This window comes from Populus alba, chromosome 12 (genome assembly GCF_005239225.2).
Source record: "Populus alba chromosome 12, ASM523922v2, whole genome shotgun sequence".
Lineage (NCBI taxonomy): Eukaryota > Viridiplantae > Streptophyta > Magnoliopsida > Malpighiales > Salicaceae > Populus > Populus alba.
In genome coordinates, this window is record NC_133295.1 from 14989458 (window position 1) to 15057151 (window position 67694).

A 67694-nucleotide genomic window follows, 5' to 3' on the forward strand; every position below is an offset into this window, starting at 1 on the left:
GGTTACTGCTGGTGGTAAAAAAAATAGTAGCAGTAATTGATTACCAATCGTATAGGAGGACGCAGAAAACTTGATAACCTCATCTAATTATTAAGCGGGCCATCTACAATGCTTTTTAATTAAAAATAATAAAAAAATATAATTTTATATTTTTTTAATTTTTACCATCGCATCAAAATTATAAAATATATTTTTAAAAATATATATCAATTTAATATATTTTTTTAAATAAAAATTAATTTAAATAATAGATTGTAATATAAAAAAAACATTCACGCAAGTATCCAAGAAATATTTAAATCATAATTTCTTAAAATTATTTAATTAAAAAGTGAATTACACAACCTACTATTAATTTTTATTTTCTTGATAAAAATTTATTTATGGAATTAATTTTATGAATTGAGATTAAATTTATTTTTTCTGATTCGGTATCTATAATAAAGTTAGAGAATTCAAGAGAATAATACTTCCTACATCCTTGTATGAAATTTTCATTTAAATAACAAGGAGATCATCAGGCCAAGATTTTAGATTTCTTTTTTTTTTTTTCACTTTGACATTAAGTATTATTGGCTTAAAATACTCATTTAGCTGTTTGGAATCTGGTATATGGATTTATGGTTGTTTTTTAAAATATTTTTTATGTTAAAATGTATTAAAATAATATTTTTTTTATTTTTAAAAAAATCATTTTTAAGATCAGATCATTAAAACGATCTAAAATATAAAAAAATTAATTTTTCATAATTTTTTTTAATTTTTTAAAAATACTGGTTGGCCACGTTTCCAAACAATGCCTTAATATCTTATATACAACTTCATCTGTTTTTTTTTTTTTTTAGAAATATTTGGCATCTTATTACTTATTCGTACTTGTATATAATATTAGCCAACAAAACAAAAATAAAATATTTTAAGAATTCTAGCTCGTCAGATCATGCTTACAATTTATAATCTACTTTTAATATAGTAAACTGCAACTAATCTTTTTGCTTTATATGCCAAAGGCATTCATTGCATCCATCACAAAGTCCAAAACTCTCTTTCTCTTGTACAAGTCACCAATCCTTCTCATCATCGGTGTTCTTGGCAAAATGGGGTGCAAATCATCAGACAAGCCAAAGCTAAGGCACAGGAAAGGCTTGTGGTCACCTGAAGAAGATCAAAGGCTTAGAAGCTATGTCTTCCAACATGGCCATGGATGTTGGAGCTCTGTCCCCATTAATGCTGGTAATTTTCCTCCCCTCATTATTCACCAGTTTCGTGCATTGCAAACCAACATGCCATGTAGCTAATGTACTTCAATTTGAATGGGAATTAGTAATTAAAAAAAATTAATTTTTTGATGATTTTAAGCACCTAGCTATTCTCATATATAGCAATATATATTAGTTTTCAAGATTTTTTTCATAGAAACAGGTGTGCTATGCTGTATCCTATAGCATTGCTCAAAAAGGTTGCATGTGTTCTTATATTTCCAGAAACATTGCATTTTTCTTGAGCATGAGCGATCCAACTTAGTTGAATGATTACCAAGAACTTTTCAAGGGCTGGACAGAATTTTCATTTTGGTGGGAGTAATTTAATTTATTGTTGAGTCTATGTGATATGGTTTCTGTGATCAATTATTTTAAGATGATTGTTGACAGTTAATTTTTTTTTTAATTTTCTCTGTTAAAACAAATGGCCAAGCTGTAAGTGAAGAGTCATCAGAGTTACTGACAAGTCTTCACGGTGCTTAAGAGTTACCTGCTTCTCATGAACTGGCTGATTAAGTTGGCTCTGGTTAATTATTTAGAAATTTAGATGACTGCCTGCATTATCAAAACATCATTTGTAGCAGAATCTCTAAGTTTCAAGGGAAAAAGAATGATGATGAATTGCCGTTAAAATAACTAAAAAGCCATTTGTCAGTTGACTTTCTTAAGGTCCTGGTCATGAAGCGGCAGTGTTGAGAAATTATTGCACTAATGCAGGCTTGCAGAGGACTGGGAAGAGCTGCAGATTAAGGTGGATTAATTACTTGAGACCAGGACTGAAAAGAGGGACGTTTTCTACAGAGGAAGAAGAGTCAATCCTGACCCTTCATCGCATGTTAGGCAACAAGTAAGTAGGATTCATTAAAAATAATGACTCTTATGGCCTTAAGGACCACTCTTAACACCTTTCTGCTATTAGGTGGGATGCCCCTTCAATGAGAATTAATAAGTAGGAGAGTAGGAATTGGATGATCATGGACATTTTAGGTCAAATAATAAAAATTTACAAGAAATTCTGATAATATAGATTATTGCAAAGATGCTAGCCTAGCATGTATTCTTTGAATTGTCTGGCAAGTGCCTCCACCAAATCAAGCCACGTTTTGTTTTGATGATACTCGACAGGAACTTTTTTACAACCAGATTACATACCATTGTAGGTCAACTTGTAGTTTGAAACCTTTACAATGATGCAAGGAAACTAGAATATGATTCCATTTAAGATCCTTGAATTCATTGCGCGGAAGAACCATAGGATTTGTGTTTCTGAATTTGTCATAACCACTGCATTATTACCTTCCTTTGTATTCATAGAGAGGAACTGATATATGGAGACAATCTGTTTTTGGAATGACTAGGTGGTCTCAAATTGCACAGCATTTGCCTGGAAGAACAGACAACGAGATAAAGAACCATTGGCATTCCTATTTGAAGAAAAAGTTGTTCAAAGCTGAAGGAATGGAATCTCCTAATAAGACTCAATCTGCCACCTCAGACTCAGACAATATGGATCTTTCACGCTCTCCCAAAAGGCTTAAAATGCAAAGTCCTGAATCATCAATGAATATGGAAAATCCATCAACTGATATCGACCGGCCGGTACTTCCACGGATGTTTGACTCTCTTAAAGAACCTAACAGAAGCTCCTTATTACCAAAGGTTATGTTTGCTGAGTGGCTCTCACTTGACAGCTTTGCCACTTCAGGTGAGCCTGTGGTTTCAAAGAGTACATTCGATCATAATCCAAGCTTCCAAGACACTAGTTTCATGCATGATTACTTACTGGAAGAAGGAGCATTTGGTGGCGACTATCAAAATTCTCTAAGCGATGGTTCGAGCGGCGACATTTTTAGTTCAGAATTCAAATTTGAAAGCCAGAGTCCAGGAAATGAGTTTGATTTTAGCTCTGGAGAGGATTTATGTAGTGAATTCAACTTGAGTAATATTGGTGATGTGATGTACATATGAGGGCTTAGTTCCCAAAAGCAACTGCAAGGAAGAATAACTTCTGATTATACAAAAAAAGAAGAAAAAAGAAGAAGATTGATACTCAAAAAAGAAGGCCTGCAGGAAAAGAATTTGTAGCTAGGCAGGCCCCTTCCAGTTCTTTCCTCAAAACCAGGCGTGTGGATAATGTATTAGGGTTTAGCAATTGTTGAGTTTGTGGTTATTCTTCCATGGAGTTGCTTTTGGAGGCACCTTGATTGTTTCAAGAATAAAGAATATGTCAATTTCTTGTCTCTTGACGATGCAAGTTCTGTTTAGTTGGTGTCTCGAGATAGAAGGTACATATACAAGAAGACAAAAGCATGTTTGGTTAGAGGACATAAACTTCTCAAGCTATCCCTCTGGATCTCCCTGTTCCAAGAGGTACATGGATATGTCTCCTCTATCTTTGTTTTTTCTGTCTCAAGACAGTAACAAAACGCTACCTTAAACATTTGATGAACAAACGCGTGCAAGAAGAGAATAATCCATGTTATTGAAAGGGTTTATATCCATTGACTTTTGATAAATTCAGAACTAAAAATTCAATACCGGCACTAATGCCAGCACAGGCGTAGGGCTGTAGATGGAGGAATCAAAGTTTTTCTGCCTAATCCTGGGATTTATTAACGTGCATTGGAGATTAGAACGAATATAATATTCCTAAGTAGGTACTGACTCGCATTGATTAGTGTTCAAGTTCACATAGAAGATGATGATTCATAGTATTACATAATCAAGCACAAGACAATTTTCTGTGCATAAATAAAATATTTACAGACATTGATGGATCATTTTATAAACGGACATTGTCCTCTAAGATTTCTGATGATGATTTTTTTTTTCATGGTATAGCTTGAACTCTTTCATGAGTTCTAGATGATAAAATTATCTGTGAGAACTAGGCTTGCCCATAACAGGATAGCAGCAACTGCAACAATGGTTGTAATTGGTGTCCATTTCAGTGCAATCACCTGATGGGGTGGCATATTATATGTTATGATTCTGATAAAAGAAAATGGTAACCTTATGTTTTGTTGCTGAAAAAATAGGATAAAAAGAAAATATAAGAGAAGAAAATAATCCATTTTTCTTAGTAATTAATTCTACATTGCCTCTTCATTAATTGAACACACCTCTAGCAGGGGAGAACCCCAGATAGGAGAGGCTGTTCTTGGAGTCGTTGCCGGGAGTCCTTCGGACATTTCTGACAATTGAAGAGCAGAGTACATAAGATTTTTTTTTTTTTTTTTTGTAAACATGGTCTATGATCAATGTAAGATAAAATAGGAATAATTACCTGAATTTCTTTTTCTTTGCAGAATTTCTGATATGTGCTCTGTAATGATTTCTAAATCTTTTTTTCTATTCGCATTTAGCTTCGATAGATTCGCCTGAGTTCTCGTGTCTATATACTGCTTCCTAATACTCCCAATAACACCATCTGAAAGCCAATTTGAATAGAAGTTGCTAAGCAAAAATAAAGAAATGCCGGCATAATAGCAAGCAATTTCTGTGCATACCAAGAACACCAATCACCAATTTTCCATGCAAATATAAGAGAGTGGGGTTGCAGAGATTACCGAATTTAACAAAACTATATGGTCTTGTAATTTTCTCAACTAGGCTATTGTCCAATTTCTCAAACTCCTTTTGCAAGTCTTGTAGATAATGGAAAGCTAGCTTTCTTGGATATGAAGAATCGCATAATGTCATGAAGCAGACACCATTCCCAATCAAGTAGCTTAATTTCCAAGCATAAAAAGTTAAAAATCCAAATATAAAAAACCAACCCTGTGTTTTTCACATTGTCCTTTCCGTTTTTCTAAAGAAGCAATTAAATGCAGTCGATGCTTATATATATTAATCTCATATGTGCACAGATCTATAAGAAATCATCAAGCAATTATTATTCATATTGTTTTAACAAATAAAGATAAGGAAAAGGATACTTGAGAGAGTGATGATCGATGCGAATGGTCATCATGGAAGGTACCAAGGCTCCTCTTGAGATTTCTTTGAGTATGAACTCACCTTGTTGCTTGTAACATAATAAATTATCATTCTCTCCATTCACATACCTAGGCCCTTGCGCAAGAGGCAGCCCATCGCTCACCCTTCCAACTATTGTCATCTTAACCATCCCAAGAAATTAAGAACCGAATTAGGTATGTATATATGAACACCAGGTTTTGTGGGTTGAGGCCGAACATAAAGCTGGCCCTTTATAGGGCCAGAAGGAGAGGGAGACTTGGTGTTGAAGCTATTCCCTTTGGACCTGCAAAAGAAAACATGGGGGTGATGGAAAAAGGATGGGAAAGGTTTTTTCAAGAAAATATAGAGAATATTCATTTCCTTTCTTCTACATCTTTCATTTCTTTCTCTGCTTTATTGCTTTTATGTTGGATATGATTAGATTTTCAACTTTTAAGAGTGGAAAATGCCTATCTTCAATAAGATTTTAGATATTGGTTCCTTTACCGTTCTTTTATTGATGCACATGCGGTAAGATCTTCAAAAATTAAGCCTCAAGGAAAAATATTCTCTTTTAAAATATTATTAGTAATAAAAAAACACAATTTTAAAATGAAACTTGGCATCTCCTACCTCCAGATTAATAAATTATTGAGTAGAGCTGTCAGATTGAGCTAAGATTTAATTATAACACTACTTTGAACTATTATTGAGGTAGTGTGTAGAATTGTATTAGTGGTTATTTTTTAAAATATTTTTTATTTGAAAATATATTGAAATAATATTTTATTTATTTAAATTTATTTTTAATATTAACATATTAAAATTATTTTAAAAAAAATTAAAAAATAATTTTTTTTTAAAAAAAAACAAAGCGTTTTCTGCGTAAACTAAACAAACACATCCCAAGTCCGGGGAGGAGACCGGAAATAATTGCGTCTGACTTGTGATGGGACATGGGAGTCTAATTACTGAATGCAGCTACTCTTAGAAGAATTCCAATGAATTATAAATAGTAAATGTACCCTAGCTAGTACAGTAGCATTAAAAGTTGTGAATCGTTCCACAAAGCAGGCTCATTAATGGAGGAGCTGATCTAGAATCCAATGGTCACTTTGATTCTGTGCTTGTATCGTATGTATGAGGACGAAGAAGAAGAAGAAGAAGAAGAAGAAGCCGGATTTCATAATCAAGAAATTAAAGATAGAAGCTGGAGAAGAAGCTTAATTAACTTATGCCCACTACATTATGTTTCTCATTAATAATTAAATACATATTGTTTTAGAGAATTATATATTTTAATGTTATGAGTATATTTAAGAGCTTTTACATATGAAGTGTTTTTTTATTTAGAAATATATTAAAGTAATATTTTTATATTAATATATTAAAAGATTCTAAGAATAAAAAAAATTATTATTTTTTCAAAATTTACTCAACCTTTATTTAAGACGGGATACTAAACCAGGGCAATGACGCATGATTAATCTACAAACCTTGATCTCCAAAGCTAATCACAAGCTTAACAATAGTAAATAATAATAATAATAAAAAAAAGCTTTTGGTTTCACGAGAAATGCACTGTTTTCTAACAATAATTATTTACCTTAATAGTCAGTTAGTCATCTACGAGTCACTTATCTTGTTTGCCAACGCCCCTGATTTTAGTCCTTTCGGCAATGATTATGTGAAGTTGGCCCTATCCATTGGACCATTTTTTTTATTTTTTTCACATAAAAAGATTAAATATTCTATTCTTATGATAAAATACATATGGCTCGCAAATTAAATATATCTACGTGGATCTACCATAAAACTAAAACTCACCGTTTGTAACTAATAATACGGTTAAAAACACTTTTTCAGCATGTATTTTCTCTCACAAATATTTTTACAATGTGTGCAAGTCCATTTACAAACAAAGAGATCCATGTATTTTTATTTTATTTGTGTTTAAAAATGTAAAGTATATTTTTTTTATTTTGAATATTGATATATTCAAATTATTGAAAAAATCTAAAAAAATATTAATTTAATATTTTTTTTATTTTAAAAATAAAATTTACTGCAAAATTACACATACAATTTGCAAGCAAACTTTTCCAAAAAGTGAAAGCAAGCCAATTTAATTTTCACAAGTACATATTTCAACGTTGAAATATTATCAAACAAAACCATTGGAATACTTCATTATTATTTTTTTTGGGAAATTCCATGGTAATTTCTTGTGAATTTTCCTATCTTTGTAGTTAACGATCTTTGAAAGCTTTGATCTTGATGTGTGCAAATTGATTGAGATATGCCACCAGACATATTAACAAAAAAGAAAAAAGAAAAAAGAAAAAATGTGAACATCAGCAGCACTCTTGTTGACCTTCTAATGCAACGTTTCAATTCACAATTTATTTCGTGTAAATGAATGATATTTTGATTAAACGAAACTAATGAGTGCTGCACTTAAAACATAAAACATGTGAAATTTAAATTGTTCAAATATATAATTAAATATGATCATAACATAGATAATATATCATATTAAATATAATTTTACTGAATCTAAATCTTGATAATGTAAAATTAAGCGTATAAATGTCACACATCATAAAATGATTTGATGTATTCACTGTGTGATTATGAAGGTTCGAGTCTCTTTAGTTTTTTAAATTAAAATATTGATATGAAAATATATATATTTAAAAGTAGTTTTAGAAAGCAATTTAATTTCAATTCAAGTATAAACTGACTTTAAAAAAATTACCATTAGATAAGAAAACTTGAGATTTTTTTTTTTGTAAATTAATGGATTAAATTGTTTATCAAGGGTAATTCTATCTCTCTCACTAACGATGAACTCTTGTAAGATAAAAAAAAATCCATTTGATCAAGGATTTGAAACCCTGGGCTCATCAATGCATATAGTGGATAGTGGATTTGGGTCACCATCATCGTAATAATATGTTAATAGTGAATAAACCTAATGAAAATAACTTAGATTTTATGGATTTCAAGCCCTAGGCAAAAAATGTAGATTTGGATCACCATCACCAAATCAATAATGTGTTGATAAATAAATAAATCTAATGAAAAAGAACTACAACTATATAGATTTATATTAACAATAGATATAACAGATTTGGGTCACCACCACCATCATCATCGATAATGTGTTAACAAATAAATAAATCAAATGAGATATAACTTAAATTATATTATAAACTTTATCTATTTTTAATTTAAGTTAACAGAGGAAAGAACAGAATTGTTTTTTTTTCATCAACTTGTAAAATCTTTCCCTCGAAGAAGACTCACAGAAAGAGCATGAGAGATTAACTTGGAGTAAAACACTACTACTTTAAGACTTGTTTTAGCATTTTCAGAAGCTAACATCTCAGTCCAGAATCATAGCAAAGGCGTGTCCTTTCACTTCCTCGCCAATTTCTTCTTGCACTCCTCAATCTTTAACCATTAGTGATCATTTGTTGTCAAAATGTTTTCTTTTTTGAATAAAACACACACAAAGTGAAGTTTTCTTTGGCCCTTTTTGTTGTTAATTACAGCAAAGCTCATTACATGTTAATAAGTTGACCGCCAGCAAAGCTCTGTATTATTCTCTCGAAATTTAGGTTCTGAAGATACTTTAACTCTTTGTTGAAACCTGGCACTTCACAGTCAGCTCTTTTTATTGAGTCTAGTAAAAGTAAATGCTGGCTGACCCTATTGCTTGTTTCAAGCATTAAAAACCCCAGATGACAAATCCCATCAGTTGAATTTTTTTTTTTTTTTCTCATTAAAGGCTCAACCTTTTAGTAGTACTGTCATGGTGTCGTATCATATCTCTTAGAACTAAGAGAGCTTTGTGGGTTTTGTTGCCTGACAGTAGAGAAGATGGGGAGGGTACCTTGTTGTGATAAAGATGGAGTAAAGAAAGGGCCTTGGACTCCTGAAGAAGACCAACTCTTGGTTCAGTACATTCAAAAACATGGTCTTGGTTGCTGGCGTAGCCTCCCTAAGAACGCAGGTTTCTTTTTCTTTTTTGTTTTCCTTTTCTTTTTGGCATGTTCAGCTTTAAAGTTTCAAAATTTATTGAACCCAAGTTAAAATTTGAAGAAAAGAACATGTGTAATGGCTTTGGCTTGGATTTTGGAAGGCAAATGGCTCTTCTTGATGCTTTATTATTCAAAAGGCCATGTTGTTTATGCCTTGCTGTTTATTGGTTGATTGGAATCATGCTTGGGGTGTTTTTTCTATTTCAACTTGTTAAAGAAGATGACTTGTGACCACCCTTGAAATGATTTTGGGTTTGCCTGCCTTCTTTTATGTGGGGTTTTATTCTTTTATTTTTTCATGTCAAACGTGTTGCACTCTAGTTTTCTAATCCTTGCATCTCCTTGGGAACTCTTAAGTATGTTGTGAAAAGACCTGCAACTGTACAAAAGCCACTGGCTAGCCTTCAACACAAAATAATTTTGATGAATCAAAGTTAGATATTTGAGGATAAGCTGCCCCAACTTGGATAAGTTTATAGTTGAACCTTAATTACGTGAAAAACAAATCTAATAATAATCAAATTCCAGGTGGCTTTGCTACTAGGAATTCCTTCTTAAACTCTGATTTTGAGTTCCTCGAAATTTCTGAACATTGATGTCCTGAAGTGTTAAACATGAACAAAATATATTGATCAGGCCTCCTTCGATGTGGGAAGAGCTGTCGGCTTCGGTGGACTAACTATCTTCGCCCTGACATTAAACGTGGTCCCTTCTCTCCTGCAGAAGAGGCTACTATTGTTCATCTTCATGGCATGCTCGGTAACAAGTAATGTGCTGTTTGCTCTCATGTTTCCTGTGCATTATCTTTTGTTTGGACATTGAAGGATATGTATATGAAGATTGTTGGATTCCTGCAGCACCTGCTATATTTCTAATACACTTCTCCCAATCTGTTGAATTCCTGCTATTTTTCTAAACGCTTTCTTTTCATTTGCTGAACTCAATTTGGACTTTGTTTCATGAAGAGGAACTTTTGTATCCCATGTCAATATGTTCATTAGGATGAAGAAATTAATCTTTGCATAGATTTTGCTTTCTGTTTTATAGTCCCTCTAAAACTGTATCAGTTGAAAGGTCTTTATACGGGGATAAGCCAGATTTGGGATACAAAAGATTTCTTCTTATTCTTCCCGATATTCACGAATTGTTTAGAAGATGAGTTACTGATCTATGGATTTTGTATGAATGGTTCAACCTTTTTTCTCTTAGTGATAATAAGTGCTGGATTCTGATGAGCATGTAATAAAAGTAAAGTATTATAAAAGATGATCAAATGTTTAGGATTGCTGTTTTATCCTTTTCTTATCAGTATGCTTTCCGTGTTCTACATAAACCATGCCACATCTTTTGGTCTTTCTAAGTTTCTATTTTGAACTCAATGCACTACTTCTCAGGTGGGCATACATGGCATCTCAATTACCAGGAAGAACAGACAATGAGATAAAAAACTTCTGGAACACCCACCTGAAGAAGCGCCTAACTTCAATTGGTCCAAAGTTGCAGATCAGCCAGTCATCCTCCTCTTCTGAACCTATCAATATCAAGTGTAAATCTCCTTCAGCACGCCACATGGTACAATGGGAGAGTGCTAGAGTTGAGGCTGAGGCCCGTTTGTCAAAGCAGTCATTGCTTATTAAACCAACATCAACAGCTAAGAGCCATCCTGATATCTTTCTCCAATTATGGAAATCTGAAGTTGGGGAAACATTTCGCATTATTGAGGAAAAAGATGGAAAAACATGTGAAAGTCTTGTATCTGACACACCTCCATCGATAAAAAATGAATCTGTTTTCCTCGACGACACGGTTTCACCAAAGCCTTTCAAAACAACTACCTTCATCGACACCACGCAGGAACAAGAAGATACTTGCAAGCCAAATGAAGATATGATGACTGTTTCAGATTCCATTGGTTCCAATGAGTTTGCTGATTCTACAGATACAGAATTGAAACTACTGTTAGATTTCCCAGGAGGCAATGATATGGAATTCATAGGGGAAGAATCAGAGTTTTTTCAACTTCCTTGATTTTAGCTGCGACTGAAACTGCTTCTCGCCTTTTGCATACTATGGTGTCACTCAAAGGAGATGATGGTGATTTTTAGGCACCTCTCTTCTAGCCTCTTGATTTCAGGTATATAGGCTATCTAGTTTACCAAGTTGGTTGACAATTCTCTGCTTGATCTCTGAAAAAGTTGAGGCAATAGAGGTGACCGTGTTTCTAGTTTTCATCTCTGTGCCCTCGTTTCAGAATTTTAGTAGGGTCCAATGCAAAACAATGCTGGATGGAAGAATAGTTTTTGAGGTCCAAAGTTCTTCAAAGGAGTACCGGAGAATGTTTTTCTCTGCTCTGCTACACTACCAAGTGATCCTGATAGTTCTATGGTGAACATGAAGGGTGTTTTTTTGTATATAGAAAAACATATTAGCTTAAATATAAGTTTTATTTCTAGTTTTCATCTATAGATATATTTGATCTTGTGTATAGACTGCCACACGAACCCGTAATTTCTTGCATATGGTAGTAGTTCTGTTTGATTTTCTTGTCATCAACTGATTTGTATCATTATGTGATATTTTCCCTCAGCCTGCTGAGCATACCTGCAACATCTTCTGGATGAGCCATAACTAACACGGTCCACTCCATGTCTTATCTGAAATTATCAAAAAAACAAGACTTTCTATTCATTTGGGTCCCAATCACATAAATCATGATCTTTATTTTTCTGATAAATTGTGGGTTTTCTCCTCCATAAACATAGGCACACAGCAGAACCACACATCTTCTGTCTCTGTGATTTGCTCTTATACTACAGTTTCCATTTACTTCATGATTCACATAAGCTTCTCACAAATTCAGTAAGTTAATTTCCAAACAATATCTTGAAATGTTCTATACACCCAAATACATCAACATGGACACACATAATAAACGAGCACTTGCCAATTCTCCCCCCTATTGAAACAGCAAAGAAACAAACAAACGGTAACCAATGAAGGCTTAACAACTATACAAATAATAAAATTTTCAATCAAAACTGAGAAATCTTAGCCTAAAAACATCTTAAAAAGCTTCTTTGGAGTAGTTCCAGTGGCACGATATTTGGCAGCTATCTCTTCAGCCTTGAGAAGATCTTCCCCACGTTTAGCTTCGACTATCGCTTTCTTTTCTTCTGCTTCCTTGTGAATTACTGCTATTTTGTTCTTCATTTTCTCCACATATTCTGCCTTTTTCTTCTCAAGTTTTTCCTGCTCACGTGCAATTATTATCAATGATGTCAAACCAACATGAAAGTCAAACAAACTTTACCAACTACAACCCTTTAAACAGCCTGAATAATTTGTTTAGCATTTAAAATATGGAGAATTGCTTCACACTACGGTAATTCATCAACTAAACATTCAGGGGACCATATGGGAAATCAAGGCAAAGTTTTGCAATTCTCTCATAAGAGTTGCTGTTACCTCAATCTTCTTCAACTCAGCCTCCACAGATGCTTTCTTGCTGTTCTCCCATGATGCAATGGAAGAGAGTTTTTTGTGAGCTCTGCATAATGGATTCAGCAAATTCAATATAGTAAAATAAGAATATGACTATATCAGAATATGAAATTTGTAGAGCAGACAGGAGACGTCATCGTATTGAAAGAACTCTTGAGATTTAAAAATCATAGCTCAGTAGTGTTTTAAGATCATTGTGAGGTATCAAAGAGAGAAATTAACAAGTTGGGTATCTAGAAATGAACTGAAAATTACTAAAAAATTGCTACTAGAAAGAAAGCTCATACTTGTTTTCTGCTTTGGATTTCTCACTCTCTTCCCATGCTTTGATAAGTGATATCCTCTTCTCTGTAACAACCCTTGCAAGAAGAGCATCTACACAAACAAACAAAAAATTTGATTACTTAAGCTGATATTAATTAATCAATAACAAGAAGAACCCATAATCAAAGAAAAGAACAGTCTTAAGATCTAACAATGGATACCTCGATTGACAGAGCCCTCTGTTTTCTCCTCAGCAGATTCAGATGCTTCTGCCCCAAGAAAACAAAAAATTCAAGATTCAAGGTGACAACACATATCAAACAACAAAACTAAACATGGAATTTATTTATTTTATGCTTTAAGAATCTAAAAAGATTCATCAAGTGATAGTCTGTAAAGAAACAATAAAGACAAACATATTCTTACAGAATTACCAAACTCTATAAAATTAAAAATCTATACAGATAAAAAAAAAATATTGAATCACAACAAAGAATTCAAAGTGGGTTTTTTTCTTATGAAGAAAGTGGATAAAAGCAAGAAGAAAGAAAGAAAGAATATTTACTCTCAACAACAGCAACTGCTTTTGACTCCTCAACCTTCTCTTCAACGAGAGGAGGAGGAGAGATTACAGTTTTCTCCTCAGCTACATCTTTTTGAGCCTTAACTTCAGGTTCAGGTTCGGCTAGTGGTGGAGGAGGAGGAGTTTCTGATGGGGTTTCAGTTTCCACCTTCTTTGGCTGCTCTTCTGCCATATCCTTCAACACAAGGTACAAGGAAAGTTATAGGGTAAAAACAAAACCACAAGAGGATAGCTATGGAGATATATACTAGAGGTGGCTAGCCAGTAACAGTGACAGTGAGAGAGAGATGTGAAGGAGAGAAATAAGAGGGAGGGGGTGGTGTTGGTTGAGAAATTATAGTTGGAAGAGGGTAACTGTATCTAAAATTCCAAATCAGCTTCAGACATGCCAGCCTGGTATGAAACGGTGTCGCTTCGTTGCCTTGAAAAGATTCAATCGCGCGAGGTCCTAAGATTCTTTGTATTTCGTATTAGCCACGGAATCTTGTGGACCAGGCTGTAAACTTCCTAAATAAAAAATTATATTTTTAATCGATCCACTTGAGACCCATTTGCATTTCTTCTCTCCTCTTCTTTCCGTATTATCTGACTTAAGAAATTATCTTAAAAATAAAATTATTTTTATATTTCCATTCCTTTAATTTAATTTAATATATTTTATTTTTTTATTTTAAATTAATTTATTTTTTTATATTTTCAGATCATTTTAGTATATTAATGTCAAAAATAATTTTTTTAAATAAAAAAGTATTTTAATATATTTTTTTATAAAATACTTTTTTATAGAAATAAGTTAAAAAATAATCATTATAACATTGTTAATTACGCTTTAAGAACACTCAAGATAAAATTAGAATAAGAATTAGGTTGAGTTAAATGTTAAACTGGATTCATTTTATTATTCTTTTGAAAAAGCAGGACAAACACATCATGAAATTAACTATTTTCAATAACTATTGTGGTTATGATGATATATTTCCTTAAAAAGAAAAAAAAATATTGAAGTCATCTGTGGCGCTGTCTTTAAGTCGTGGAAGCAAGCACCAAATTAATATGTCTTCATCCTCAATAATTATTCCTTGAAGAGAAAGAAATCCCAACTACATAAAGGGGCCAGCTTGGATCAATAGCTACATGAATCAGATAGCAGATGGCTTTGGTTGTCAAAGGACTCCATATCTGGAACCAACATGGGACCATGACCGTTTGATCTCTTTAATTTCTAAAAATCATATATATATATATATATATATATATATATAATCCTTTAATTTATCTTATGCATCAATCATTATTTTGAAACTGGACTCAATTCGGTAAGTTAACTTATAATATAATATTTAGAATGGATCGAGTTTTAAAAATCTGTTCAGTTAAAAAAAGACACGGTCAAAACTCATTAATTTTCTTTTTAAAAAGTTGTATTTTTATAAAATATAAAAAATAAATTAATCCAGATAAATCTAATAAACTCATGACACTTATCTCCAGTTGACTCCAAAACCAACTTTAAAACTTATGGTACTAATTGTATTTAATCTTCTATAAATCTCCATGATTGATCAATGGGGATTAATTGGGGAACTTCACGCTCACTTGCATAATTAATGTAACTTCTTCCCATTCTTCTTTTTTTTAAATAAAATAAAATAAAAAATCAAACAACAAAGATATATACCATCATCAATTAGTATTTTATTCTTGATAAGATTAATATTCTAGTCTGAATCCATGAATATATTAATCTTTATCTATAACATATGTATCTCATAATGATATATTGTGAGGTCACGAAAATATTAGAATTGTATTAAAAAAATAAACCTGGATTATTGAATCTATACAAGCATATAGAGCGAGGTGGTTCGCTGGTTTTGCCAGCTTAATTACCGAGTGATTAGCAATGGCGGGCCTAGTTATCTCGTCGAAACACCCTGGATTAATCAAACGTATGCATGATGGTACAGCTTTACAAGTTGTCTTCATTACTATGATTCCATGTTTATAAAAGTACCCAAGTGGCCAAAAGCTACTTCGCTTATTTTAGCTTTTTTTTTTTTTAATATTAATATCTGAATCAATTTGTTTGTACTTTGACTAATTTTATGGGTTTAAAATTAATAATCATGTAAATTTATTTTAAAATTTATAAAATTTAAATTGATAATTTTTTAAAATATATATCTAAAATTTGATGAACATGTAGCCAGACAGCTTGAAAGTTACTCATTCGAAGCCACCTTCTCTCGATTAATTAAATCTTGATTAGTCAGTGATAAAACTCATACTGGTCACCACCTGTCAAGAAAACACTCAAAACGACCTTAGAAAAACATAGATTATTGTAGATAAAAAAAAAAAAAAAAAAATCTCTCGATAGAGAAACAGTAATGTTGCTGAAAAGTTTAGCTTGTTTGTGCGATATCTTTTTCTAGATGTTGGCTAATTAAAACATTCGGTCCACCAATATCAACAAATCACTAGGAACTTGGTTTGCTATATTTATGTTTTAAAATAATAATATAAATTATATTTTATAATTTTATATAATATTTTAAATTTTTAAATTTAATTAGTTAAAATTATCTTGGCTAAAAAATATATATTAAATTGTCAGAACTATAAAATTAAAAAACTTATCTTAGATATCAGCATGCCTTCAAGCCATATAATTGGATTTCATCAATTAATAAATTTATTTACAAGATGAAGTAATAATAATAACAATAATAATAATAATAAGAGGTAGTATTATTATCTATCCTAAATTTAGTTTTTTAATCTCATCAAAATGTAATTGTTCGTTAAAAAATCAAATAAACTTAGCTTAAGTTGTTAATCTATATGTTGAATATTTATTCCACAACTCAAATCTTGGATTGAATCATAAATTGAATTAAATTTTATAATTATATTTATAATTAAATGAAACTTAGTGTATATTTAATAATGCGATGCAAAGTGTTTTTTAATTGAAAATACATAAAAATTATATTATTTTTTATTTTTTATGTTAATACATCAAAATCATGAAAAAACACTTTAAAAATACCACTTCAATATTTTTTTAGGTGAAAAATAAATTTTAAAACATCTTGAACCACAAAAACAAACACTCCCTATATTAGGTTAGGTGAATATTGGGTTAGGTGAAGAGATTTCTAAACAACAAAATATGCTACTTATGTATTTATGTATTAAATAAACAAAGCATATACACTACAAGTGTTATTAAATGATAAATCAAAGCATAGGCTACTTATTGAATTTATTTATGTATTAAATAAATATTCACATCTTTCTTTATTCCATTAATCATGAATTTTAGTCCGTACATATACCAAAGCACTTCATTGGAAGTGTATTGTTTGATCGATGCTTGTCAGCCTTCTCAGTTATCTCCATAACTTTCTTTTGGTTTTGAGCATCAATGGCTGCCTTCTTTTGTCACATTGCCTTTTGTATCTGAGCTTCCTCATTCTTGATTTTCTCATGTTTATGTTGCCTTATGCTCTCTAATTCTGCCTGAAAAGTGAACCAAATATAATATTTGTGTCAGCGAGGATCAAATAGCGAAATAAATTATCCACAGAGTCTATTATTTTCTCTATCAATATATCACTAATTACCTCAATCCTCATTTATGGTCTTAGCCTCATGAGATATTTTCATTTTTTCGTCCCATGTTTTGATGTCTGATAACATTCTCTGAGCCCTTTGATTATATATTTAATTCCAGTAAGATAACATCAATCCAATTTCAGTAAACAAAAATATTTAAAACAAGAAGAAGAAGAAAAAGGTTTCATGTGGGTGTTAATTTATTATACTTATTAGCTGATTTTGCTTTTTCTTTGTCTTCCCATGCCTTGATATTTCTCTCATTTAGCACCTTGTTCATTTGTTTAAGAGCTGCAATGAACAGGAAGACAAACAATGAACTATAGTTGCAACTTGCAAGTGTAATATTCAATATAGTTGAATTATAATATATTTTTTTCTCGTATAAAAATGGGGTTCATGAATTACCTTTATGTTAAGTATCAGTTTTATGTAATTACACAACTTTAATTGTAATTAATATAATTTTTCTAGCTACGCAATGACAAGAAGAATAAATCCAAGGGATCGGTGTGGCTATCAAGAACACGTGTATTTTTCTTAACTTTCTAATCTCAAATCTTGAGATTAAATTACCAAGAAAAATTTACTAATTTCTAAAATATATCGTACCGATATGAGATTACATCTTAAAAAAGATGATTTAATGCATGAATGATTAAAAAAAAAATGGTCTCCATCAAGTAGCACAAGTGGGCAAGAGGCCCAGCAATCAGCATGATGTGAATGCAATGTAATTAACATCAAATTTGTATACCTTCACCCATTTCAACTGTCTTCAAGACAAATATGATGCTCAACTTTGCTGATCTTTCGCCAGCCTCAGCCACCTACCTATTTACAGGAAAGGATTTTGGACATAATTTTGAAGCCCGGCCCGGCCCGGCAGATTGATCCAGAACTAGAACCGGGCCGGATTGAAGAAAAAAAAAAAAAAAAAAACCCAGTGTGACCCGGTCAAGACCGGCTTCAAACCCATTGACTTTTTTTTTTTTACTAAAACAACGTCATGTTGATTTTTTTTAAAAAAAATTAACCTGGCTGGCCAGCAATCCGGTCAAAACCTGAAACCCGGGCCTTGAACCAGGCCGACCACTGGACCAGGTCTTAGAAGCTAACCTAATTAAACATTCTGCCACCATATAATAAATATGGTGAATCTTATGGTGTGGCATACTTTTACTGCTCTACTAAATTGGGGATTTATTTGTATTTACAGGAATTGTAAATGGTTAGATATCTAAAGATTCACAGCTTTAATTTGCATCTCTAATGCTGCATAGATCATGAAGTACCTAAAACTTATTTTAGATTTATTGCAAGCATGTGAAATTAAATGTTGAGTCAAACATTGATTATTGACATGTTTATTTTTTCCCTTCCCATCTGTGTAATAAATGAATAAATTTTCACACCGAGGCTTGTAGCTCAGCGATGGCAAAGGGTTTCCTTTGCCTCTGCATCCTGAGTTTAAGCCTCAGCGTGCACGCCTGTCACCCCCGCGGTGCTTTACATGTTCACTGGGTTTGCAGGATGTTCAGTGAACCGTGGGATTAACCATGGTGCGTGTAAGCTGGTCCGGACACCCACGTAAATAAAAAAAAAAAAAATGAATAAATTTTCAATCAAAGAAAGGATAATTCATTTATTTCGATTTTAGAACTTTTGGAATAGGTTCTAAGATTTTAAATCGGAATGAGAACATTGGTAATTTAGTACCATAAGCTCCATTAATATTATTTACTCACAATCTTACATGTACAGATACAAAAACTAGATAAAAATTCAGCTAGTGGAACACATATTTCTTAATGGCTGATAGCACACTGACCACACAGGCCTTATTTATCGTCGTCTTCTACGGGAGCCTGGCGGCCAAGAACTGATAATATAACAAAGGCACCATATAGTATTGTAATCACAGCAGTGAAGTTGACAAGCAAAGCCTCAGGACCATACTTGGCAATTCCAGAGCTCTCTAGGAAAGTAAGCTTCTCCAAACACCCCAAGGCAGCATTGCCAACAGCCAAAATATATACAAAAATCCCAAAAAGCACATGCCAAGGGAGAGACTCACTCCTTATTATTGGAGACCCTCCAGGGTAGAGGAACACAATAAACCCATATATCCACTGCAAATTAATTTCCCGTTTTTAAAATAAAGTCTTAAAATGAAATAAAATAAAGAGTCGGTCTAGCCACTCATCATTTCATCAAGTGTTAATAAATTTAATTAATGTGTTAATTGATTTTGCTTCAGGTGAAATTAATTGTCGAGAAATTTCCATCAACATGCATGCTGGTGAAAGATCGATAGATTAGGGCAAAGAAAGTCACTATAAAAGAAGATAAAAATGGAGTGAAAAGAGTGGCTGCTTACCTGAATACCATAAAGGGAAATGATGGATATGCCAAGCCATGAATGCAAGCTGTATAGGTTGGCAATGTTACTCTCATTATGATTCTTGAATGCAGCAGCAATGCCAACGCTACCAAGTATTATAGCAATGGCATGGAGTCCAAGATGTATTACTTTCTTCACCTCTTTCTTCAAAGGAAGAGATTTGTAACTCATAATGGCTGTGTTCGTGTTTTTTTTTGGGAGGAAAAGAAAGTACGAGTAAGAATATTAGTATAAAAAAGGAAAAGTTTTAGCAATTAGTTGTTGTAAGAATCCAAAAGGGTGTTGAATTACCTTCACCTCCTATGATGATCAAGCCAATTAGCATCAGAACAGGATGAAGCTGTCACAAAAAAAATATATATTTTTTCTTTAAAATAATGTTTCTTTAATTTTTTTAGTATTAAAACAATATATCCTAAATTAGCCTGAATCAACTTGACATTGAGTTTTACATGTGAGTTTAACCATCCATGGTGGAAGGGGTGACCCTTGAGAGTGCAAGGGCCCAGGAGCGTGCTCATTAAGAACACTCCCATGAAACCACGGAAAAGTATGAACTCAGTCTCTTGCTTAGTCAAGCTCAATTGATATAGCCATTTATTTTAATATCCTGTCAGGTTACTTGAAAATTAGCAGTACATGTTTAAATTAACATAGGCTTACATCGTCTTTATCAAAATATTTTTTGCTTCTCACTCGGGTAATTAACAATAATATTTGGAGCATAAAAATTCTAATGACATGTATTTTGAATTTTAATTTTCTAATTTTTTTTTATTAATATTTGTATTCAGATAAATTTACGTATATATCAACTAATTTTACGAGCTCTGAAATTAACAAATATATAAATTTTTAGTAACAAACTCAAATTAATAACTTTTAAAAAATAAATTTAAAATTTTACCAATTAAACTATATTAGTCGGCTTTTAATTTTCTAAATCTTGATTTCTTTTCTCTTCATTTAGCGTATTTAGAGAAAATTCTAAAATTAATTTGAACTTGAGAGATTAAAAATGATAAGCGTCTCTAATTCCAAGAATAAAAAGTAGCAAAAGTAAATTAACTTTTTGTTCTTTTGATTTTTTAGGAAGACGGGTTGTGCCACTCACGAACGGGCACCTCCTCAACCTCTTAATATTAATGTCATTGAAGATATTAATTTGATAGACTTCTAGTAGGGAAATGTCCTTGACTTGTTGGCTTATAGTCATTCAAATGCCATATCAACATCCAACAGAGATAACCGAAAGAAAAAAACAAAAAACCAGTATTCAAAATAACCAATGCTTGCTTAAGGCTATAGAATTGAGGAACAATATTAACTAAAAAAAATTAAATCAATCGAATAGTTTGTTAAATTTATAATTCAAATAATGAGATTAGAATAATTATATAAAAAAATCATAAAGTATAATTCTTAATAAATCTAAAAAATTAAGTTGATTTAAACTAGGTTTACCATCAAATCTATAAAAGAAAAAAAAAATTCTTGAAATAACATTATTTCTGTAAAAAAAAAAAAAACCTTTTCACTTACCTTACTCGAACCAGGAACCAGGACTCAAGTCAGTAAGTTAACGAGTTAGACTCATAAACCAGTCTTTGTAACAGTGATATTGATTAAAAGCAACAGATCATCAAATTCCAAACCAATAGCCTTCTGCCAAGCCTTTAAGAAATGAAACGTTCTTACCAGAAAACCTTAAATTCTGCTGATAAATACAAACCTAATTGATAAGCTCAAACAAAAAAGCTTCTGAACAGTAAAATAAGAAATGACACAATCGAACAAGAAAACCTTAAATCCTGATGATAAACACAAACGTAATTGATAAGCTAAAACAAAAAAAGCTTCTGAACACTACAATGAAGACACAAACACAAAAGAAAATACCCAAGAAAGAATCCATGGAACCAAAGTAGAAAGAAGTAAACATGAGGGAGAGACTTACATTGAAGATGAGACTCTTGTTAGTGGCTTCCCATGCTAAGCCACCTCTATAATATAGATTCCAAACCAGGACCATAACAGCACCAGCAACAGCAAGCGCATGCGCAACAAACGTTAATGGCAGTGCTTCCACCCCTATAGCCATGCTTGAGTCTTCTTCTTCCTCTTCGTCTTCTTCTTCTTCTTCTTCTAAAATCTTAAATCTCGATAGTTCGAAACTGGGAAAAAAGAAAAAGGAAGGATAAAAGTAAGAATGTAAGATAGTCTTTCTCCTTTGATTGTTGACAGTCACTTTTAAATGTTGTTTCCACCAGATATCTCATGCGATTATGACCGTTGGATGGAGATCTTGTTCATGATATGATTGTGCCACGTGAACTTGATTTGTAGGATGAGCTTTATTTATTCAATTCCTCTGGATTCTTTGTATTTTAGTCGCATAAATAATTCCTTATTTTAATTTAATGGGTTCGGAGTTTTTTGGAATATTTTTTTTTATACTGGGTAAATTATACAAATTCCAGTTAAGTTTAAATCAATCATTGAAGTTTAGATTCATGTATTTAAATAATATATATATTTCAGAGCCTCTAATGTTTTAATTCTATCAACATGGTAACGTAATAATTATAAAGTAGAAATAATTTTTTATTTGGAGGTTCATTTAATTTTGGGAAGCACTAGCTAAAATATGCACCTAAATAAGGGAAAAGTTATAAAATTTACTTTGAGGGATTAATGGATATACTAATATCAAGCGCGCAGTCATTTAAAAGCAAACACTAAAAATAAATCCAAAACTTGTATATTAAAAACTAAGTTGTAAGTTTTTATATTGTAAGAAATTATATATTAAGAATAAGAAATATTATTTTTTTAAAAAAACTATCATTAAATTTAAGAAAAAAGTTAACATTCTAGCTAGGAGAGTCATGACCTTCGTCTTCATGAAAAATGGATATGTTTTGACCTAATTAAAACCGAAAACTTGTCTACTTATAAATGTTTGAAAATAACGGTACTGATGCTTGTTTATCCACGACGATGAATGGCCAATGGAGCACCCCTGCATCCATCGATTACTCTTTTTAGCTGCTTGATTTTGATGGGTATTTATGATCGAAATGCAAGCAGACATGATCTGTTGCTAAGAGGTCTTTATAGCATATTTTGTCAAAGATTTAGACAGAGAGATATAAAGTAAGTCCTTTTATATATGAGCTGGTCATGGGTGACATTAAGTTGAAGTTAGGACCTTATAATATCAATGATTCCGTTCAATTACGAGACATCTTGTCGAGGTTAGAGATAACTACTTTTTTCACCCGCTTTAATCTTAAAATTGAATATCCATGCTCCAATAAACTATTTTACATTATTATTATTATTATTATTAATCTCGAGTTAATAAATAAAACTTATTCAATTAATTTAATAGGTCTAAAAATAATTTGGATGACAGAAAAAATGTTTTGGAGCTTTTAAAAAAACTATAAATTGTAAATATCATTACATAATGATATTATAATAAAAATAGATATATGTAGAATTGAGTACCAATCAAATAATACGATATTTGTTTGAGACTAAGATAATCTCTTATAAAGAAAACCAAAATAAATTATATAAAAAAAAAAATCAATTCAAAATCAATCAAAAGAAAAAAAAAATGAAAGCTGGAATTTTTATTAAAAAAATAAAATTGTTTGGCATTATTATTAAAACAAATCTAATAGGTCAACTTTAAACTTCCCAACCTAACTTTTTACCTAGTTTGAATTTAAAATTAACATGAATGATAGTTGACACTACATGATCTAATTGATTTGAATGTACTAATAAAAGTGTGGTTTTGTTTTTTTTAGAAAATTTAAGATAATATTTGTTTTTTTAATTTTAAAATAATAATATATTGAATAGATCTAAGCTTTGCTTCTTAACTTGCAAGACACTCAATCCAGGTTATAGACTCCACTGGTTTTTTTTTAATTAACTATTATTTATTTAATGAAATGATAATAAAAATAGATGTTTTTAAAAATTAAATATAAACTAATTATCGATATATTTATTTAAGAATATTATTTAAGAATATTATAACTTTATAGAAAAAACTAAAATAAATTATGACAATTATTTCAAAATTAATAAAATGTTAATGGATAAAATTATAAAAAAAATATTAAAAAGTAGAATTTAAAAATAAATAAAGGAAAAGGAAAGTTTGGAAAATAACAGTGAAGCACCATAATAAAGATTTTTTCTAGCAGAGTAATATTTATGAGTTACAGGCAGCTTATGAAGGATGCACTGACTTGATCAATGCTCCAACTTGTCAATGTAAAGACCATTTGTCAATTGTAATTGTTCTTATCATGCTAGATAACATAGTATTATGTGTTTTAGAATGCTTTTTTTTTTTTTAAAATCAAACTTTGCTTTATAAAATGGTTTGATAAAAATAAAACTCAATGAAATCCACCTCAAGACAGAACCAGACAACATTTCGAAAAAAGTTACTTGATTAACAAAAGCGTTTAAATCTATATTAAGAAATACTTTAAAAAAAAAGTATAATTAGATGTTTTTGAAGTTTATGAGAACATGAATAAGAGTAATTAAATGTATAATATCTATTTAAATCTCAAATTTTCTGAATTAACTACCTAAGTGGAGCTGAATTTAACAAATATAATAATATTAATAAACACCTTTTCATATGTAATTCCTTCCCCTCACTAACTTTTTTTTTCTCATCTGTTCGTTTTCCACATTAAAAATAGAGAATCGACTAGTGGGATGGGATCTTGGGTCAATGGTGTGGTAAGCCCATGTAGCTAGAGACTATTTAGATGAGCAGTTAAAAGCCCTAATGAAAGGGCGTGGAGAGAAGGCTCGCCCAGAAAACCCTACAGCTTCCAAAATTCAAAGAACCAAGCCCATGGGCCCTCTCTTCTTTTACTCTTGTTCACGTCTAAAGTTAATTTCCTTCAAGAGAATACCTTGCATAGACTACGATCAAGAATAGTCTATACAAAACAGAGCCTTCATTAGATTCATTCTCAAAAGAAAATTTAATGTAAATCCATGTCTATAAGATCCAGATTTCTGTTCTTCTTGTAGTCTACACCTGTTTTAATCTCTTTAATAACAATTTTGTATCATTAAGTTGCAATCTTGCTTGCTAAAAAAGAGTCATACTAAGATGGATGAAGATAGCAGCTAAGGACTTAAAGGCTCTTTATCCTCTCTTATTTATAAAATTGACCAATTTCTCACAGCTAAACAAGACTTCTCGTTAGCAAAAGGAACAGCACTACCGATCCACTGCCCCTGTTAATTTAGCCTTCCAAAAGTAAAAACTATATCATAAATATGGGCTAGGTTGACTTTTCTTTAAATATTACTTTAGTAAACATAAGGAAGCATAATAATGAAATCATCTGTGATTTGGTTTAAAATTCAAGTTAGTAAATGCTTAAAATATTAAAGCTAAAATATCAATAAAAATAATATCATTTTAATTTTTAAAATTAAAATATTTTTTATTTTAAAAAAAATAATTTAAATTAAACAAAGTTTTAATATGTCTATCGAGTTGTAAGTTAATTAATATGTCAGGTCAATTATATTAAATTGAGTCAATTCCACACTAAAAATAGATAACTAAATCTTAAATTAATTTAACAATAATCTATCCACCAGTCTAGTTAAAGTTTAATAGCTTAACACTTTGTTGTGGAATGCATAAATAAAAAAAGATATGAATCAAGGCATTGCATGACGTTGCAAATTCCCTGGAATTAAGATTTGTTTGTTTGTTTTTTTTTTTTTTCAATTGTTACATATATCAGCAAAGCCATTAGCAAGACCATACGTGGAACCACAATATGTAGCGAAAAAAATGAAGCATATTTCCAAATTTTTTCTCATGAACTACCTGAATTCTGATTGATCCGTTGAAAGTGACGAGTAGAGGGAAGCAAGTTATAGGGTCTTTTGGAAGTTTAATAATAGTTTTTTAAATATTATTTTATTTATAAATATATTTATAATTTTTGTAAAATAGTTTTACTTTAACATTTTAACATATCAAAATGATTTAAAATGATAAAAAAGTTATTTTAAAGCTATAAAGAAATTAATTTTTTTTTTAAATACAGTTAAATTGCAATGTTAAACAAGCCTTAGTAGCATCTAGTTTACAGTACGTGTCAAATACTCACACTATTATTAATATTGGTATTATCCGCCATTCTTGATGACAAAACTAAATAGCACAGATATCATATATGGTTCTATCTGTTGACAAATCTTAGAGTGCTTCTCCTATTTATGCATGTATACACTGTATATTATACAATTATGATATTAATGAGTCGTTTTCTTGACTAAGTATGCTAGGAAAGGTCTACTTTACTAACTTATAACGACATGAAAAGGAAAGGAAAGGAAAGGAAATCATCTTCCTAACACACCAACTACATATATAGGGATCATCAATCGAATACCTTAAGTTTTTTTTCCCTTTCATTTCAATTAGATTTCAAAAGTTTCATAAGATTCTGTAACGAGTCTTCTTTTTCATATAATTCTAACAGTGATTCTATCAAATCCCATCATTTTCCCATAAAAATGATGCCTTTGTTTAGGTTAGACTAATGAAAAATGTGCTCAGAGCTTAGGCATAAAAAATAATTGAGAAATTTTGAGTACTTAAAAGAGACTCAATCGAAACGAAATTCTTTTGGGAACTCAGTTGAAATTTAAGTTATTATTTATGGGACAAATATGAGGTTGACCCTAAGTTAATCATTGTGTCTGAGCAGAAGCACAAGCTCCATCCATTTCGATCTACTACTAGTACAAGAAAATTTGTGCGTGGAACAGACAAAAAGAGAGCACATGTAGCCAAATGGTTCCACTCGTTCACAAAGCAACTTAGGGTATTGACGTGGTGACTCACCGATTTACGACTCACTCAGGTACTGTTTTTTTCAAAACCACTTCATTTTAAGATTTCTATAAAGTTTTGGGTTTACCGGATCAACTCACAAAACACATAATCTACGTCTTAAGCCAAGTCAACCCTCAATTTGGGTTCTATAACTATGCGAAGAAGGCACCAAACAATTAATGGGGCAGCAGCTTTGTGTCGTTGCAGTCTGGGACATGATATTACGATAAGAAATGAATCGACCTTTCTGGGACAGCTTTGTTGTAGCTCGCTAATAAGAAACTGTTTGGCAACTGGCTAGCCGGCCACCGGTGTTAAAAAGATATTTTTTTATTATTATTATCTAAATCCATGGCCCCCTTTTTTTTTGTTGCCCGACCATCATCCAAGGGAAAGTACAAAACCCTAATTTTGCCTCTTAACTAACACTTCCGATAATCGTGACCCATATAATATATGTGATCCTATCATAGTTTCAGTTTAGCAATCTCAGTAATGCAAGTATGATTGCAAGGGCCGAATCTAGGTCGTGGCATGGGGGCAAGATTGTATAATTGTTTATTTGGGAAGGCTATTCCATAGTTTTTTTATTTATAAATAAATTAAAAAACAGAGGAGATTTCAAAGTATACTTTAACTTTAGAAGCGAAGGTCCCTCTTAAATAGAAAGAAAGGATTGAAAAAGAAGAAGAAGACGACGAATTCATTTACCTATTTATCCAAACGTCTCCTCCAAGCCTGCATAAGAAAAAGGTTGTTCACACATATTCAAAACTCCTAGTCTCATGATCATTTAAAATCTGGACATACACACTAAACTAAGTCCTTATCCAATTGCAAATCTTCACCAACTCCTATCAAGATTAATTGGAAACTTTAGAAAAATTACGACTACGATGCTATGGGGAAAAAAAATCCCATATTCATGGAATAAATGATAATATGCAAAGCTGTAGTGGTGGTCATAAAAAAGATAGTAAATAAGAGCTTACCCAATCTTTTCTTAGTCCACAGCTATAAATTGTAAATCTCACTTTTCTACCTAACAGATTCCATTGCATTAAGATTGTTCCCGTGAAGTAATAGGAACTAAGTCAAACTTTATTTCCTGTACTCTGAGTAACTTTCTTAAAAAGCTCAAGGAGCCACTAATATGACACCAGAGAAGGAGTTCAGTATTGACAAAATTCAGAGACGTGTGTATTGATTGCATAGTACGAAAATTAGTTGCTTCTAGTCAACAAGGTAGGTGCAAGAAATTCTTCGATTGTTACCTTGATCAATGCAGCGCCTTCTCTGGGGCAACCCTTTCTCAAAATCGTTTTCCTCTGACAATTTGATATTCCTATAATAAAATTGATGTTCAGGACAACATTGGTACTTTAACCTAAAACGAAAAGACTATCTGTGTGGTAGAAGACATACCACCGAAAGTGCAGGGTCATCGATAGTGTCATTTAAAGCTTTCTGCACGACAGCACCTCATGCCTTCCTGCATTCAAAAGAAAACTTTTGCTAGGGTACCTCTGTTACAGAAATACCACATGGTCTGATCAAGCCAGGCACATATTCTAGTTTTTTTTGCTCCGTGACTGATTCATTTTCTAATCACGTTTTAGTCATTTTCAGCTCTAATTTCCAAACTTTCTTCTGCATCTAAATTTAAAGGACACCAATAAAAAAAACACCACTACTCACTGCAGCCCTCTTTGTTGGTTTCTGGTTTCTTCTGGGTTTCACAGTTGAGAAGAAACCAAAGCATAAATTGTTTTGTCCTGCTCATAGCAAAGTCACACTTGTTTCAGAGAAGATCAAGGTTAGAAGTACTGAAAACTGAGTGAGTCTTTTGGTGAAGATTCTCTAAAGAATCTACAATAAGGTCAAAACATGTTCAAGTCATGGAGGAACGTGAAGAAAAAGATCAAAGCTACATTCAAACTGCAATTTCAGGCAACTCAGGTACTAATCTAACAGATACTAAGTATTCCCTGTTACTGATTCGAAATGGGTTTGTTTATCTGGAATCAATAATTACATTGTGAGTGTATGATAAGGTGTGTGGTGATATAATGAAGGCAATGTGATTGAGCAATTCAGGTTACTAACAAAACTCTTACCTTATTTCGCGTCTCCATTTTAGGTGCCACGCCAAAAGAAACCTGCCTTGATAATATCCTTGGTGCCAGAGGATGTTGGAAAGACAACATTCAAACTAGAGAAAGCTGCAGTTCAGGATGGAATCTGTTCATGGGACAATCCAGTTTATGTGACAGTGATACTCATCAAGGAGCCAAAATCAGGAAAGCTGCATGAGAAAATATACCATTTCATTGTTTCAAGCGTACGTTATACTCACGGTTAAAATCTTTACTGATTTTCTAAGGTATAGTGTTTTGTGTACGCATGTGTTTGTTTACTGATTCCTATGAATTCCTGCAGGGATCATCCAAATCAGGTTATCTGGGAGAAGCTTCGATTGACTTTGCAGATTTTGCTGATGAAACTGAACCATTGTCTGTCTCCCTGCCCCTTAAATTTGCCAACTCTGGTGCAGTTCTACATGTTTGTTCTCTCTCTCTCTCTCTCTCTCTCTCACACACACACACCTGTAATTCTCTTGATTTGACCCTTTTCCTATGTTTGATTCACTCCTAGAGCTAGAGCAATGTTTATTTTCAAAAAGTAAATAAGACCATGTTATTTCGTTATCAAAAACCTTCCATTGTTTCTCATGTATCAAGTAATTTTTGAAGCAGGTGACCATTCAGAAGATGCATGGAGATTTTGATCCAAGGTGAACACGAGCATTAACAATTCATTTATGCATTTATTTCTCTTTTTTCTTTCATTTAACTTTCTAGTCTAAAGTTTTGTTTTTCCCATCTCCTCTGCTGCTAATTTACTTACTGGACTTTGTAATCGCAGAAAAATTGATGACAATGAAGATCCCATACTGTCTAAAGACAGAAGCTTGAAGAACCAGCTGAGCAATGGCTACACGGACAAAAACGATGAAAGTTTTACTGAAGTAAGGTCTAAATTATCTATTTTGTTTTAACACAGTTCAGGAAGGGCTGGACTGAACAACTTCTTTTTGTCAAATCTTAGAGATAGATGTGCTGTTGTTCAAGGTTATAATTGATCTATTCCTTGACAAATCTCACAGGACCAGGACCCGGACATTGTTTTATCTGAACAAGACAGCAGCTTCAGAACATCCATTGGAGGAAATTCTAGCTTCAAATCAACACTCAGACAAGATTCAATGCCTCCAAAGGGAGCAGTTGATGGCATCACACCGAAAAACCACTTGCATTGTAGGACAAGCACTGATTGGTCACTGGGTTCAGTGTCAGACGGAAGGTTAGTTGACTCAACAAACAGCCCTGAAGAGAACCTTCCAAGCGAATTACAAGAAACCTCAGATGAATCCATTGAAAAACTGAAAAGTGAATTATCTAATCTAATGAGGCAGTCAGAATTATCAGAACTGGAATTACAGACTCTTCGGAAACAGATTACAAAGGAGAGCAGAAGGGGGCAGGATTTGTCAAGACATGTTAAGGAACTTGAAGAGGAGAGAGATGCACTCAAAACAGAATCAGAACTGGAATTACAGTCTCTTCGGAAACAGATTACAAAGGAGAGCAGAAGGGGGCGGGATTTGTCAAGACATGTTAAGGAACTTGAAGAGGAGAGAGATGCACTCAAAACAGAATGTGAACAACTCAAGTGCTCAAATGAAGGAGAATCCCTGAATCAATTGCGAGCTGAGAATGAGGATTCTAGGGTTCAGCTAGAAGAAGTCAGGCGAGAACTTAGTCATCAAAAGGAATTGAACACCAATCTTAAGTCGCAACTCCAGAAAACACAAGATTCAAATGCTGAGTTGATTCTTGCTGTGGGAGACCTTGATGGAATGCTGGATCAAAAAAATGTGGAAATATCTTCTCTGTCTAGCAAGCTTGATGAGGTTCAGGAGAAAAATTGCAAATGCAGCAAGAAAGAGGACACAGATCAACAAGCAGTGCTTGCACTGGAAGAAAAGACTAGGGAAGATAATGAATTATGTCTACTGAAGCAAAGGGTGATAGACCTATCTGATGAAATTGATGTCTACAGGGAAACTAGAGAAAAGCTGGAGAATTATATCGAACAACTCACACAAGACTGTGAAGATCTAAAGAGAGAAAACCATGATATCTCTTCCAAGTTAGAGCAGGGCAAGCTACAAGAACACAAAACCTCAGAATGTTCAGCTACTATTAAAGAACTTGAATCACAGGTACAAAGATTAGAGGAAAAATTGAAGACGCAGACAAAAGAATTCTCAGAATCTTTGCTTTCCATCAACGAACTGGAATGTCAGGTCAAAGGGTTGGAGAAAGAACTGGAAAAACAGGCACAAGGATACGAAAATGACCTCGATGCCATGACACATGCCAGAATTGAGCAGGAACAGAGAGCTATCCGTGCAGAAGAGGCCTTGAGGAAGACAAGGTGGAAAAATGCTGTTACAGTAGAGCAGCTACAGGAGGAATTCAGAAAACTTTCAGTGGAAATGGCAGGAAAGTTTGATGAGAATGAGAAGCTGACAATGGAATCAGTATTTGAAGCAAACGAGCTCCAAATACAGAATAGAGTTCTAGAAGAGAATCTTAAGAAATCTAACGAAGAGCTTGCAATGATGACGGGCCAGAACAGAGTAAAAATGGAAGAATTGTCAATGCAACTAGATTTGAAAACAAAACATATGGAGCAGATGTCAGTGGAACTAGAATATGCTTCCAACAAACTGAAGCATGGAGGAGAAATGCAAGAGGCTTTTCTAGCGGAAGTTCGAATGCTGAAAAGTGAGATAGAGACCCTAAGAAAAGAGAAGAATGACATCTCTGAACTGGAAAAAGAAGTGAAATTAAGAGATGAAACTGAAAAATTGAAGACATCGTCTGAAGAAACAAAGATACTAACAGAAATACAGAAAAGTGAAAGAGACGAAATAGAAGAAATATTTGCATTGACAAAGAACGAGGCAGAAAACACGAGGCAAGAATTATTCAATTTGAAGTCCTTAAAGGATGAAAAGGAGGCAATGATCAAGAACCTTTCATTGGAACTTCAAAGCCTCAGAGATCTGCAGATTGAGCTAAAAAATAGCCTGTCCGCAGAAGAACAGGAGAAAGAAAAACTTCAGCAACAAGTACTCGAATTAAAAGGTAAGCTGCAGAAGAAGGAACAGGAAAATACTAGTTTCATGAAGAAACTCACATTTTCAGATGAAAAGAACTCGGTGCCAATGGATGACAGAATGCAGATCAAATGTGCTGCAACTAATACTGCAAATGTCAATGATTTCCAAAAAAGAAATATTGGGGAAGACTTGCTGAATTCTGAGATGCACACTGCAGGAAGCAAGGGTATTGAAAGGTACAATTTCAAGTTCTTGTTTATAATGATTATTGTACTTTCTCATATATCTACAACCTTTTTCTGAGTAATTGATTTCCAACATGGAGATAAATCGAAGCATGCATTGTGCATCCAGATATGTTTTAGCTCGTGATCATAGTTGTCACTGAAATTAGTTTCATTCTTCAATATTTGTTATGACAGAGAAGCAAAAACTTGCTGGAAGGAAGAACTGAGAGTTGGCACTTTCCACTCAATGGATGAGGGTTACCTGATTGAACTGTTGACAGAAATGGCACAGCTAAAAGAAAGGAACAAATGTATGGAAACTGAGTTAAGAGAAATGCAAGAGAGATATTCAGAGATAAGCCTCAAACTTGCAGAAGTAGAAGGTGAAAGGCAACAGCTTGTCATGACTGTACGCAACCTCAAGAATGGTAAGAGGAGCTAGCATTCTATCTCTCTAAGATATCGGATGTCAGACCCAGAAATGAAGCATTAGTAATGCAGCTGCTAAAGCGAGCCTCTGATGAGCAAGATTGTTGCTCGACTACTCTTTATGCATATTGTAAATGGAAGTCTAGAGGTGCTCGAGAAGCAGGTCCAGAGTTCAGAAAGGGACAGATGTTTCCTTAAAAATATAGTAATTACACACTCCTTTGCTTTATACAGATTTTGTGCATTCCTTATTTGTGATGTTCGTGTAGCTAATCTAGTTGAAGTATTGGTGCCTAACCTGAATTGTGGCTGTATTGCAGAAATTAAAAGCATTAGAATTTTAAGATATTCCAATGAGTTTCCAAATTGCAGACATCACTGTCTAGAATTTTAGGTTAAACAATGGAAACAGTTCTATGTTCATGACTTCATTCATACCTTTCACGTTAGTTCTGCCAGTACTGAACGTGTTTTAGAAATCCACTTATATCTAAGATTCTTTGTTTCGTGAATTTGTCGAACTTTGGTGTATGATACAACCATGGACGTGACAATGATATCTATGTTGACCGTGTTGAAAGAAATTAACCTATCATAGCTATGTCCATTAAGGAAAAAAATTAATTGCTTTTTTACAGAACGCAAAGGTTATGATATTCCAATATTATAGAAAGCACAGGAAAGGGTGGCATTGTTACAGGATTTAAAGAAAAGCATAGCATTGGTACAGATGTTTAAGGACCAAAATCTTACTTTATCAACATAAACCCAAAAATCTATACCTTTCTTTCCCTTCAATTTCTCCTGAGCTTTTTGCTCATACGGTGGGCACTTCCATCACTCCAGACCAGCCTAGTTTGGTTTCCGCCATCCATTGCAAAGGATAAAGTCTACATTTGATGAAGCTTCTTATTATGATGACAATTTAATACAGAAAAATGTCTCATACAAAAGGGTTCACATACCATACCTGTTTTGATCTCTTATCCTTGGGTGTCCATGTTGGAGTTAGGGATGCGGAAGTTCTTCCCTTCTGGGATGAACTTGACAATTGAATAGGTTGTTTCTGCTTCTTCTGCTCATATACTTTTCTAGCAGTGCTTCCTCCCTGGTACTTGAAAAAATCAAGAATAGACAGGCTTCTTCTCTCAGTAGCCTTTGATATATTTCCTGAATTCCAAAAATCTGGAGTACATGTATCAGGTGGAAGGGACTGCTGCCGCAATCTGCTCTTTTCCCTTACTCTGTTAAGAAACTCTATTGTCCAGGGTGAACCTGGTTGTGGATGAGCAGAATGGATGGCTTTGGAAAGTGGTGTTCCACTTCCACCGCAATGTGATATCTCCTCTTCAAATGGAAACCTAGTGGATTTTCCTGCAGCTCTCAGTGTAAAAGCCTCTTCTAAGAGATTTTTCCTGGGTTTTACAGGCACTTTTTCATGCTTATCATCCATAATTGGATCACCACGATTTTTTGGTAACCTTTGTCTATCATTTTCTATAGGGGTCCATAAATCTGGACAAGAGTTTTTCTCAGCAGCCGTTGGATTATTAGGGTGACTATTCTTACCAAATGACAGTCGTCTTGCAGCTTTCGACTTTCTTGCAGAATCTTGTTCGATATCAGGCATCCAAGGTGAAAAATATGTAGAGTTAGCAATAGAAGCAACGTCTTTCTCCAACGAGACGGGATCATCAGTGAGGTCTATGACTTCACCTCTAAAGTACTCATGCAGGTTGTTAGCGTTAGATTTACAGGGATTGCCACTGTCTAACTTCAGCTCCTTCTTAATATTTATTTCGGATGCCCGATTTTGACCCAGAAAGATATCGTTCAGTGGTAACCTGGGCTGTCTTATGTCATCCCGAATCAGAGGATCTTTGAAGTTTCCAGAATAAAGTCGTTTCATGGGAGTAGGAAAATCCATCACCGGAGCAATATCCGGTACCTGCTTTTGACCAAACAAATCTTTCAAAGATGAACTAGGTTGCTTCAACTCACCAAGCATCTCGGGATCTGTTGAAGTCCAACAATCATATTGCTTAAACACTCCAGGATCCAGCATGCCATCAGTGAATTGGTTCAGTGATTCAGATTTCCACATGTCATCCACTTGAATGTCAATTTTTTGAAGGCTATTTATGCATTTTCTTCGTTTTCTTTCAGAATCAATATGAAAATGAAGTTTATCTGAGTCAGGACAAGAAGATGCAGAGGAGGAACAGTCTGTCATTATGGATCTAGAATCCTCCCGCTCACCATATTTGCACAAAGCACTAAATAGAGCAACACTTTCAACTGGAACATGACACTGTTGGACTGCAAGGATCCTGCGTTCATGTGACCATTCAAGAAACTCAATAAGCATGCCTCCAGAAGACAGAATTGCATGTGCTGTCAGTGGATTAATTGATGGAAATTTGGTAAGGAAGGATTCTGCAAGAGTTTCTGATTCAGGCATTTTAGGATATCTGCCCCTGGAAGACTTAGCGGCATACAAAATACTATTTAATATAATTTCATCGGTCAATTCAGCTGAATAGGAAGAAAAGAGCTGTAGGTCAATTCCCAGGCTTGCTGCAGCTGCGTAGAGTCCATCAGAGAATTCCATTACAGTAGAGAGGAATCTGGTTTCTCCCTCAAAGACCTGCAGAAAATGTAATATGAAAGGTAAGAAACAAAGTTCCAAAATAGCAAATTATTCATGAAGGAGAGGTAATTGAGAAGAATATCCTAAAGAAGAAACCTTCATATATCAGTCAACTGTATTACTGGCCAAAGTAAAATACTAATACATGCACAATATAATCTATACACCAACGGATTTAAATTTTTTCCAAAATCCCTTGCAAGAAAAGATAAAAATTGCGTAACATATGCACATAATTAATGTCAAGAAAGTAATATCTGATGAAGCTAACCTATCAAAATGATCATAATTTAATGTACACCACTAAGATGCCATTAATTATGAATATTCTGGAGAAAATGCTTTCAGAGTTCCTGATAGACATTTTTGTGCTACGACAAAAGTTAATGTTTCCTACTGCTTGGAAGAAAACCTGCACGTACAGTGATTCTGTAATTCAACAATTATATGATAGACCCTATCCAGCATAGTATTGTATTCAACCCAGAGCTTTGTCATTCATAAGTGGATTGCTGCTTCACCATGCTACAAGAACTCCAGAAAAATGCACAAGTTTCATTCTTCTAAAGACTGGACTACTCTACAAAGAACTGGAGTAGAAACAAAACAAAGGAAAATATGTGAATTATAACATCATAATATACAGGAATTACCAGAATGCAGCCACTGAAAGCGAAACTCAGCAATGTCAAAACATTTGCAGCAATATTCTCAATGCACAGAGGCAAGCATGAAGAAACTTCATCTGCAGCAGTTGTTTTCTTTCCAATATTTCCACAATCATACCACACTAAGCAAATGGAAGAACTAATAATCACGTCAACAGGCAGATTCAAGTCACGCTCCACAACTTGTGCTCCTTCTTTCTCCATCGCGAGAATTCTTTGGTATGTACTTCTTCTGGATACTATCATTTCCTTGTCAAAATTTTGAGTATTCACAATAATGACGATGTCAGGGACATAAATCATGTCCCCCTGAATCTTCTCAGTTTTTGTTGCATAGGGTGCATAAGGAACTTGCAAAGGGATGCTGCAAGCTTCAGCTTTATCTGCAGCTTCTGAAGATGTCATATTAAACTTGTCCTCAATAGGTGCAAGATTTAGCAGTTCCTCCGATTTCTGGTCGTTGATATTCTCATTCATACCAGGAACTGAATGAGATTTGCTTCCCTAGGATGAACGTAATGCTAGGTTAGTGATATTTAGTAGTAGAATTATGTTTGCAGAATAAGTTAACATTGTAATTGAGAATATAATTTGCAAAAACATCATTAGGAAGAGAGAGGCAGTTTATGGGAGGAGATAAATCTCAGTAGAATGTCAGTATGATAAATCCCAGGAGATAAATAATCTTATATCTACCTTAATTCTGTTCACACTCAAAGAAAAAACCTGTTACTGCAATGATTAAGGAAAAAAAGAAAATTTCTTCATATAGTAAGAAGGCAACAGGCCCAGACTGGAAGATTTATTTGACTTACTTAAGAAATTTACCTTGGGAAATGAAGCCCTAGTATCAGGAATCTTGACTGTAGATTCATTTTTTCCCCTAGCAGTAGCTTTCCCAGGATTCAAGAAGTAATCAAGATCATTGAATTGCGACATAGAATTGAACAACAATGAAGCCTTCCTGGCATTCTCTCCAATTAATGTTTCTCTATTTCCTGTTTCTTGACCTCTATCCAAAGACTCACTTGAAGCACCTTCCACAAGTCCACTGTTGGGAGTTTCAGAAATCACATTCAACAGTTCCTTATGTTCTTCCATTTGTGCCCCACTCAAACCATTATCAGAGAAAACAAGGTCAATCACCAACTTTCCACCATCAAAGGATTCCCTATCAAAATCAATGTTGTGTGAATCCAACTCCTCCAACATTTTTTGATATATGGATGAATTTTTACCGATGTAATTATCCTCCTCCAAGAGATGCCAATCCAAATAAATCCCATGGGATGCAGATAGGGGTTGTGGCTTGAGTTCAGCTAGTTTTTCCTCCATAATGGCATAGATCGAACTTACCTTGTCAGGATCAGAAAAAATAGGTATAGGCAGAGATTTGAATGTGTCATCTTCCAGTGTTAGTTCACAACTAACAATCAATTCATCAAAATTCTTAAAATTCATATCTTCTCTGAACATCGAGTCACATGTTTGTGGTTCATCTGTTGATTGCATTTCAAAGAAGACTTCGTAAAGTTGAGATGAATCCGTCTCAAGGAATTTGAATTCCTGAAAAATAACTGGGTTCATTGGTGAAAGACAATCTGCAGAGTCTTCACGACCCTGTGGAATTTCCACCATGCTTATAATGTCCATTCCCAGGGATGTATCTAGAGAAGCCAGCTCAGGTTCAAGGCATTGCTTTTCTGGACAATGCTTTGAAAGAAATTCTAAGATATCAAACTGCATCGAACCCAATAGCTCTTTTCCGTCAATATGCAGGATATTTTCTTGACCCCATGTGGACTCAACATGCTCAAGAAATAAAAGCAACTCATCTTCCATGGATGGGTTTGTGAAAGTTCGAAGACTCATCTCTTCAACTTCTAAAAGAGGGAATGCGTTATGATGAAAGTGTGCTTGCTCCTGAACAGAACCATCATATTCCAGCGCACAAGCTTTTTCATCCATGTCAAACTCTAAAGTGACATCTTCAACTGAATAAACCGATTCTTGAACTTTGTCAGGATATTGCATTTCAATCTCAGGCCTGAGCAGATCCTGCAAGTGTAGAAAAAATCAACAAATAAATAAAACCACAATATGATTTATGAATGCCATAATCATAAAAACCTGAGCAAAATCTTAGTACATATAACTAAGTAAAAAACGTCTAGACCAGACAACTTTGAGCAGCAAAATCTTTGTCTAAACATCGGACGATAAGGGTAAGCAATGAAAAGCAAGTTATCGTAGTACATATAACTAAGTAAAAAATTATAACCAACTTTCCAAAACTGAAGTGAATGAAACAACTCATTAGTATTTGTTCATTTCCTTCCGAAAAAACGAACAAACAAACAAAGGTAAATGAGTGAAAAAGGTGACTGCAATCAGCACATCATATTCATTCCATACATTCATTACTGTATTACACCATTTTCCAGAATGGATCAGATAAGAGAAACAACGAGACCATCACTTGATGAATTTGAACTAGTCACCATAAAATACTTCTTATATTTCCAACCAAATCTTTTAAACCAAATAATATATATATATATATATATATATATATATATATATATATATATATATCCCAAAATTACAAGAAAAATGGCACAAAAGAGTCAACAATATTTTAAGAAACAGAATTGTGCCAAAGATTTAAATATTCCAATCCTCATGGAGTCACTTACCCTTTATCACTTTACATAACACAGCTGGTTCTAAGGAGACTAGTGCAAAATCACATGCAAGCACATTATACAAAGACTGTGAGTTATATAGCATGGCTCAGACACTTACCAAATCATTCTCAATCTCAGAAACTTCAGAGAGGAGTTGCATCCCTTCGTCAGAGAAGCACACATTCTCCTTCAAAAGCACACAAAACACAGCACATAAGCACAAAATCTCCTGGCACGTGCACAAGGAAAATGTATCTATACCCGCATATCTAACTAACTCTGTAAAATATTCAACTTTACCAAGAATGTATCAAGCTCTGGTGCTTCCAATTGTATAACTTCAAGCCTCTCCGAATGTTTATTGTTCCCATTATCTTTCTGCAAGACCAAATGTCCTTTATACATCAGACAAATCAAACCAAATTAATTTAAAAAGTTCAAACAGAATTCCTATTTCACTCGTTTCGAAACTCAACCTCTTGAGCTGAATCAGTTCCAAAACCTCTCTCTATCTCCTCTTCCTTCTGCAAATTGAACGCCAACTGTGAATATCACATTAGGTAAATACAAATGTAATCTAAAATCACTGTTTCACCTTGAAATCATTTTAAAAAACAGCGCAAAATAAGCCAAATTTAACATCATCAATTAAAAAAAGGCTAAAAACAGAGGCTGTTAATTCAAAACAATGATAATTTAGTTCTCTTCCATTTCCAACTCTATGTTTTTTAACTTGATCGAAGCATAGTAAAAAAAAAAAATTAATAAAAAAGAACTGAAATAAAATTAAATTAAACTATAACTGAAATAAAATTAAATTAAATTATAACTTAATATAATTTTTTCTAAATACTGATTGAAAAATAGAAGAAGAAAAAATATATTAAGGGAGAAAACAGAAACGAAACAAGAAAAAATGATGTAAAATATAAAGGCTCCAGTTTCGATAAAAAAAAAATCCACGAATTTGAAATTTATCAAATAAATTAAGGAAAACGCATCATAATCGAAGAAATTAAACACCAAAAAAAAAACTAAAATAAACACGATATTTTGGAAATAGACCTGATGAAATCGATCAGGTAAGAAATCACGAAAATCAAAGTCGATGAAATGAGGAAGGACCGAGAAGATGAATTTGGAGAGAGCAGAATCGATAGGAGGTCTTTCGATCGGGAGAGAGATCGTTTCAAGAGGATGGAAGAAGCGAAGGAGACGATGCAGTTCTTGCTCCGGAGGAGGAGGAGGAGCTAAGTGAGGGACTGGAAGATTTAGGAAGCTGAGGCTATCGACCGGAGAAGAAGAAAAGTAGTCTGTGCTTAGAAATCGAGTTCGCATTTTGTTTCGATACAGAGAGAGAAGGAGAGGTAACGGACTACAACTTTTTCGAAGCTGAAATTGAAATTGGCGCCTGAGTATTTAAATTCTCCCTCGGGATTGTATGTATGGGCTTTGCTATCCTCCTACTAAAAATGGGGCCATATAAGAGGTGGGTGGATTAAATCTCGTTTATTTACTAGAAAATAATTTTTTTAAAAAAATAAATTTTAAAAAAGTGAATTATTTTTTTATATTTGATAGTATAATAAAAAATAAATTAAAAAAAAATTTTCAGTGTTTGGTTATGTTATAGAAAATAAGCTGAAAAATAACTTATTAATGTTTTATTTTTCTCAAGTTTATTAAAATAATGAAAAATAAATCTTACAAATTAAAAAGTTGAATTAGAATGAAATTGAAAAAAAATATAATTTCATAAATTATCCCAAATAAAATAAATAATAATCAAAATAATAAAGATCAAATCTAAAAAAAAAATATGAAGAAATTAAAATAATAATAATTAACATTTCATAAATTATTTCAAATAAAATAAGTAACAATTAAAAGAATGAGGACCAAATTTGATAGATAAAAAATTTCAATAAAAAAATGATAAGAAAAAAGCAAATAACAATTATAAAAAAGAGAACCAAAGTTAATATAAAAATTAAATTTTAAGAGATGAAATTGAAAAATAAATATTCAAAACAAAATATATAGCAATCAAAAGTTTGAGGACCAAATTTGATATAATCTGCAAATAATATGACATTTCTAAATTTTTCACAACTTTCAAAAAGTATTTTCCGTCCAAATTTTTCAGGAAAACACTTTCCTGAAAACCAAGCTAAATTTTTCTTTGACTGGAAAATATTTTCCGTTGATCAACTTTTTTAATGGCAAACAAACACAGAAAAGTTTGAAAAATAGTTTTCTAAAAATCACTTTTTGAAAAACAAACATAGTCTTAATCGAATTATATGTGAAAACTGACTTCAAATTAATTGAACTGAATAGTTTTTTCATTTATTTTTTCATAATCTTAGTTAATAAAAAATAAGAAGAATTATTTTATTCGGATTTAATTTCAAAATCTGAAAACCAAAAATACATAATAAAAAAATCACTTAAATTAAAGACTCATTAAATCAAAATTAAAGTATATGTAATGGTTTTTAAAAAATATAAAAATTAAACCAAATCAATTGACTTGGTTGGCTTTTTTTGAAAAAACTCATTTCCACCATATTTTAAACTTAAACAAATCGACTTGATATTCATATACAAAATTAGAACCTATTAAATTTTGGTTCCAGGTTGATCTTAAAAATACAAAAAAAAAAAATATATATATATATATATATAGCTATGGGATATAGCCTACCTTCCTTTCTTGAACTTTTTTTTGTAGCTAACTATATACATAAAAGATAATCCAAGATGCTAAAATGGAACTTTCTGGATTGTATTTCTAATTTCCGAAAAGTGAAGAAAGTTTTAAAAAATTTAGACACTCGATTTAAAATACAAATTCATTCTAAAGAAAATCGAAATTAAAAAAAAAAAAAAAAGTTAATTCTTGAAAGATCAACATGTAATATGTTTGAGGCTTTGGGCCCAAAACCAAAAACGGAAGCAGCAAGGTAAAAAAAGAAGAGCGAGTCTACATTTATATTATTAAATTAATAAATAGTTGAACATGTGCCAGCAATGTCGTTGTAGTATAGTGGTGAGTATTCCCGCCTGTCACGCGGGTGACCCGGGTTCGATCCCCGGCAACGGCGACTTCTTTTTGTTTTTGGTTGAGATTTCAGGTCTCTGTTTAGAGTTTTTACCACAAGTAATGGGAAGCAGGAGCAAAGGCACATGCCATCATAGCATAGTATTATTGGAGGACAGACTCAATGGACTTTATATTACAGCTCACATGACACTATTTTTTCAAGAAAAAATATAATTTAATGTTGAAGAAAAATTACAAACAAAAAAACCTCTTGTGATTTAGTTAAAAAATTAACCTGTTATAATCTGATAAAACCCCAGCCATAAAATCAATAATAATTTTTTTAAAAAATAAAATGATCATTTTAATGCAGGAGCCGAACCTTATCGGGGTGGAGTTTAAGAGTACGGTATTATTAGCTAACACTCTACTCTACGTGTACCGATTCTGTCCCTGTCCATACCATACAGGCATGCACACCTTCTTCAGTCACTGCCTGCCAATACAAATTGATATCTTTGGTAAAGTTTATCCACTCCCAACACTCTCTCCGGCATTGCCACCGCGTGTACAAGCACCTACAATTACGTGTCTGGAAACGGAGCTTATTATACACGTGTCAATCGCCCTTCAAGGCCACCTCCATGCAAATGTGGCAACGTTACTGTCTTGTCCCTCTATAAAATTATTCAAATTCTTCCACTACTGCATGGTTATCCTTTTCTTTCAGTAAGTAACTGTCTAATCTTTAGCAATTTACTGTTTTCATCATGGAATCACAAATGGCTCGCCCGCATGGTGTTCATGACTATGAGCATGACCCCAACAATGTTGGACGACTGCATCCTGGTAAGAACCTTCTTTAACTTGCAATGTTCTTGTAAAGATCATGCAGGCTGAATATATATATATGTGTGTGTGTGTGTGGTTAATTACTTGTAGGCTAATTTTGTTCTTGTAAATGTGGCTCATGTTTTTGTGTTAATTTTTAGTGGTAGAGGGTGAAGATGGATATCATCATGAGAAGAAGTCGGTGTTGAAGAAGGTGATGGATAAAGCCAAGAAATTGAAGGACAAAGTCAAATTACATGGTCATGTGCCTGATGATCATGACTTGTATGAGGAAGATGATGATGAGGATGAAGAAATGGTTGAGGACACAGAAGTTCATGGCGCATCAGGTTTGTTGCTACTTGCTTCAATGTCGATCAACAGTTGGTAATGGCCTTGCTTGAGAAAGACAGGCTTAGATTCGTGTGTCAATAAATTTTTGGAATCATTTTATGGTTTTAATTGAAAATCAAATCTGCAGCCTACTATTCTGCTGCTATTAGGAACTCTGTGCAAGGACAAGGTCTGGGGCTAGGTAACCCTAGGACATCTTATGGAGATCCAACAACAATGCAAAAGGAACATACAGGCACTGATCCAATGAAAAGCTCTCTTCCTGGGCAAGAGGTTCTTGTTGGAAGGACAACTGCCTTAAAAGAAGTAACCCATGCCCCCGTTAATTCACCTGCATCTTTTTCTCCAGCAACTGTTGAACAAAGAAGAGATGCTTATCCTGTTAAGGGTTTTGTTCATGAACAAGAAAGGATTCGAGGGCAACCTGAAGTTAACTTGAAAATACCAGTAGGATTGGAGGAGGATCCTCATGCTCCAAAGGGTAGACTCGGTGATCATGCTCCTTCGAATTATCAGACTAAAGTCACTGATCCAACTGGTTCTGGTAAGTTCTGTTCAATATAGGCATGCAAGCAATGCTTTTTGGTATTGATGATTGAGCTAATTTTTGTCTTCCAAAGGGTCTAAATATTCTTGCACTTTTCAGGTGGGAAAGAAGCAGGAATAACGCCAATTCTTCACTCTTTCAACAAAATGAATATCGATGATGAATCCAGAGGAGAAAAACAGAACTTATCAACTGGATCGCGTGATGGTCAGCTCTCCTTGCTTCCCACCGGAAGCCATGACCAATTTTCTGCGGAACCAACTCCCCCAATATCCATTAGTTCCCAAGAGAACCCTGTATCAGGTTCAAAGTCTTTTGTCACCTTGAAAGCCAAGGAGCACACACTTGGTGGTATTGGTGATAAACCATCAAATCAGAGTAGCTACACTGAAAAAATCTCCTCTGCCACTTCTGCAATTTCTGATAAAGCAAAAGCTGCCACAAATGTCATCGCCTCCAATCTTGGATATGGAGAGAGAGACAATAATACTAAAGAACATACAATGACACATGAAGGACAAGGGCAAAATGCTGCGAAGCCAGCATCGACAGTTGAATATGGAAAGAAAATTGCAACAACTGTGACAGAGAAACTCACTCCAGTGTATGAAAAAGTTGCTGGTGTAGGCAGTACTGTAATGTCAAAACTCCATGGCAATACAAATGCCAGCACTAATACCAGCAATGAAGCAGAAAGCAGGATTGAAGGGAAAGATAAAGGGGTGTCAGTGAAGGACTATTTCGCGGAGAAGCTGAGGCCAGGAGAAGAAGATAGGGCGCTTTCTGAAGTTATTTCGGAGACTTTGAACAAGGGAAAGACTGAGACAGGGATGTGGAAGAACGGTAGCCCAATGGGAAAAGTGACAGACTCAGAGGAGGTGGAGAAAAGGTTAGGTAGTGGAGAAGAAGAGAATTCTGACGAAATAACGGATTCAGTTTCTGTGGTTGATAAGCTCAAAGGTGCTGTTGGTTCTTTGTTTGTCAAAAGTGAAGAATCTAGGGCATCTCAGCAGCATCCACTTAGTTCCTCCATTGCTGGTAAGAATTAAATACTATCGAATTGGATTTCGAAATTCAGCTTTCGGGATAAAATCTGAAAATTAAGACTTAACTGGTTGTTTGTGATGCTTTTTGGTGTTTTGGGGTTTGCAGGTGCTGAAGGGTTTTCTTCTACTTATGCTAGTGGTGAAGAAATAGGAGAGAGGAGACTTCAAGAGACAGGGAACTGAGGAACATGCAATGTGTAGTCCTCTTAGAGAGACTCTGTGCGCTTTACATGGTTTCTACTAGTTGCGAAAATGTTGTTTTTCTTTGGTGTTGTGTTGATAGAACTGTAATGAAACGGTAATGGCAGGCACTGCATGGATGTATAAATTGTTGTGGTCTGTGAAAAATATGGAATTTGATGTTTATTAATAAAATGGGGATATTATGAGATTTTTATTATTTATTTATATAATAAAATGACTAACTTACCATTTAAAGCCAAAAAAATATAAAACTAGGCATGAAGGTATTTCAACTTTTCTTTTTTAGTGAAATGATTAAATTGCACTTAAATTTAAATGAATTTAAATTTTCTTCAAATGACGTGTATAGACTTTTTTATCTTTTCATTATATTTCTTTTTTCTTCTTCTTCTTCTTCTTTTGCGGTTAAAATCAAGTTAGATTAGGAGCATTTTAGCATTTTTACAAATATAAAATGTTATTTAAAATAAAAAGGTGGTTTGTGCATGCTTTATTACATTAAAGTGTGTTACTTCACCTGAGCTCTTCGAGCGGTGCGTCCAACATCTCTCGATGATCAAATGTCAACTTTCATATAATTGTTTGAATCTTCACATAGGCCCCTCCATCCCCGGGTATATGGTCAATAGTCCTCCAATTTAGTGTCAACAACCTTTTCTTCCCTCTTCTTTTCTTTTCCTTCCTTGATTTATGTATTTGACCTTGTAAAGTTTAAAAGCAACCCTTCACTTTTTTTTTTCCCTTTAGATTTAATCCATGTTCTTTCTATTATTATTTTTATTTTAAACAATTCTTAAAATTAAAATTTCTTTTTAATTTCATCCTCCTTTGATTTTATTATATGTTGGATTTGGTCATATTCTTTTGATTCCTATTTATTTTATTTTTAATTGTTTAATTGAAAACATTAAAAATTAATTTTAAACAAAAAAAATTAAAATTTGAGGAAATGCGGTTTGCATCACGTTTCCAAACATACTTTATTTCTAGAAGCAACTCTAAATAATTTTTTTCGCAGAAACCTGACTTGGTGTTGATCCAATACAAATTATGTGTTATGAATTGGATGAGTTTTGAGTTTTGGATCAAAATGTATAATAGCTAAATTAGAATAATTTTAATTTGAAATTAATTAAATATTTAATATAAATAATAAAATCATATCTTGATTATTGAGAAAGATGGATTCCGTTATAATTAATAATTAATGTGTATTTGATAATATGGTATAAAACGCTTTTATAAAAATGTTTTTTAATTAAAAATATATTAAAATAATTATTTTTTATTTTTAACATTAATATTAAAAATTATTGAAAACTCAAGACATTTTTTAGATGAAAAATAGTTTTAAAAACATAAAAATAGGTTAAACCACTTTCCATAGGAGAACATGTGATAGTCTTATTGAATATATATAGTATATAAAATATTATTATTTTTGAAATTATCAATACAATAAAAAATATAAAAATTCCATAAATGGGAGACAAATAAATTTAAATGCAACAAATAAAAAAAATAAAAATATATTAATAACCAAAAAATTATTATTAAACATATAAAAAGATCATAAAGTAAGAAAAAAAAAATCCAAAGAAAGGGAAAGAAATATGTCAATTCTCCAAAAAATATATATGAAGTAGTCGGATCAAACTCCTGGTCTGCTTTCGTGGCTTGCCATGATCAATCTCTTGAAGTGACTTGTTTTTCTGCGAAAAAGCTTCCCTCAGTTCACCGCAGTCCTCAATCTTGCAATAACACAAACAACTTGCTAAAGGACTCAAAAGACTTGATCTTTTCAACAAATAAGTTAGACCCAGGTGAGTCCTCAGGTTTTGCTCATTCTTCTAAGTCCTCTTGGGGTTATTTTGATTGAACTTGCCTTGGCTCCCTCTGTTTCATGAGCATTGGCTATAAAGATAAGACCCTTTTATTATTCAATTGAGTTGTTTCAGTTTGACGGGTTTTTCTCAATTTGATTATAGAAGGAGATTCGAGCTCTATCAGTTAGAAAGTTCCAGTCTTTTGGTTGGTTTCTTTGATTTGTTGAGTGTTGCGAGGTTGGTGAAATAATGGGTCTAATAAGGTCAAACAATGAACTCTGTAGCTTTATTTGGTACGAGGGTAGTTCATAAATCATCATGCTTTCTTTTCATTTCGAGAAAGTTATGTGATTGTAGTTTTGATGGTGGTGATAAGAATGGTAATGGGTTTCAATACGTTGAGGAACCCTTAAAGAGAATGTATTAAAGTTCAGATTTTGATTCTTTTGAGAGTGGAAGTTGTGTTGAGGAGTATTTCTTGGTTAGACGTAGTTATTTTGAGAGCACAAGAATTGATGCTTATAAAGTTCTTGATATTCTAAGACGAGATGGCCCTGGATTTGATGCAAAAAGGGCTTTAAGTGAGTTAAAGATAAGGGTTTCGTGGCTTCTTGTAAGGGAAGTTCTTACAGGATTTTTGAGGAACATAAATGAGGAGAATAAAACCAGGTGTGCTAAATTGGGTTTTTCATGTGGTCTGATCAGCAGGGAAATTACAAGCGCACTGGGAATACGTATCATTTGTTAATGAAGATATTTGCACAGTGTGAGGAGTTTAGGGCAATGTGGAGACTAGCAGATGAGATGATTGAGGAGGGGTTTCACACTACAGCACATACATTTAATATATTAATTTGTTCTTGCGGTGAGGCTGGTTTGGCTATGAATGTTTTGGAAAGGTTCATTAAGTCAAAAACATTCAATTTTAGGCTGTACAAGAGTTCTTATAATTCAATTCTGCATTCTTGCTTGTTCTGCGTCTGTAGAAGTTGATCGAGGGGGTATATCAGTATATGTTGGATGAGCATCATTCCCCAGATGTTCTTACTTCTAATGTTATTTTTTATGGAAAATGCAGGCTGCGGAAGGCACCTGAGTTTCATAGATTGCTTGATGAAATGCTTGGTCATGGAATTTTTCCAGATTTTCATACCTTTAACATCCTTCTACATGTTAATGGAAAGACAGACAATCCACTTGGTGCACTTGAATGCTATGAAGGAGGCAGGTATTGACCCTACCGTTCTTCATTACACTTTTTTTGATGAAATGATTAAAACTGGATGCATGCCAGATGTTGTTTGTTACACTGTAATGATCACAGGATATATAATGGCAGGTGAGCTTGAAAAGGCTCAGGAAATGTTTGAAGACATGATAGTCAATGGCTAATCACCAATGTATTTACATAAGTTTGAGTAGGCATGTTCCATGCTCAACTAAATGGAATCTAGAGGATGCAATCCTGATTTTCATGTTTACAGAACCCTATTAAGAAATTTGTGGAATGCTGGAAAGCTTTCTGAAGCTCATGAAGTGATAAAGCAGATGATAGAGAAAGGGAAATACAGCCATCTAGTCGCCAAGATCAAAGGATACAAGGGATGCTGAAGTGGTACATTCTGTACCATAGATGATTTTCAATCATAACTTTCTGGGAAGATTCTCAACGATTTAGCTCAATTGATGCCCTTTACCTGCTTGCAGTATTAGATTTCATGGAAATTAGTAGGGTAAAGTATGCTTATCTTTTCTCCCTTGTCATACTTACTCCCGCAGCATAATTGAGATATAATGGAAAGCCTAGTTTTGAAAAACTTCTGAGAATCATCAGCTTCTTGTGATGCTTTTCCTTATCATAAATTTGATGTGTTCTAGTTGTATTCATATAATAATTTTTAAGTTATCATTTCATTTATGTGCATCTTATCATTATGATGATGCAGTATGATATATTATATATATTTTTTGTTATCATATCTATCAGGAGCTGGTGATAAAAAGCTCTTTTGTCACTCAATCCATGTTTTGAAATCTGATCTCTTTACTGTTAACCATTCATCATTTTGTGGCTGGAAGATGACCATGCCCTTTTTTGATAAGGGAACAGCATAAAAATATAGACCTTGGACGTTTTAAAGAATAGGAATGGATGCCAAGCTCCTGCGAAGTTTGTCTAATCAATGCAAAATTCTTCTGGTTTTCTTTGCGTTAAAACAATGACGACGACGACGAAACAAATAAATTTGGGTAATGCAGTTGCGTAAGAGTTGGGGTAATGCAGGTACATGAGAAACCTTTCTGACTTTGTTGGTGTTGCCATTTCTTCTTAAAGTTTTCTAGTGGATCTGCTCTTGAAGGCTGCGTACCCGCTTTTGTACTAGTTTAAGAGTGGATTTTGAAGATTTCTATCAAATATCAGTTATTGTTTCCTTTTCCTTTCTTTTTTTGGGTTTCTTATTAGGTAGTTTTTTTCTAATAGCAACCTGAAGTTAGGTGCCTGCAGGGTTTTCACTCACTGGCTTTGTGTCCGACTCTCTATGAAAGATCATATTCTGATAATTTGAGAGTTCTTGATTTTCATCGACTTCTCTTGTCTGGCTAACATTTCACATATCACCTTCAGATTGGATAAGTGCAAGGGAAGAGTTAAGAATTGAAATATTTAAGAATGTAGGGTCATATTAGCATGCAATCATATCTCTGCTATAACAGCACAGCAGAAAATTGGCTCTCCAACCTTCTAGAGCTTGAGTCTCGTCTTTTTCGCCGCCTATAACAGCACAGCAGAAAACTTTCTCCGTGCACTCCTATTGCTATTGTCATCATGCTTGCCATGTTACAAGATGGGACTGGGAATCCAGAAATAGCACATATAATCTTGCTGGACTAGTATATGAAACAGTGGGGTGGGGGGCAACACACCTGTTCTTGCCTCTATCTATTGCCATTTTAATAATTCTGAAGGCCAAAGCTTTGTTTCTAGTCAACGAGCATGCTCAGTGACGTTACCACCCCATTAATTATATCGTTTGGAGCCTGACAAGACAAATACAGATTCAATTCTCCTTTATTTACAACGAAAATACTCCCACTTGGTGCCTCAGGTATCTCTTTTTCGTCTGGTATTTTCTGATTCATGGATCCAGCAAATGCTTCCCGCGTCTTATTAAATATTGCACAGAAATCCGAGAGCACATAGCATAATATAACCTAGTCTTCTCACGACACCAATAACATTGATAATCCATAACCTTTCTCCCACCTTGATTTATAGGCATGGCTAATCAAATGTCTCCTGATGCTTTCTGATTTTCATGTCCACGTATATATAACTACAAAACACACACACACACACACACACACACACACAACCATAAACTAATTATAAATGGTGAGGTGACCTCATTTATGTCATTCTCAAGCACGATGCGTCTCCCTCGTAAGCTTTTAAAGAAGAACGATGAATTCTCCACCTCTTTTATGACCTTTAAAAAAGTTGTGCTTTTTGCCTGTCCTTTTGTTACTTTTTTTCTCCTGGTGAAGGTATCGTATGGCGCATGCATTGCAGAAGATGAAGGTAAGCTTTCATTTTTGATGGACAATGACCCTTTAACTAACAGGAAGAGGAAATTCGATCATGAGACCAGACTCTGTCATCAACTGGACACTTACATCCATAACCCATTTGCATAAGTTACATCTCGAAGATGCCCAAATTACACTCAACATTGCTAATTAATATCGAAGAAAAGCCAAAGATTGATTCGGGCTAGCATAAAACAAAATGCTAAAACAATAGGGACATACAAAGAGAGAAAAAAAAAAAAAAAACCCTTTCTGCTTGGCTTCTACCATGTTTTTCTTGAATATTTTTTTGACTGTTTTGGAACAAAACAGAAAAGATAGAGAAAATAGGGTTTTTTCATGGGCAAAACCTCTCTTAAGAACTTATTACAGTATGATTTAGCTTGTAATAATTAAGCTTATAAATTAAGGAAAAAAAGAAAAAGAAGAAAACAAGAAGAAGAAGAAAGGGAATGGAATGTTCCTGGTTTAACTAATTACTTCTTCTCCTCTTTCTTTTCTCCCTTCTTTTCCTCTTTCTTCTCCTCCTTCTTCACTTCTTTCTTTTCTTCTTTCTTCTCTACTTTTGCAGGTCCAACTGAGATTATGTCGACTTTCGCTACTTTCTTCAGCCTTTTCACCACTGCCACTGTATCCATCTGACCTATCACTGTTAGCTTCTGATCTTTTAGATCTGCTGCTATGGAATCAACTCCTGACGTTTATGTTCAAAAAAACTTGTTAAGCTCTGCTTTAACCTGTCTCGCCAACTCCAAAAAATAAATACAGACAGGAAAAAAAAAAAAGAGAGAAAGGGAAATACCATAAATATCAGCAGCAGCTTCTATAGCTTTCTGCTTTGTCTTAACATCAGTCATGGTCAATACCTTCAACACCACCTTCTGCTACAAATTAGGAAATTAAAGAGAGCTTTTTAAAAAATAAGGACAATATCAACATGTATTGGACATGAAAATAAAGAAGAACTACAAGGTACCTGAGCCATTAGAAGAGAGGATTGAAGAAGAGAAGTATGAATACTTCAATAATTTGCGGTGAGCTTTGTATATAAAGGGTTTGAAGATGTGAACAGTAGTGCTCCTATTTGTTTGTACTCTACAGGTGAAGGTGGTGGGTGACTACATGCAGATATATTTGTGTAGATCCCTGACACTTTTTGACAAAATTGAAAAAGTTAGCGTGATGGAAAAGTTTGAGCCACTTGATTGTTTGAATTTGTCATTGTATGTTATTTTCCTTCTTTTTAAAAAAATATTCTCCCGTTTATTTTTTAATCTATAGAGTAGGCACATGACCGATCATGTTATGTTTAGGCCTTCTTAAGAAAATTTATCTTATTTTTCAATTTGATAAAATATTTTTATATTTATTTTAGAGCAACCTCGTGTCAATCCCCGTTCTACCCATTAATTAATTTACAATTGGATCTCCAAACTAAAACATTTTTCAACCCGGCCTCTAGATTATTTAATATATTTGTTAATTGAGTCCTTTTATGCATATTTGTTAATATTTTTGAAGTATTTTATCCAATAAAATAATTATTTTCTATAAGGAACTTGATGTGGAACAATTACTCAGAATTTTATGGATCATATAGATAAAAAAAACAGTCTAAGAAGTTATCCAAATAGGTAATTTAACTCAAAACAATATATTTTTTAATCTAATGGTTGAATTCAACTCAAATTTTTTATAGGTGGATTTCTAAAGAAAATGGAGCTATTCTTCAAATCCTACTTAGTGAATCTAGATCGCTCAGATTTGTCAAATTTCATTCAAAGCTCTCAAAAATACATTCAAAATTTTGACCTGTAATCTAGCCTTTGCTTGTTGATTTTAAATTTTAATTTAATTATGTTTCCTTCTCGATTGTTTTCTAGTTATTTTTTATTTATTTTTGAAGTATTTAAATCTATCTTTTTAAATTTTATGGAACTTTTACCAAAAAAAAAAAACTATAAACATTTATAATTTTTTTTATTGACGTGGATGTCTGGGCTAGATTGCATGCACTTCAACTAATCTTACAAGTCCTGAAGTTAACGATCATGTAAATCTCTAGTTACTATTATATTAGCAATTACAAAGGTCGAACTTGAGACAACATGGGGAACAAGCTTTTTGATCCCAAACTCTTACCGCTAGATTATATATTAAATATTTACAATTTTAATTGTGTTTTATCTGGTCCTAGGATTTAAACATGTATTAAACTCATATTCAGTGTTAAAATTTGATCTTTCCTATTGAAAAATTATGGTGATTTTATATGGAAGAATGTCATTGATTGAAAAATATTTGATATATGGGAATGAAATTAAAAATCATATGAAGTTTATTTGATTGTTCCTCCCTTAACTTGGTTTTGAATAATAACTTACTCTTTTCTTTTTTTCTTTTTTTTTAACGATTCAATACATATAAAGGTTAATCATTAGTGTTCAATAGGAAATTAATCTTGACTATAATAACAATAACATATTTTGCCTTGAGCATAAACAATTACAACTCCAAATAAAAACCAGAAGGCTATTAGACTCCTTGGTAGTTTACTAACAATTTTCATCATGGCTAATGTGGGATTTAGAAATGAAATGCGTAATGGCAAAGGCGACGGAGACCTTGAAACCGTCACCTTGCCGGCCATCATATATATATATATATATATATATATATATATATATATATATATATAGAGAGAGAGAGAGAGAGAGAGAGAGAGAGAGAGAGAGTTAGAGATAGAGAAGAAAAGAATAGTGACATGAAAATTGGGCTGACAAGTTGAAAGTTGTGACCAAACTGGTTTCTCCATAATTGATTTTGAAGATTCTCTCTTCTTTCAAGAGGTTGAAACGAAAGATTGTGTACCCTACATCTACATGGTTAAAATGGCCCCTCCTCTTTTCTTTCTTCTGAACATTGAAAGACTTTTTTTCCCTTTTCATACCCAATTATCATTACTAAGGCATCCGTTTACTTGCAGTTATTAGAATGTAGTAGTGAGGGTGCATGCGGATATTGCATCTAATTTTCTCTTGCAAATGGTGTTACAATATTGCAAATTGTCAGGTATTTCAAACAGAAAGAATGGAGCTTTTTCTCTTGACAGCGCCGGATATGTTGATAGACACCTTGGAGCTAGCCATTGAGAAAAAAAATCATCCAAAAGGGGTTGAGAAAGTCGGGCAATCAAAGCCAAAACCAAGTTCAGAACAGAAAAAAAAAAAAAAAAAAAAAAGCCAGAAACTGCAGCATGAGCTAAAGAAGAATGCAAAGAACACCAAAAGGCAGTACAATATGGTAATAAAAAATTCAACGTGTTCTGTTGCAGTTCTCTTCCTTTTGTTTGTGGCCACTGTAACCACTAAGATTAGTTTTTGTTATGCATTTCCAACATGGGGTGTGGTCAGAGTGAGAGAGAAAAGGTGCTTTTGAGGCTCAAGCAAGTTATAAAATAGATCCTTAAAAAACTTGCTAGCTTCTCGACCTGGTAAGAGGGATTATCGCGAATGGGCTCAGGATGTCTGCCATAACATGACAAGTCACATCCGTAAGGTCCACCTTGTATTTCCTTACAAATAACATGAAAGGAGACGGGCATTATTAAGGCAAGCACACTCCCTTCTTTATCAGCATTACCTTGTCAGGATGTCACCTTAATCATCATCTTCTAGAATCCTACTAGAAGCCATGCTTGTGACATACTTGTGTGTTGCTGTAGATTCGTGAAAAAAAAAAATTTATATAAAGAATTATTATTATAATTTACAGTGTTTTTTAAATATATATATATATATATATATATATATATAAAGCTTAATTTTTAATCAATTTAATATTAAAAAAATAAAATCAACAAAGAAAATTTTGAAAAAAATCATAACAAAAAAAATAAAAAATAAAAAAATCATGCAGGAAAACACTATAGCAATCTATAGTATTTAATGAGAAAATCTACAGTTGTAATTTTCAACCAACTCAATATTAAAAATAATAAAATTGATAAAGATAATTTTAAAAAAAATCATAATAAAAAAAAAATCATGTGGGGGAATACTATAGCAATCCACAATGTTTTAAAGAAAACAACCACAAAACTAAATTCTCAACCAGCTCAATATGAAAAGAAAAAAAATCGACAAAGATAATTCTGGAAAAAAAAAAACCATAAAAAAGCTATGTGAAGAAACACTATAGCAATCTAAAATATTTTTTTTAAAAAAACTAGAAAGCTAAATTCTCGACCAGCTTTATATATAAAAAAAAAAATCAACAATTTTTTTTTTTTTTAAATATATAAGAAAAGTTAAAGCAAAATTTTTGCCGGGAGATGGAGGCATATCTACTTTAAACTATCAGTTTTTGGATTACATGACAGGTACAAATTCGAGGATGTTCTACGGGAGCTGTGCTAGATATTATCTGTTTCCTTGAAGTGTCGTGCTGTAGATTAGTTTCTATTTCTTTTCTTGACAGTAGCAGTACTTAATCTACTATATCATATGCTTGTTATAAGATCAATCCTCATTTCAATATCAGAATGCTGGTTTATTTCATCCAAGGCATCATATTATAGTGATCTCTCAATGTGTTTTAATGAGCAGCAGGAATAATAATGCATATCAAAACGTAACGCGGAGCAAATATCTTAACAAGTATTGAACATGAAGAAACAATGCATAATATTAAATCAAACAAGGTTAACATAAATCCATACAACAAAAATTAGGATTAAGTTAGAAGAATAAACATGAAAAAGTAAATAAATAAACAACACCGGCGAAATGAAATTCGTCAAGAAAGGCTGGCTGTTGAAGGAAGAGAAACAACAATGTCTAAAGAGCTCGAGACTTGATAATGTCAAAGCTCATTTCGCTAGGATCCGTTGCTTGCAACTCCACTTGAATGCCATCTAGTTCCCTCTTGAATCTGTCTTTGGAGCTTGCATAGACCATCTTACTTCTGATCCTTGATGTGTCAGGTGACCTACGTACAAAGGCAAAACAGTCCAGTAATTCTGTGTCTAGTAAGCGTTTCACATGTCTTGTTACTCCAACAAGCAGGGAAGCATTAGCCAGAGAGAGTATCATGCATAGTTTGCTATATATCTTTGGTTTAAGCTAGGCAAATATAGGAAAGAAAATGTAAAGCAATTTGAGCAACTATGCAATTACGTACCATGCAATGAAGAAGATTTTACTTTTCTGGCAATTCTCATTAGTTATGAAATCATAATCAAAGACAGCATAGCGACACTCATCAGCAGGGAGAGATGCAGCGAATTCCTCGTAAGTTTCTTCAGGGCTCCCAAGTTTCTCTACCACCACCTGCTGAGACTCGATCTTGAAAATGATGAATCGGTAGTTCCTCTTTGTCTTTAGTTCCAAGAACTTCAGCTTACATTCATCATCAACAGCCATTCCAGACGCCGCGTTCGCCTAATTAATCCAAATGTTTAATTGGAAAATATAAAGAGAAGAAAACAGACATGTATGGATCAAACAATTTCCAAGAAAACACATGGACCATCCTGCTCGATAAACACGTACGGTGGATTGAAATTATAAGGCATGAATCATTTGAGCTGCTGAATTCAATGAATGAACAGAAATGAAATCGATTTTTAAGAAATAGAAATGGCCTCGAATAAAAATTTGATGAAATGACAATTCCTGCTGAATATCCACAGATTTGATCCAACATCGCATCATGCTAGGCTTCCATATAAATTAATGAAAGCTAGCAATGTAGAACTTAGAAGATTAATGACGCATGCTTTTCAGAATATCATAAGAACATAGGAGCATACCATGTTGACTTCCAATGAGAGCAGAAACCTTGTGAAAACTCAGGAAGGAAAAGGGAATGGAAAGATGGGCGTGCAGAAGAGGAGAGGAGAAGGGGGTAAAGATCAGATCCTTGATTCGGGGTATACAATGAGGTCAGACAAATATGGGGAAGGTGAGAAATTTGAGGGACAAAACATGGGTTGAGAGTTGTCTAATATTCCTAGGCTCATCGTGTCCACAACAACGGTTTCATGCATCAAAGACAGCAAAAATAGTAAGCTCTAAACAGATTAACGTTGCCACGTTATGCCTCTCTTCTCAACCCCTCTATCACGTATCAACTTGCTGCCTCTTTTTGTTTTTGAGAAAAAAATAAAAAAAAAATAGTGTGCTCTATTTTAAGGGTTTGCATATAAATATAGTAATTTTTATCAGGGCATTGGTCAATGATCAGTTAAAAGGTTTTTTAATGGGATTAATTTTGCTGGTAAATTTTTTTTACAGAGAATGGCGAGGTGGGGTAAAATAGAGTTGGGGGAAATCAAGCTGCGATTGGAGGGGGAAAAAAATGTACAAATTTACCATCAATATTTAAACGATCATGGAAAATCTGTCATAAAAAAAGATAAAAAACAAAGATTAATATATTTATTAAGTGCAAGCTATTGAACACTGCGAGATAAAATGATGCTGACTCAACACAAAAATGATTTGCCTCTTTGAAGGTCAGTTAAACATAAAGCCTCCTCATTTCAACAATGTTTGGAATTACACGTGGACAATACTTTTAAAGAGATTTAATTCTTTTTAAGCTTAATGTTATTATTTTTAACGTTTTAATATGTTAATATTAATAAAAACTAAAAAATATATATTATTTTAAAGTATTTTCAAACAAAAAAAACACTTTAAAAAACAATCATTAAATTCAATCTTCATCTATTATTCATCTCAAGACAGTTTCTACCCTACAAAGTTCACTGCTTTAGGACCTTGTTTCTTTTTTGATTTTACATGAACATCTTTTGAATCAGAAGGATCGATTTTTGAATCAGATGACTTGTCTTCAGGAATGCTATACATGTTTCCTGTCATAAAATCATCATCAAGCTCATCTCGGCTAACAAACCTAGTCACCCGCCCGGTAGGCCTTACTTCCCTTCCAGTAGCTGAAATTCGGAGATAAATAATGGGGTAAGTAAAACCAGGCACATTATATAGAAAAGAAGAATAAGAAAGGAAAGAAAGAACACATATGGTCTTTAAAGAACATATATGCAGACAACATTCATTTTCAAAAATTGTACAAGACAGTACTGGTCTGCAACCCATACCATATTTTTGACAATTCCCGTATCAAGTCTCATTTCCATGGAGCTCATGTTTTGCTCTGTGACCCAAACTGTGGGTTGACACATCATACTAGGATTTGTATACGACTCTTTATCATGTTATATCAGCCTCTATCCTAGTACAGTAAGGCCACACAATTCATGCTTCAACCAGCAGAACAAAGCATTTTTGACGAATTACTGTTATCAACCATTTCAATAGAGCGTGGTGATTTTTGCCAGCTCCGGTAGTGTGTATCAGATTGTACAGTCAAAGCAGCTACCATTCTTGATCCAGCACTACCCATTTTCCTGTTTCCTATTTTCTCTTGTTTGTCTAATAATGTTTTACTATTTCATTACGGTCGAGAGTTATAGCTACACCTGTATTCAAACTATTTCATTCACCATCCAAATACTCCAGAACTTAAAACAACATCAGCAATATACACTGCATAAGCAAGGAAACAGGCTCTATGCCAATAAATAAATTAAAAAAAAAAAACAAGTGTCTTCTGTGCGTCAAATTTTAGGTAACCAACTCTATAAGCAGAAGATTTAAATAAAGGCAGTTAAAAGCTGGCATGTTTTATGCTTACCTTCTTTGCCAGTGGCTGCAGAACCTCTCAAACCCTTATCAGGACAATCTCTAGCCAAATGTGTTACACCACCACATACTTTACAGCAACCACCCTGTAAGAACCCGTGTATTTCTAAGATGTTGGAAATTAATGAATGGATAGTATGCCTAGATGGCTGAGGACGGAAGTTGATTGAGCATCTAGATACCGAGCATGTAGCACCACCATAAAAAAACAAAAAATAGAGCAAGCATAGCAGACTGCATTATGGCAACAGCAAACATTAAAATAGTGAAGTTCCACATACCTTCGGGTATATACCACGAGTATTTTTAGGGCAGTCCTTGCTCAAATGTCCACGTTCTTTACAAATAAAGCAATTGGCAAACTTTGTTCCCCCTGTATTATAAAAAGAAATAAATCACTTCCGTAATAACAACAGCATTGTCAACAACAAATGAGTTATCATGAAGGTCCAATTCTCTTAACAAAATCAGTGATTACTGTGCTCAATTTTGAATTCACCCCCACTTAACAAGTCCTCCCACTAGCAATTGAAAAGGTCTGTACATAATTAATCTATAAAACAGCTGATTCCAAAACCTAAAAATATTTATATAATAATTCCAATTCAGAGTCATTTTCATTATGCAATAAAAAAAATTAAATGGACCACCACTTTTCCATAGACCTGAAAGAATGATTCTGATTTACCAGCAGTCATGTTGCCCTCGCCAACAAACAAACAATACAAAAAAATGTAGGAACTAAACAAACTGATCACACCATATCTTACGCCAAGAAATGTCTTATTTCCATTGAAATTAATCGCATAAAGAAATCATTCAAAAAGTCAGCCAAGCTAGAGCTATTTAAACTCCATTGAAAGATGATGTACCATCTTCTCTTGGCTGAAGACATTGAGAAAGCGAATGCCCTTTTTCTCCACAATTGTAACACGATTTCTGATCCATAGTCTAGTCATTCTTGTTAGGACAACGCTTGAGGCTATGCCCACGGTGCCGACAAAGCAAACATATCTGCAGCAATCATCATTAACACAAAAACACCACCATCATTTTCTTCATTTAAATTAACAACACCTCACATTCAACCACAAAATCAAAATTTCAATGAGCAAAAAATCTTCAATTATAAACATGTTCCACACCCAATATCCAATTCCAAACCTACTTTTCTTTTAAACCCACACCTATAACACTATTAAGAGCAAGAATCCATATCAAACTCAATAAAAAAGCGCTTTTCTCTACCCAATCCAATACCTACCAGGTAACAAAGACTCAAAACTTTATAAGAATAATCTATCAAACCCAGTAAAAAAAAAAAGTAATCTTTTTTCTCTAAAAAAATTTACAAGACTCAAACTTTCAGAGAACTATAAACCAAGAGCAATAAAAAGAACAAACCTTATTCCTTTCCCACTCAGATTTTTGAGGGCAAAGTTTGGCAATATGGTCTTTAGCTTTACAAATAAAACAACTATCACCAGGCTTCATACCAGGAACTCTAAGTGGGTGTCGTCTAAACCCTTTTTTATAAGGCTCATTTGGGTCAGACTTTTTTCTCTTGAGCAAGCTCTTTTTCTTCTTCTTCTTGTTTCGGATCCTTGAGTAGTGTTGGTTCTGGTTTTGGAAACAACTCAGGATGTTCCCCTTTGAATCTCTTTCGTGCTAGTTTCTGTCTTTTGCTCACCATCTTGTCCAAAGTGTAGATTTTAAGCAGAACCAAAGAGGATGTTTTCAGAGGAACTTGAACTAGGAGGAAGCTGTGCTGTGTCTTCGTGCATGGTTTTACAGTGGCAACGTGTTGTTTTTTGCTGGTGACTAGTGGGAAATGGGGGAGGGGTTTTTGCGCTTTGCAGCAGATTTTATTTTTTTATTTCTTTTGTTCTAGCTCTCAAGTCCAATGGATCAGTCATTTGTTGGGCCCAGATTATGGGTCACAACGCACAAGATTGAAATCAGAATTCCTTCGGTATCGAAAATGGCCCAAAGTCTCAAAATAAAAGAAGTGCTTTCATCCAAATTAGGTTTGTATTTTTTTTTTTTCAAAATTCTTAATGTTGAAAGAAATTATTTTAATTATTTTTTTAAAAATACATCAACTGATATAGAGGATAGATTATTTTTCTAGTCGTACATGAATTGAGACATGCAGAGAGATTCGGAGACTTTCATGAAATTAAAAAAAAAACGTATTTAATAAATATTCATTGCCATCGATCGATCCCTGATAATAAAATAAGGATACAAATGCCACAAAACCACGTAACTATGGAACCTTCATACCATTTTACCCACAAAATGAAAATTACCCAATTATGACTTTTAGGCTACAATTTGCCTCGTTATCAAATGCCTCTTGATCTTGAGCTTTCTTGTTTATAAAACCGTTGGTCGGCTATATATATATATATATATATATATATAGTCTTGCTATAGTTAGTATGTTTGTTTATATCTATATTATTATTCGATTTTCAATTTATAGTAGATTATAGAAAATAATTCTTGTGAATACATCCAAATATAAAAACGATTTCCCATTTAAACCCTTCAAAAAAAAAAAACACGATCCGTGCTACTTTGTCTTGCTAAGCTTTCCTGGTGACACATGAGAAAGCTGGAACATTAACTTAAACGATCAAGCACATTAAAAAATGAAATTGTAATTCAGTTAGGTTTTAGATTTATTTTTTAAAAATAATTAATTTGAGTTTTATAAATATTAAAAATATTAGATATTTATATAATTATTAATTTTAAAATTTATAAAATTAATTAAAATATAGATTATATATCCAAGTTAATTTAAAAAAAAAAAACCCCAAAGAAATTGTGCATGATTTTCAAAACAATCGGAAAGGTTACTGAACACCTACAACTACAATCTCATCTGTGGTGACCCCTTCTGATCAGCAGACAACAATACTGTCAGTTTCATGGTAAAGAAATTCAACCCTTCATCGAGTTAACATAATTAGTTTAGATTTAAAAAAAAATAAATCTAAAAGATGTCATTTTAAGATTTTGAGTATGAATTGCGGGTAGAATATCTTAAAGTCAACTCAAACTAAAAAACTTGAAATAACATTATTATTTTAAAGAAAATTGAAATTTTTTTCACTAACCCAGTCTCATCTGGATTTCAAGTTAGCAAGTCTACAAATCAACCTGTTAGGCTAAACCTTGTATGATCGAATATATATAGCATGATAGCATCAGGCATCAGTGTTCATCAGGAGACCCCAAGACATGCGTCATGGCTCCAAGAGCCATGATCGCCGGCTGGCCCGGCTCCATTCACGGTTTAAAGAGCCATGACATACTGATGACAACCATGGCCGTCACTTGTCAGAAGCTAGCCATGCAAAGATATGGGCGATTGATTGCGTTTGGTAGGTAGAAAGGACATGGAAAAATATCAATATCTAGTCCATGCACCACAGGCTAGCTACTCAAGTGAATGTTTACTTTCATGGAAAAATATATTTTAATTATGCTTTGTTTTGACTTCATGTATTTAATTTGTAGCCAGACATTTCAATATAATTAACTAGAAGCAGGAGGTCGGCTTGAAGTAATTAATAATTCAATTGGAAAATGGATGTATAATCAAAACAAGTTTATTAATTATATATATTGGATACAATATTCATATATCTGTATGCATTGCTCATAGGCAAATTCTATCATATAAAAATAATACACAAAACACACCCAAATCTACCTATAAGAACATCTGGGCAGCACCCTAGTGATTCAAATAACTGGCACAGCACACACTAGTATACATGCACACGAAATACTACAATGGTGGACTACTCAGGCCGGCCGGCTACTGAATTGGTGCACTCCCTTATTGTATTTGTTTGCTGCCTAGCAAGCATCTATGGCCACACACATACATGTATGTATACTCTCGATTCCTTTCCTTTCCCTTTCAAAAGGTTAATTATAATAAGGTGACATTGCTGGGGTAACTGTGTATTTTACTGGTTCAACTGGTGCTGGGGCAACTGTGTACTTCACTGGTCCTGGTGCAACAAAACCAGAACTTTTGATATCAGCCATCAATCCTCTTCTTGCGTTTCCTTCTTGTGCCTCGCATAATTTGGGGAGAAACACTCCTGCCAAAACAGAGAAAAGAATGGTGTAAGTGGCATGCACTGATTACTTGTGTTCCATTACGATTAGTTTATTGAATGACGGAGGATATGGACATGTTTGTTATTTACCTTCAGCAGCAGCAAGGTTGAAGTAAAGATCGATAACGTTAGGGCAGCTATCGTAGCACTGAGGAGAGCAAAGTTGTTGTGCAAAGCGAGACTCGAGGAGAGAATCTGTTGAGATTCCAAGTGATTTTCTGTCAAGTCCACATGCTTTGATGCATTGGTCTGTCTCAATCCAGTTCCTTAATCTATCAGCCTCAATTTCGGATGTGCGGCAGGTGTATGCTTCTTCTCCGGTCCTTTTCACGCGTTTCTCGAGCACGCAACGCTTGCCGGCCGATGAGATTGCATAGGCACATGTGTCTTGGTCAAGATGCTCACATGCTATTTCTCCTGCAACAATAATACCATTATGATCAACTAATTTGTTAAAGAAAATCCAAGAACATCAAGAAGGGCTGCTAGCTAGCTTCTAGCAATATATATTGCCAGAGAAAGAGAGAACGAAACCTTGCTTACCTAGAGTACCTTGCACACAGATGGCAAGGGCAATAGCCAGGACTGACAGAATTCTGAAGCTAGAAGCCATAATTAAGCACAGTTTTGGTTAAAAACAGGAAGCTGGTGCCCGATATTTGTTAATTAGGCTTCAAAAAGTTGGCGACAACTTTTGTGTTTGTCCTCGGAGTAGTAAGTTGTGAGGAATGAAGAGCTGGATGTGGGGGCCTTTATACTTGTTCAAGGGCACTGTAGAATATTGGAAAGCAGTGTCAGGAATGTTACTGTAAGTCTGTAACAGTACTGTCAATGTTACAGAATGTGTTCATGAAGATTTTGGTCATTGGTGTTGACCCCACAATAATGGGGTTTCGTGCCGCAAAGGTCGTTAATTTCTCTGTTCCGAAAAGAAGTTGTATTTACCAGTCAAAGATGGCCGAAATCAATGGCGGGTGTGTGACTCTTACCATGAACAGGATCCATGATTTTGGAAGCAGTACTTAGGTTCTAACTTTGGCTGTATCAATGGTAGCCGCCGGTTCGGAACCGCTGCTCATGCTGCTAACTGTCGAGATAGTGAGAGCTGAGGGCTTCTGCAGGGACGGAATTAGGATTTTATGTATGGGAGGCTACTATATTGCATTGGTCTGGTTGATTGCATAAAAATCTTGGTTTGGTATGTTAACGATTTGACGTACGGGTTGATTAACGACTTGACTAATTAAAAACCAATGCAATATATAGCACCGACGGCCTTGGCTTGGCGGCGGGAGGAGCTTGTCTCCTTCCGCTATTCCTGAGTTCGAGTCTTCATGTGCACGCTTGTCATCCTCGCGGTGCCTTACATGCCCACTGGGTTTGCAGGGTGTTCAGTGGGCCGTGGAATTAGTCGTGGTGCGCGCAAGCTGGCCCGGACATCCACATAAAAAAAAAAAAAAAAAACACCAATGCAATATAGAGTCCAATGTGTTCTTCCTCGATATGTCTAGATATCAGAACATCATGATGCTAAAAACTTGATCAACATTAAGCAGTTGATTAATTAGCTTAAACAGTTAAAATTTAAGTTTCTACTTGAGATTCACATCGTACTCGTAAAGTAGTACTAGGTTCCTATTTTGACGTAGAAAAAAACGAATTAGTTGGGAGAGGAGCATGTTTCCTATTTTTTTTTTTATTAAAATACAAGAATTCATTGTAAAATTATTCTTAAAATATATTTAATTTATATTTATATCTTCATTTTTTTATTTTATTTTTATTTTTTTTAACATAAAACATTGATCAAACACAACTGAAAATCAAGATAAGACTTTCAAAATTAAGAAATGATTCTCCAAACTATGTAAATTAAAGATCTTAATTTGTATCTCTTGATCATGGAAAACAAATATATTTTCTTTTTTATTTAGAAATATATTGAAATAATATATTTTTTAAAAAATTATTTTTAATTTTAGCACATCTAAATAATATAAAAATATAAAAAATTAATTTAAAATAAAATAAAAATTTTAATTCTTTTTTAAAAAAACACTTGTAAAAAACAAAAGCAACCATTCTCTTCATTTTCTTCATGAGTGAGTCGTAAGTTATGCTGTGATGCTTACATCATAAGCAGGTGTCACAGTTAGAGTGTTTAGAAAGATAAGCCGTTTTTAAAAAAATTAATTTTTTTTGGTTAAAAATTAATTATTTTTTTATCGTTGTAATATGCTGATTTTAAAAATTATTTTTAAAAATAAAAAATATTATTTTAATATATTTTAATATAAAAAATATTTTAAAATATAATGACAGTCATACTCATAAATACACTAAAAAAAATTATGAGTTGCATGGAAAGAGGTTAAGAACTTTCATAGCTCCTACAATTGTGAGCTTCATGGAAGAGGGCAAAAACTTTCTCGAGAACGCATGAAGAATGGACCCAGCCAGCTAGGTGGCTGATGAGTTATCAAATCAATTTTTTTTTTCTCTTCTTTGAATGGAGGTTCTTCACGATGAGCTGACTGGAGATCCATTTGTCTCCACAATTTTATAGAGCAAAATTAAATGAGAACATTCTTCTTGTTTGTTTATTTATTATTATTATTTAGACTAATTTAAATATACCTCAAACTCTAAAATTAATAATTATATAAGTTTTTATTAACAATTATGTAAACTTTCAATAACCATAAAAAGATTTATGAATATTAAAAATAAAATTTAAAATTTAATTAATTAAGTTGTCTCTTAAATTAAATGAGAGAAAAGGAGAGAAAGGACAGCAAAAATAAGAACTTGGGTACAAATTGGTAATCTTATAATGACATTTGCATCCACAATTTTATATCTCATGAAGTTTGTAAAATCTTAAGGTGAAATTTGCCTCTTCCAGTGAGTTTTTTGTTTTTTAAAAAAATAAAAAAAGTTAAGAGATTCCAGGTAATTTGTGTATCAATTAAGACTAATTAGCTATTTTTTCATTCATCTTAAATTTCTCTGAATGTTGTATCCAAGATTTAAATCCAAATTTATTTTATTTTTTAAAATCTTCAACCATCATAATAATTTATCGGAATTTCTTCGGTGTTAAGGGTTGAAGGAATAACAGTTAAGTTACCACCTTTATTAATTAATCATGGACCAAACATCTGAAGTTTTGAGTCAATTATTACGTTATGCTTGTCTATTTCAACCATTAATTAAATTAAAAATTATGATCGTGACAAATACACGTGGAGCTGATTCTCTTTGATTGTGATTCAACCTCATGAATATATAAAACCCACGTTTTAGTTAAAAGAAGAAAAACGAAAAATGAGGAGAAAATTAACACAAGCCTCACTCGTTGATTCAATACCTAGTGCAATTTACTTGACTTTTCACATTGTGGCGGATTACTATATATATATATATATATATATATATAGGGGAACGTTTGAATATGGCCTAATGCACTCGCATATTTAGAAATATGTTTAAAATCCAATGAGAATGGGGAGTTTAATATTAGTTGACACCATTGTTTTAAAACCTAAATTAAATTTCTAAGTCGACTCAAAATTAGATTTATCTAAGATCTAAATCAATATAAATTAAAAAAATAAAATAAAATCTAACCCAATTAAAAATTCAAGTTAATTTGTGATTCAATTAATTAGATCAAAAATTGAGTATTGAAAAAAATATTCTAGTTAAAATTATAATATTGTAATTTTTTTAGATCGACGCTCTTGATATAGACCTTATAGAATCATGTTTTAAAATGATGGGTGCATGATATACAAAATATTTCAAATTATATATCTGTGTGTGTAGAAAATTAATTGCTAATAACAATGTGAAAGGGAGCCATTTTCGTGAGAAGATTAGAAAAGACGTTGACTTTTCTGCCCCGTCACTCACGGAGAGGTTTGTGGTCAAGTGTCGACCAACTTACTGTTTGTACATGGAACAGAAGTTAGGCAGCTCCCATGATTAGGGAGAAAATCTTGGGTTCATGTTCGTAATTTAATCTCTTACTTTCTTTTTTTCTGGGCCTAAACTCTTGGGAATGACGTGGTTCCATTCAACTTCCCGGTAAGAGAGATACAACAGGTTTACTTTCTTGATTTATTTTTTAAAAGAAAATAAAATAAAAGAAAAGGATTAAAACCACGAATGATTAGCCATGCTCATTATTGCTTGATTTATTCTGTTGATATCATTATGTATTTACCTTTTCTAAGATGAGATCATTGAAAGACAAGTGTTGAAAGAGATGCAAACTCGAGAAATTTTATACTAGCTACTCACACCATATAACTATATAATATAAGATATAAAAATACATAAAAAAAGAAGGGAAATTAAATTGCATACCATCTCACAACAAATCATAAGAATTCTCCCACCCATTAATTACAAATATATACATAAATTTCCTTTCTCTTGTTTTTCTCTCCTCTTTATATTTATTTCTCCCCTCCTAGCTATGATGTAAGCATCCAATATTGTTACGTGTGAGTATGATAAAACTTGTAATGCACTTCTCCTGCCAGGTCATACTAAAACGTTTCGGCCTTTCGATTCTTATGTTTGTTGGGATTTTTCCAAGGAACTCAAAAGAGAGATCGAATACAAGTCATGATTGGTTAGCTAAGATCTTTGAATATTACGACAAGGAATGCTCCTATGGAAGCTTTCTGGGTTTTGTTTTATTAGTTGATTGAAGGCTTGCTGGGTCTTATTATATTACATAATATTGTTGAACTTTCTCATTCTAGCTAGAGACTTCTTGCTTTACCATGACAAAGTTTTTCTACTACTTTGAATTATTTCTTTCTTTCTTTTCTTGATGGTTTTTGAAGAATCAGCAATGTACTCATGCCAAAAGTAGAAATAAAGATGCCTCTTATTTTCTCTTTGTTGTCTTTTGAAGTCGATAAAAATAGTTATATAGATTACTTAAAAGATAATACTTGCAAAACCGACAAATCATATGGTAATTTTAAGCAAACACATCATTAATATCAACCAATTTCACGGTCACGGTAAGGTTCAATATCCCTAGATTCTTGAGCGACCAAATCCCAAAACCTATTTTCAGAAACAACACCATATTCACATTTCTCTCTCACAACTAGCCTATCAAAAAATCAATAAATACAAACAGAAAAAAATTCCAATTAAAAATAGTTTAGATAGATTTTATGGATGGAAATATACCCTCGATATATATATAGAGAATTACAGTGGAATTGTTTTTTTTAACAAAGCAAAAAAACAATGACGTGTCCTTTTTTACTTACGGAATTATCGATGGAATAAATTTTGTCGGTAAAATCCATTGGTAATTCCGTCGGTAAAATGTTAATACTATTCATCATTTCAAATACAGACGAAATCACCAACGAAAAATACCGTTGATATTTTTCAGAGAGCTTTGAAACTGTTCACTACTCAATTACACTGTTAATTACTGTTTTTTAAAGATAAAATCTCCAACGGATTAAAAAGTCGTCAGTGTTATTTGACGGGTTTCTAAAAAATTTTGATTAAATTGAAAATTTAAATTAAATAATACAGATGGAATCACCGATAGATTGAAAAACCGTCGGTGATATTTGGCGGTTTCTTAAATTTTTTTATTAAAAATATTAATATTTAATTATCTATTAGTAAGAATATCAGTAAAACATCCCAATAAAAAGTCTGGAATCCTCAATTTCACAACAAACAAGGCTTCTTTCTTCTTCTTCTTCCCCATATGTAAAAAACATCAATATCCATTTCTTTCTCTTCTCTCCTCAACACCTTCTCTCCTTTTCCATGCTCAAGTATGTATTTTTCTCCTTCTTTTTTCTTCTTAGTTTTTTTTTTAATTAATATACTTTATGATTTTTTCTCTTCTTAGCTTCACTTGCAACTACATTAAGGTATTTTTTTTTTTGTGTTTTTGTTTTCACTATATTTGTTTTTT

General features: G+C 33.2%; 10 protein-coding genes, 2 long non-coding RNA genes, 1 other non-coding gene and 1 pseudogene across 17 annotated transcripts; 6 read left to right on the top strand and 8 right to left on the bottom strand.

Annotated features, from left to right (window-relative positions):
• Positions 1-1044: 1044 nt before the first annotated feature.
• LOC118060511 (transcription factor LAF1) lies at positions 1045-3494 on the top strand. Its single transcript, XM_035073738.2, has 3 exons — positions 1045-1233; positions 1980-2109; positions 2621-3494. Exons 1-3 carry the CDS (start codon positions 1098-1100, stop codon positions 3228-3230), a joined length of 876 nt encoding a protein of 291 aa, XP_034929629.1. The 5' UTR covers positions 1045-1097; the 3' UTR covers positions 3231-3494.
• Positions 3495-3948: 454 nt separating this feature from the next.
• LOC118060512 (25.3 kDa vesicle transport protein SEC22-1) lies at positions 3949-5623 on the bottom strand. The gene is made up of 5 exons (XM_035073739.2): positions 5201-5623; positions 4832-4992; positions 4549-4692; positions 4385-4455; positions 3949-4222 (listed from the first exon to the last, which is right to left on the bottom strand). Exons 1-5 carry the CDS (start codon positions 5389-5391, stop codon positions 4124-4126), a joined length of 666 nt encoding a protein of 221 aa, XP_034929630.1. The 5' UTR covers positions 5392-5623; the 3' UTR covers positions 3949-4123.
• Positions 5624-8492: 2869 nt separating this feature from the next.
• LOC118060509 (transcription factor MYB17-like) lies at positions 8493-11817 on the top strand (annotated as a pseudogene).
• A 296-nt stretch (positions 11818-12113) lies between these two features.
• LOC118060510 (remorin 1.4) lies at positions 12114-13954 on the bottom strand. Of its 2 annotated transcripts, none has more exons than XM_035073737.2 (5): positions 13599-13954; positions 13255-13299; positions 13057-13144; positions 12734-12815; positions 12114-12517 (listed from the first exon to the last, which is right to left on the bottom strand). In XM_035073737.2, exons 1-5 carry the CDS (start codon positions 13786-13788, stop codon positions 12317-12319), a joined length of 606 nt encoding a protein of 201 aa, XP_034929628.1. In that variant the 5' UTR covers positions 13789-13954; the 3' UTR covers positions 12114-12316. The 2 variants fall into 2 exon arrangements, with proteins under 2 accessions (XP_034929628.1, XP_034929626.1); XM_035073735.2 differs by having other exon boundaries at positions 13255-13302; positions 13599-13952.
• A 4991-nt stretch (positions 13955-18945) lies between these two features.
• Positions 18946-21871, bottom strand: LOC118060508 (transmembrane ascorbate ferrireductase 1). Its single transcript, XM_035073734.2, has 4 exons — positions 21599-21871; positions 19933-19981; positions 19618-19817; positions 18946-19369 (listed from the first exon to the last, which is right to left on the bottom strand). Exons 1-4 carry the CDS (start codon positions 21740-21742, stop codon positions 19079-19081), a joined length of 684 nt encoding a protein of 227 aa, XP_034929625.1. The 5' UTR covers positions 21743-21871; the 3' UTR covers positions 18946-19078.
• Positions 21872-26975: 5104 nt separating this feature from the next.
• On the bottom strand, positions 26976-28100 carry LOC140956230 (uncharacterized). The gene is made up of 3 exons (XR_012171406.1): positions 27980-28100; positions 27829-27899; positions 26976-27292 (listed from the first exon to the last, which is right to left on the bottom strand). It is a non-coding gene; the product is annotated as an uncharacterized lncRNA (long non-coding RNA).
• On the top strand, positions 27984-32875 carry LOC118060506 (uncharacterized). Its single transcript, XM_035073733.2, has 7 exons — positions 27984-28513; positions 28695-28895; positions 28994-29116; positions 29311-29348; positions 29480-29582; positions 29721-31981; positions 32168-32875. The coding sequence occupies exons 1-7, from the start codon at positions 28442-28444 to the stop codon at positions 32412-32414; spliced, it is 3045 nt and encodes a 1014-aa protein (XP_034929624.1). The 5' UTR covers positions 27984-28441; the 3' UTR covers positions 32415-32875.
• Positions 32876-32984: 109 nt separating this feature from the next.
• LOC118060570 (protein SHORTAGE IN CHIASMATA 1) lies at positions 32985-39763 on the bottom strand. The gene is made up of 8 exons (XM_073412821.1): positions 39472-39763; positions 38883-38930; positions 38707-38784; positions 38525-38593; positions 36548-37777; positions 35705-36223; positions 33372-35048; positions 32985-33291 (listed from the first exon to the last, which is right to left on the bottom strand). The coding sequence occupies exons 1-8, from the start codon at positions 39742-39744 to the stop codon at positions 33196-33198; spliced, it is 3990 nt and encodes a 1329-aa protein (XP_073268922.1). The 5' UTR covers positions 39745-39763; the 3' UTR covers positions 32985-33195.
• A 1678-nt stretch (positions 39764-41441) lies between these two features.
• TRNAD-GUC (transfer RNA aspartic acid (anticodon GUC)) lies at positions 41442-41513 on the top strand. Its single transcript has one exon. It is a non-coding gene; the product is annotated as a tRNA-Asp (tRNA).
• A 639-nt stretch (positions 41514-42152) lies between these two features.
• Positions 42153-44621, top strand: LOC118060505 (low-temperature-induced 65 kDa protein). The gene is made up of 5 exons (XM_035073732.2): positions 42153-42301; positions 42445-42633; positions 42765-43181; positions 43284-44222; positions 44337-44621. Exons 1-5 carry the CDS (start codon positions 42223-42225, stop codon positions 44411-44413), a joined length of 1701 nt encoding a protein of 566 aa, XP_034929623.1. The 5' UTR covers positions 42153-42222; the 3' UTR covers positions 44414-44621.
• Positions 44622-46059: 1438 nt separating this feature from the next.
• LOC118060569 (uncharacterized) lies at positions 46060-48187 on the top strand. The gene is made up of 3 exons (XR_012171359.1): positions 46060-46257; positions 47339-47488; positions 47600-48187. It is a non-coding gene; the product is annotated as an uncharacterized lncRNA (long non-coding RNA).
• A 1811-nt stretch (positions 48188-49998) lies between these two features.
• LOC118060504 (heavy metal-associated isoprenylated plant protein 39) lies at positions 49999-50968 on the bottom strand. 2 transcript variants are annotated; one of them, XM_035073731.2, is made up of 3 exons: positions 50825-50968; positions 50651-50729; positions 49999-50542 (listed from the first exon to the last, which is right to left on the bottom strand). In XM_035073731.2, exons 1-3 carry the CDS (start codon positions 50831-50833, stop codon positions 50325-50327), a joined length of 306 nt encoding a protein of 101 aa, XP_034929622.1. In that variant the 5' UTR covers positions 50834-50968; the 3' UTR covers positions 49999-50324. The 2 variants fall into 2 exon arrangements, with proteins under 2 accessions (XP_034929622.1, XP_034929621.1); XM_035073730.2 differs by having other exon boundaries at positions 50651-50732; positions 50825-50956.
• Positions 50969-54535: 3567 nt separating this feature from the next.
• Positions 54536-59419, bottom strand: LOC118060568 (actin-depolymerizing factor 7-like). Of its 3 annotated transcripts, XM_073403545.1 has the most exons (7): positions 58983-59419; positions 58451-58592; positions 57860-57951; positions 57571-57664; positions 55661-56809; positions 55030-55289; positions 54536-54837 (listed from the first exon to the last, which is right to left on the bottom strand). In XM_073403545.1, exons 5-7 carry the CDS (start codon positions 55661-55663, stop codon positions 54687-54689), a joined length of 414 nt encoding a protein of 137 aa, XP_073259646.1. In that variant the 5' UTR covers positions 55664-56809; positions 57571-57664; positions 57860-57951; positions 58451-58592; positions 58983-59419; the 3' UTR covers positions 54536-54686. The 3 variants fall into 3 exon arrangements, with proteins under 3 accessions (XP_073259646.1, XP_073259645.1, XP_034929694.2); XM_073403544.1 differs by lacking the exons at positions 54536-54837; positions 55030-55289 and having other exon boundaries at positions 56543-56809; positions 59075-59419; XM_035073803.2 differs by lacking the exons at positions 54536-54837; positions 55030-55289 and having other exon boundaries at positions 56543-56809.
• Positions 59420-61185: 1766 nt separating this feature from the next.
• Positions 61186-62457, bottom strand: LOC118060503 (uncharacterized). Its single transcript, XM_035073728.2, has 3 exons — positions 62267-62457; positions 61814-62140; positions 61186-61705 (listed from the first exon to the last, which is right to left on the bottom strand). Exons 1-3 carry the CDS (start codon positions 62334-62336, stop codon positions 61527-61529), a joined length of 576 nt encoding a protein of 191 aa, XP_034929619.1. The 5' UTR covers positions 62337-62457; the 3' UTR covers positions 61186-61526.
• Between the last annotated feature and the right edge of the window lie 5237 nt (positions 62458-67694).

Bases quoted from the DNA above. Each gene is read 5' to 3' on its own strand.
- LOC118060511 (XM_035073738.2), top strand. From the start codon at position 1,098: ATGGGGTGCAAATCATCAGACAAGCCAAAGCTAAGGCACAGGAAAGGC. The intron at 1,234-1,979 runs GTAATTTTCCTC...GCACTAATGCAG, and splicing joins CTCTGTCCCCATTAATGCTG to GCTTGCAGAGGACTGGGAAG. The intron at 2,110-2,620 runs GTAAGTAGGATT...TGGAATGACTAG, and splicing joins CATCGCATGTTAGGCAACAA to GTGGTCTCAAATTGCACAGC.
- LOC118060506 (XM_035073733.2), top strand. From the start codon at position 28,442: ATGTTCAAGTCATGGAGGAACGTGAAGAAAAAGATCAAAGCTACATTC. The intron at 29,117-29,310 runs GTTTGTTCTCTC...TTTTTGAAGCAG, and splicing joins ACTCTGGTGCAGTTCTACAT to GTGACCATTCAGAAGATGCA. The intron at 29,583-29,720 runs GTAAGGTCTAAA...CAAATCTCACAG, and splicing joins ACGATGAAAGTTTTACTGAA to GACCAGGACCCGGACATTGT.
- LOC118060505 (XM_035073732.2), top strand. From the start codon at position 42,223: ATGGAATCACAAATGGCTCGCCCGCATGGTGTTCATGACTATGAGCAT. The intron at 42,634-42,764 runs GTTTGTTGCTAC...TCAAATCTGCAG, and splicing joins AGAAGTTCATGGCGCATCAG to CCTACTATTCTGCTGCTATT. The intron at 44,223-44,336 runs GTAAGAATTAAA...TGGGGTTTGCAG, and splicing joins ACTTAGTTCCTCCATTGCTG to GTGCTGAAGGGTTTTCTTCT.
- LOC118060510 (XM_035073735.2), bottom strand. From the start codon at position 13,788: ATGGCAGAAGAGCAGCCAAAGAAGGTGGAAACTGAAACCCCATCAGAA. The intron at 13,145-13,254 runs GTATCCATTGTT...TTGTTTGTGTAG, and splicing joins AGAGGGCTCTGTCAATCGAG to ATGCTCTTCTTGCAAGGGTT. The intron at 12,518-12,733 runs GTAACAGCAACT...GCACGTGAGCAG, and splicing joins CTGAGTTGAAGAAGATTGAG to GAAAAACTTGAGAAGAAAAA.
- LOC118060503 (XM_035073728.2), bottom strand. From the start codon at position 62,336: ATGGCTTCTAGCTTCAGAATTCTGTCAGTCCTGGCTATTGCCCTTGCC. The intron at 62,141-62,266 runs GTAAGCAAGGTT...TTATTGTTGCAG, and splicing joins CTGTGTGCAAGGTACTCTAG to GAGAAATAGCATGTGAGCAT. The intron at 61,706-61,813 runs GTAAATAACAAA...CTGTTTTGGCAG, and splicing joins CAACCTTGCTGCTGCTGAAG to GAGTGTTTCTCCCCAAATTA.
- LOC118060570 (XM_073412821.1), bottom strand. From the start codon at position 39,744: ATGCGAACTCGATTTCTAAGCACAGACTACTTTTCTTCTTCTCCGGTC. The intron at 38,931-39,471 runs GTCTATTTCCAA...TTCAATTTGCAG, and splicing joins TACCTGATCGATTTCATCAG to AAGGAAGAGGAGATAGAGAG. The intron at 37,778-38,524 runs GTAAGTGTCTGA...CTACACTTGCAG, and splicing joins CTGAGATTGAGAATGATTTG to GATCTGCTCAGGCCTGAGAT.
- LOC118060504 (XM_035073730.2), bottom strand. The intron at 50,543-50,650 runs GTATTTCCCTTT...CATAAACGTCAG, and splicing joins AGCTGCTGCTGATATTTATG to GAGTTGATTCCATAGCAGCA.
- LOC118060512 (XM_035073739.2), bottom strand. From the start codon at position 5,391: ATGGTTAAGATGACAATAGTTGGAAGGGTGAGCGATGGGCTGCCTCTT. The intron at 4,693-4,831 runs GTAATCTCTGCA...ATTGGCTTTCAG, and splicing joins ATATAGTTTTGTTAAATTCG to ATGGTGTTATTGGGAGTATT. The intron at 4,223-4,384 runs GTGTGTTCAATT...CCACCCCATCAG, and splicing joins GGGGTTCTCCCCTGCTAGAG to GTGATTGCACTGAAATGGAC.
- LOC118060508 (XM_035073734.2), bottom strand. From the start codon at position 21,742: ATGGCTATAGGGGTGGAAGCACTGCCATTAACGTTTGTTGCGCATGCG. The intron at 19,982-21,598 runs GTAAGTCTCTCC...TTTTTGTGACAG, and splicing joins ACAAGAGTCTCATCTTCAAT to CTTCATCCTGTTCTGATGCT. The intron at 19,370-19,617 runs GTAAGCAGCCAC...ATTAATTTGCAG, and splicing joins TTTCCCTTTATGGTATTCAG to TGGATATATGGGTTTATTGT.
- LOC118060568 (XM_073403544.1), bottom strand. From the start codon at position 58,526: ATGGATCAGAAATCGTGTTACAATTGTGGAGAAAAAGGGCATTCGCTT. The intron at 57,952-58,450 runs GTACATCATCTT...TTTATAATACAG, and splicing joins TCTTCAGCCAAGAGAAGATG to GGGGAACAAAGTTTGCCAAT. The intron at 56,810-57,570 runs GTAAGCATAAAA...TCCGAATTTCAG, and splicing joins TGCAGCCACTGGCAAAGAAG to CTACTGGAAGGGAAGTAAGG.